Genomic DNA, 72089 nt, shown 5'->3' with positions numbered 1-72089 from the left:
TCCAGAGTCTCAGATGCTTTACACGGTGAACGAAACTCGGCCTACTTTCACGCCATCATCAAAATGCGACAGGCAAGAGCACAAATCACTGAAATAAAGAATAGAGAAGGTTCCTTCCTCACGCAACAAGACCATATAAAGGGGTTTATTGTGGAGGAATATCAGGAAAAGTACAAGCACCAACCAGTAGAGATGGATGAAACTATGATGAATTTGATTCCGAATCTAGTTACAGTGGAAGATAATGCTACACTTTCAGCCATACCAACCAAAGATGAGGTCAGAGATGTTGTGTTCGCTATGGATGCAAACAGTGCACCGGGGCCCGACGGCTTCCAAGGCATTTTCTATCACACCTTCTGGAGTATCATTGGGCAGGATGTCAGCCATGCAGTCATTTCTTTCTTTAGAGATAATGTCCTCCCCAAGGGCATGAACTCTAGCTTTCTCGTCCTAGTGCCGAAAGTTACAAATGTTGTTGAAGTTAATCATTTTCGACCTATCTGCCTTAGTAATTTCTTATTCAAGATTATTACTAAGATTCTTTCCTTGCGGATAAAATCCATTGTAAGTAAGATCATTAGCGGAGAACAGCTGGCTTTTATTCAAGGCAGAACAGGCACAGTGGGCATTACTCTTGCCTCAGAAATGGTGAATGAATTGGACAAGAAGACTAGAGGTGGCAACGTCGGCATCAAACTTGACATTACTCAAGCTTTTGACTCTATTAGTTGGGAGTTCCTGCTAGAAGTACTTAGAAGGTTTGGCTTCTGCAACCAATGGTGCTCCCGGATCTCCCTCTTCTCAAAAGTGCCAATCTCTCTGTTATTATCAATGGTGGTCCATGTGGTTTCTTTGAGACTGGTAGAGGTCTCAGGCAGGGGGATCCCCTATCCCCCATCCTCTTTGATATAGCGGAAGATGTCCTCAGTAGAGCTTTGAATGGGTTATTCCACTCTGGCAAGATAAAGCATATGGCAGCAGCGGGAAAATGCCCTAGCCCCACCCACATTTTGTTCGCGGATGACGTTTTCATATTCGCAAATGGAGGCATACGGGGCCTTAGGCTTCTTAAACACTTACTTAACAGCTATGAGCAGTCCGCAGGCCAATATTTCAACCAGTCCAAAAGCAAGTTGTTCCTTGGTGCTATGAATAAGGACAAGAAAGCCAAAGTTATAAAACTTTTTGATATCTCTGAAGGTTCTCTCCCTGAGAAATACCTGGGCACTCCGCTTTTTAAAGGTAGAATAACTCGAGCTAGTATACAACCTTTGGTGGATAAAGTGAACAGAAGAGCAAGTGGTTGGGTCGGAAGAATGCTTTCCTTTTCGAGGCAGGGTGGTTGCGGGCCCAATCAATTCTCAATAGTCTCCCCGGTGTATAACATGTCCGTGTACAAGTGGCCCTCAAAGTGTATCAAAAGACGTGAAGCGGCTATACGGAACTTTGTTTGGTCGGGGACCCCCACGGTTAGGGAAAGGTATTACTCTTAAATGGGAGAAGGTTTGTAAACCGCTCAAGGAAGGAGGGCTAGGGCTCGTGAAACTTCGCGAGCTGAATCTAGCCCTACTCATGAAACTTGCTTGGATTTTTCTCACAGGGGAAAAGTGAATGGAGCTTGTATATGCAGGGCTAAATTCACCATGGCTTCGAGGAGAATGGCTCTCTTATTTCAAAAGTTCCTCAATATGGCCCGGAATCGATGGGCCCTAGAGAGATGTCTCCGCGATCTGGGGTGGATTGTGGGTCGGGGACGGGGTATTAGGTCGCGTGGCGGGAGGATCATGGGCATTTCTCTAGTAGATCGGGTTCAAGGCATCACCGGAAGCACCTCAAAGCCAAGGTATCTGACATCATTACTGTGGGCGAGTGGTCTATCCCTGACCAAGTGAAGCAAGTCTTTGCAAGAGGCGGTATCGATCTTAATTTATTACCGCCACCTACGGGAGACAATGAATATGTTAGAATCTGGAAACCTGCGAAAGATGGTAAATTCACTGTAAAAGAGGCATTTGAGGCTGTCAGGAGCAAGGAACAAACTGTGGGGTGGCACCGTATGCTCTGGAATAAATACGTGCACCCAAAGACCGCAAGTACCGTTTGGAAGCTTATTCACAAGGCTGTTCCTACTGATGATAGGGTCAGGAAGAAAGGAATCTACATGATATCGAGATGTCATCTTTGCAAACAAGACGAGGAGACAACCAACCATATCCTATGGGAGTGCCCTATCGCCAAGGAGTTATGGGCATGGCTATTTGGTGTCCACAAGGTAAAGCCAGCCACAAGCCTTCAAGGTATCCTTGCTGCCCCCCGAACTCTTAGCCCAATCAGGAAAGAGTTATGGAATACGGCAGCTGCCCACCTGATGACTCAGATTTGGAAGACGAGGAACCGCGCGCATTTTCTTTGAGGACAAGAAGCTAAGCAAGTCGCACATCAAAAATGAAGTCACAAAGGGAGTTTCGGCCTCGGGTAAGGTAGCATCAGGCTACATGTTCAACACCCCAGACGACTTAGCCGTGCTGCATACCTTCAAAATTAAGGGGGAGGAGGCCCAAAACCATGGGGAGGTAAGTTGGATTCCTCCAGAATCGGGTACTATGAAAGTTAATACCGATGGCTCCTCCATCGGGAATCCAGGGATTGGGGGCGTGGGCATAGTCTTTCGGAACCATGAGGCCCAAGTTCTAGGCGTTCAAGCCTACGGTCTGGGGGTAACCACCAATTTTGACGCGGAGTGTTTTGCAATTGTCTTAGCAGTGGAAGTAGCAATTGGAAAGGGATGGCTACACTTATGGATTGAAAGTGATTCAACCGCAGCGATTAAGGCGTTCAGTGGAGGCAACATGCCATGGACCCTTAAAGCTTGTTGGGTTAGAGCAACAAAACAGCTTGTGCACTGGCGCCTATCCCATACATTCCGTGAGGCCAATTTTGGCACTGATGCTGTAGCAAAGAGAGGATCCTCTCTGATCCAGGGTGAGACTCTTTGGAGCGCGACCAGACCGAGTTACATCAAGGCCATTGAAAGCCCATATATGCCTTATTACCGGTTTAGCTAGGCTGGTAGCATTAACTTAGACTCTCTATATATCTGTACTCATCTCTTGATGTAATATTCTTTCTATAAGTAATAAAATATCCCTACTTGCATGCAAAAAAAAATGTCCCAAGCAATTTAATTCTGTTAACCCCATAATGGGTGGAACTCTTATAGAGTTGCGTCAGTTTTTTATTTTCTATATTAGTATGCTCTAACCTTGTTTTTAGATAGATGTTCCAATTTCACGCAGCGTTTCCATGGTATTTTTCCTACCCTCTTTATTTACAATACTTTGAGGACAAAGCATGATTCTTGTTTTGGGGGCATAGAAACACGTGTAATTAAGGCATCTGTTAGGATATAGATATGTATAATATGCATTTGTTTTCTAGTTAAAATTTTTAAAATTCAAAAATATAAATAAATAAGTTATGCTATACACTTACTTAATATTGGTATTGTTTTCTTTCTCTATGCTCTTAACAATCTAGAAGTGTCGCCAGTAGCTTTTGCATCGAGAATAATTGTTAGAAACTTAGGTTAATATGTAGGTAATAATCTCTACATCTATCTATAAATATATTACATGAGTATCTATGATTAGCAAGAAGTTTATGAAATCTAGGCTAGAGTACTTATTCTACAAATCCCTGTGGAGAATATAGCCTAAAGCCTATATATGAGCTTAAACATTTGAGAAATGACACAAGGGAGAAGTAAAATCCGGGTAGAGAAATCACACGCCCACTTGCTTGATCACTATGCCATATCCTAAGCGAGAATTTAGGCCCTCTTGGATCGATATAGCCAAAAAATTCAAACCTATGAATTATTTTCCGCTAGTAAGCCCCTCGAGCCTTTCTTTAGCCTTCCATAAACCACAATTTCTTTACCCCAGTTACAAAAACAAAACAAAATAAAAAAATTCAACTTACCCAATCTAGAATAAGTCCGAGAATAGAATGAGTGAAGAAAGAAGAAGAGAAAAACATGTGTAAACAAAAATTAGTTAGTTGCTTTTAAAAGAAAAGAAGTTTCCATCCAAGGAAAAAAAAAAAAAAAATAGAAATAAATAAAAAACTCCAAAAATCGAATAAAAGGGAGTTAAAAGCCAAAGAAAAAAAAAAAGAAAAATATGGCTAAGGATGGAAACAAAGTATAGAAGCAAAAGAAAATAACAAGGTTTTCTCTAAGTTACATAATATGAAGACTCTATTATCTCATACTTGTCCTTTTGAATATCCATTTCCATCCTTCTTAAACCATCTCCTCCCCCCAGAACACCTAATAAAGACCTCTAGCTCAATTAGGAATAGGTTAGTGTAATAGTAAGTGGCAGATGTGTTTGATCGACTCCGCTTCCTTGTTGTCATTGAGATTGTAAGGTAAAGTGTGCCCACCGCATTAACCGGAGTAAATAAACTTGAGCCGAAAAATCGAGAGTGGTTTTGTCTTGACATTTATGTGAGGACCTACTTAAGGACGCTTATTCGAAGTTTTCATAAACTAACCGCTAGGCATTTCATAGTATTACTCATAGTATATATATTTGTATCATAGATGATTGATTATTATGCATATATTAGTTTAGGTTTTTGACTTGGTTATTCTTATTCAATTGCTAGTGAGATGTATAGATAGTTGAGACATGAATGAGGAAACAATAGTTTTATTTCTTAGTCGTTGTAGTATAGTTGAAGTTTGTGAGTACCTTCACTGGAAAACTCTCACGATGCTATAACTCGTCCACTAGGGAATTCCTAGTGGTTTAAGGCCTTGTTGCATAGAGTCAATGCAATCGCAGACTCTCAAATAAACAGAGTAGATAGAACTCCATTTTTTGGTCACTTATTCTAATTTCTCATCTTTGCTTGAGGACAAGCAAAATGCTGTTTGGGGGTGGTTTGATAAGAGCCCAAAACTGTAGTTCTAACCCTTTAACAGTCATACTTTTGGACCAATTATGTGAGTAATAATTAAGAGTTAACACTGATCACGTGTTTTTATGCATTTCAGGCTTCAAAGTCCATTATGTGCAGAAATGTGCCACTTTAGTGAGATAAGGGAGCAAAGGTCGGTTACTAAGGAGTTCCGTGATTAAAGGCCAAGATTCAAGAAGACAAAGCCTTCCTAAAGCCCGGTCAAAAGCTGAAAAGTCGACACGGGCTGAAACAGCACACAAGTCAACAGAACTTCCGAAAGTCGTATCTTTGGACTCAGACCTCGGAATGGGGCCTACCTTATGTCAAAACGACCGGCTCGGAAAGAGCTTTCCAATGATATAAGCCTTGACCCAATCAGAGGAGCAGAAGTGGACGAAAAGTCTGTGGAAGCCAACTGCAGCTGAAGAGGCCTTTTTGGACTGAAAGAATTGGGTTTTGGGCCTGATTCTCTGGCCCAAAACATGGCTCGAAGCCCATGCACGATTTTTGGATCTGAAAGTATAAAAACCAAAGCTTAGCTCTTTGTTAATGGTAGCTAGTTAGACCTAAAATAATATAGATAATTCTAGATCTGTTTTCATTAATTAAATTAAGCTTTAGTTCCATTTTCAATTCTTGTTTTAGATTAAGTCTTTGAATCATTGTTCTTGATTGGTTAGATAAATAAAATAGTTGTTTTAGCAATTTCGAATTGTGTTATTTCAATCTATTAGATCTAGTTTTAATTATTGTTGGTTACCATCTCTTAGTTGTTAATTAGAATTTAATCATTGTTTAGTTTAGATTAGTAAATTTCGAATCTTGATAATATGTGTAGTTTAGATTCATATGGGAATGATTGCGAAATGATTCAAGGCTAAAACCTCCATTAGAGGGGTTGATGAAGCCTTGATGAAAACTTGGTGGTATATTGTAGAAACATTGTAGAATCTATTCCAATCTAGAAGGTCGTGATTCGCCATGAGAATGAGTGGACGACCTCACATGCTAGTTAGTACTCGGTAGAAATGCCATGAACACTAGGGATTAGAACTCGAATTTCTTGCCGTAAGAACGTAAGAATCGAGATACAAGAATCTATACTAGGTTATTAAGTTGGATTCGAGGTGGATTCAATTCCCCTCTAATCCTTTATCTAGATTCAAAACAATCATATTTCCATAGCATTCGTAGTTAAATTCAAGTAATCAAATTCAGTAAGTATAAGAGTATATCACCTTCAGAAAGCTCTCATTGACTTAAGACTGATTAATTAGATTAGAAAACAATTCCATGCTAGAGCACTAGGAGGGGAACGAATTTGTTACTCCACTCTATTTTGATAGAATTGAGAGTAGAAACTTTGATAAATATAGACACGTAAACAGTTTAGTTTTCTTACGTTTTGAGTTCATCGTTCATTTCGTAGGGAAACTATTCAATTTTATCGTTTATCAGTATGCTAGCTAGAGGTGTAGTGAGTTGTATACTAGAAATGCGTGTTTGTTGACGTTGCCGGTTGATTACGTTAGGTGTTTTTCTTCGACTTGACCTTAATCTCATGCAAGGCTAAGACCAATCTTAACTAAACATGACAACACTACAAACAATCCTGATATACTAGTATAAACCTCTAACTGGAGATGCGAGGTGTTGAAGAAAGGAGTACTTGAATGCCTCCTTGCTTCTCTTATGAATAGCGTCTTGTATACGTGTGTTCAGTGTATATAACAAGCTAGAACACTGAAAACCTTGAAGAAATGGAAGTTTGAAACAAACCTGTGGAAATCGGGTAGTTTTAGCAGAGGGCGTAGGTCACGCTCAAAATAGGCCTAGGTAGGGTGCGGGTCGCGCTCAGGTAAAAATTGGAGCTCTAGGCGCTTCAGCGTGGGGGGCGCTTGAACTTTGCCTTGGTAGGGCGCGGGTTGCACTCAAGTAAAAACTCAAGTTCCAGCGCTTCAAGACGGGGAAATTTCGAAGTTTTGCCTTGGCAAGGTCTTGGTCGCTTCGACTAAAACTGGAGTTCCAGGCATTTGGGCGCGGGTGGCGCTCCAATTTAGCCTACCTAGGGCGCGGGTCGCGCTCCGTGTAATTCTGCAAGAAAAATTTCAGTGCTGAAATGGACAACCACAGTTAGAATCAAACAAGGGTGGGTGGGTTATGGGACTTTGGAAGACTAACAATTTTAAAGGAAACAATACTAATTTGATAAAATGTAAAAATGAATAGTTCTACTCACAAATAAGTGATGAAACTCAACGCAAGTAAAACTAGAACTTTACGAAGACTAATTTATCAAAGATTTCTACTCTCGAATCTATCGAATAGAGTGAAGTAAAAGATTCGTTCCACTCCTAGTTCTTTAGTATTTACTGTTTTCTATTATTATCAGTCCTAGCCAAAGTTAATGAGAGTAATAGTGGGAATTTATACTACGATGTGAATTCAATACTAAACAAGATACGAATAACGAAATGACGGAAAATACTAAGGTTTGAATCTAGATAAAGAATTAGGGGATTGAATCCACCTTGAATCCAACTTAATAAACTAGCATAAATTGTTGTAATCAAATTCTTACGTTCTTACGATAAGAATTGGGTGTTCTAATCCCTAATCATTCATGACAATCTCTACCAACTAATGACTAGCATGTGAGGAAGTTTTACCCATTCTCATGGCGAATCAACTACCTTCTAGAGTGGAATAGACTCTTACAACGATTCTACACTACACAATCAAGTTTTCATCAAACCCCTCTAATGGAGGTTTAACCTTGATTCATAAAACTATCATTTCTCATGGAATTCAAACAAGACATCATATAAAGGTTCTAACTTTACTAAATTGAACTAAACAATAATTCAAATCTAAATTAACAACTAAGAATTGAAATCAGATCTAAGTACTTAAATAAATCAAAACCGAAATTATGAAGAACTAACTATTTTATTGATCTAATGAATAATAAAACAATGATTCAAAATACTAAATTAAAACAAGGTATGAAACTAATTATTTTATTACTCTAACAAAGGAATAACAATGATTCAATAACCTAGATTAAAATAAGGTATGAAAACTAATTAATGAAAATCAAAACTCAAAACTAGATCTAGAATCCTATCTCTAATGGCTACTTGCTACCTAACCTAATTCCTTCTTAAGAGCTAAGTCTTGTGCGTGGAAATGGAGGAGACTAGATCCACATTTTCGTGCATGGGCTGAGGAGCCATGTTTTGGGCCGGAAAATTTAGCCCAAAACCCAATCTCTTCAGTCCACAGGGCCTTTTTCAGATGGATCTTATTTCAGTAGGCTTTTCATCAACTTTGCTCCTCTGATTGGGTCAAGTCTTGGACCATTGGAAATCTCTTTCTGAGCCGGTCGTTTTGACATAAGGTAGGCCCAATTATGAGGTCTGAGCCCAAAGATACGGTCTTCGGAAGTTTTGTTGACTTTGTGTGCTGTTTCTGCCCGCGTTGACTTTGACTTTTTAGCTTTGATCAGGATTTTTAAAGGCTTTTTCTCCTTGAATCTTGGCTTTTAATCACAGAACTTCTTAGCAACCAACCCTTGCTCCTTTATCTCGCCAAAGTGGCGCATTTCTGCACATAATTGACTTTAAAGCCTAAAATACATAAAAACACGTAATCAGCATTAATTCTTATTTATTACTCGCATAATTGGTCTAAAAGTATTATTGTTAAGGGGTTAAAACTACAGTTTTGGGCTTTTATAAATAAGAACAGTACCTTAATCAAATTGCTTGAAAAACCTCTTTATACACAATGTTCTGTGTATATCCTTTTGGCTCATCGTCTTCCCTTTTTATTAGAAATTTTAGTCCCTGTCTAGATGTTGTTCTTGAAACAACCACATATAATTGGCCATGTGTGAAAATTGGCCGTGGTAAATAAACACCAACATGGTTGAAAGTTTGTCCCTGGCTCTTGTTTATAGTCATTGCATAGCACACTCTGATAGGAAATTGTTTTCTCTTGAAGACAAATGGCCACTTGGTGTCACTCAGAGACAGGATGATTCTTGGAATGTAGACTGGATCTCCTATATTACTACCTGTTATAATTTTTGCTTCAATAACTTTGGATCCCAACCTGGTCACAATCAACCTAGTTCCATTGCAAAGCCCTACACTCTGGTTCAAATTCCGCATTAACATTATGGGAACACCAACTTTCAGCTCAATGTTATGGTTTTGCACTCCATAAAATTGAAGAGTATTCAAAAATTCTGTAGGATAGAGAACGTCTTGTTCAGCAGACTTTCCTGCAAAATAATTTAATAATCTTATAAGAAATGTAAAAAATGTCTAAAGGAAAACATTTTTTTTATTTATTTATTTGATGTGCTAACCTTCTATAGGACAAAGTGAGTCTGCACTCAAGTAACTTTGTAAATCTCCTGGCAGTGATGAAATAATGTATGAGTTAATTTCATCAACTGTTTCATTCTTAGGGGCCAAGATGCTTCTTTCCTTGAGGTACTTAACCGAGTTGTGATTTCTGGCAAAATCTGGATAAATAGTTGACACAATATCTTGGATAGAGTCATCGGATTCTGGAATAAGGAGATCTTCTGGAATTTGTATCCATGTTCGTTCAATATCATTCTCCATAGCAATTGTTGGCAAGTTTCCATCTCCAAGATCTCACTACAACATAAATGACATTTCCCATCACTTAAAAAGTGATGTCAAAAGTGTAAGACATCACTTTTGAGAGTGATGTGAATGGTGGCGACGTGAAAAGTAGGGTTTTCCACATCACTTTTTAAACGATGTCCACAAGTGATGTTACTTCACATCACTTTTTAATTGATGTCCACAAGTGATGTTATAACTTTGCATCACTTTTTAATCGATGTCCACAAGTGATGTTATAACGTTTAACATCACTTTTTAAGTGAAATCAATAAGGCCGATTAACATCACTTAGGAAGTGACGTTTCATTACGATTCCAAATTACTTGTAAAGTGATGTAAAATAACTTTATAAATCACTTTAAAAGTGATGTCCCATTTATCAAAGTAATAAAAAAAATAAAAAAACAAAATTGCCAATATCATCCCAATTTAATACCATTTTCCAGGTCATTTATCATCAAATAAAGATGAAATGTATCTTAAAATCACATTCATCACACAAATATCATCTCCAATTATAAATATTACACTATATACAAAAAATTATAACATGCCAACATATACCAACAAAATCTAATCTGCAGTACTGAAATGAGCCAAAGAGAACCACAATCACACAACCAAGAACCTATCACAGCCTGGCTTGATGCAATTAATTTAATCCAAGAACCTATCACAACCTAACAAATCACTCTGTTTTCTTTTTTTTACAGTATGAAACATTGTACTAGAAAATCAATGCACATTTTATAAAAGGAAAATAAACAAACATAACATCCATATAATATAGTACTTGAATGACAAAGGAAGTTCTACAGAAGACAATTAGTTGTGTTCAAGATCAGTTCCAGCCCTGTGCCAAAATGTATTGGAAATAACTTGTATATTAGAACTTAAAATGAAGGAGACGAAACTCTAAGGACAATATAAACAAGAAACCATGTGTGTTCAACGTTCATTCACTTAATAGAATATATACCCATTCAGTACGACACTGCTGATCCTTGGGCCTGCTAATATCCACAACTTTCCGTCCTATAACGAGTTCCACCAATACCACCCCAAAGGAATAGACATTAGCTTTTTTTGTAATTTGACCACTTTGAGTGTATTCTGGCGCCAAGTACCTAAGTAGATGGAGAAGAGATTAATCAGTTTTTCAACACTTACTGAAGAGCCAAAGTATACATTATAACATAATTTCGAAATGAAAAACAATCTAGCTTTCCCAAATGTTCCAATGACTCTCGTCTCCACCCCCATTTCTCCATCAGGCTGCCATCTAGCCAGGCCAAAGTCTCCAACCAGTGAAAATGGGAATGCCGTATGAGATCCAATTCAATTTCAATATTATAAAATTACAATTCTTTAAGAAGAAGAAAAAAAATGAATTCATACATTTCTTCTTACATAGTTTGAATTTTATTCCCTATCCCCATAAATAAACCCAAGACCTTGGGCCCAACTTCCCAAGGCTTGACCCGTAGGGCATTAGACTTCATGCATGTAGATACATAAGTGAGTAGGCATGTGAAAACAAGAGTGACTCAATGTCTGTTGGACTAAATGAGTTGGTACTTGAGTAACAAACGAAGTAAAGAATAAAGGATTTGGGCTCTTTACAACAATTGACCAGATGACTCAAACTGAAATATACCCCTCACACTTTTAACTTAAACCTAAAAGTCATAAAATTACTAACAAGATGACTCATATAAACTGTGTTCAACAGAAGTAGGCAATGTGACAGCATAGCACTGACGAACTTTCGACTAGGCGTAAAACATTAACAGATTAACTAGCTAGTTTTATAATGAACATCATTATATGCTTGGTCTGAGTTAAATGTCATCAAGATGGCTCATGGAATTCAAATATTGCATGCAAATTACCCGAATCACAACCAAAACTAAACTCACATACATGGTCTGATTCTAAGAATATATAAAAACAAGAGCAAGAATAGGAGTAAAAACAATGACCCATTTATCCCTACATTAAAGTATATTAAAGACCATGTGATCTTGATCATTGTGGATGATCAAGTTTGTTTGTTGGGCACATATTATAATTTGTGAACTCAATGATAAGACATCCAAGTATAATATTTTTCATAATGGCCTCTATATATTCATATACAGTCAAGAATTCATTCAAAAGTACATACAAGATATAAGATTCTATAACTTGATTATACCTTTGCAAGATTTCTCACCTCCACCTATTTTGGATCACTATATTAACTGGAATCACATCACATGCATGCATACTAAACTAACTTACATCGACACATGCATTAACTTCGAACATACAAGTCTAGCTAAATATCCAAATCCTAAAGCCTAAACTATATAATTTTGGGACCATATAATTTTAAGATATAAAGGTAGATCAGTTACTTTCCAATTAAGTACAGAATCAAAATTTATGCCTTGATCTGTTATGGTGTAGTGCAATCTCATTCTATTATCCAAAGATATGTATAAACCGGTACCAATATTGCTTGAAGAGTATAATAAGCAGTGTTCATCAGTTCAATAGTTATATTCATATCAAGTCATCAGAAATCTTGTGATAGTTTTCAGTAGACTCATTAGAGACGTTGATTCTTACTCACTCATCAGACTCAATCACTATCCATCTTGTAAGGACAACATAGATTGGGCATCAAACAAAGAACTGAAACCAATCAAATGGGTATTCTTAAGCAATGAATGCAACAAAAGATGATAATTTTACAGTTATAGTTACATTCAAAATATAGATATAAACAAAATTATATATTTACTTTTATTCTATTTTCAATTAGACAAAAGGACTGTTAATTTCAAATAAAATGAAGCAGTACCATGTAAATTCAAGCAAGTAAGCAATAAAAAATTCACCTTTGAAGCAAGAAAAATCGAATTATATTGGTATTGACCCTAGTTTCGCAATGGATTCCCTACCGAAAATAGACAATTCAAAAGTGAGAGATGAGTGATAGTTGAAGAACGAAAACCCTAGAAAACGAAGAGGATGGTGAATGGATACTTACTAAATTGAGCGACAGTGAGAAAGAATTAGAGGAGATTGAACAGTGGCATCAAGAGAGAAGATTGAGTAGCGACAGACAAGAAGTGTTTTCCGGTTTGAGAAGATTGAGTAGGCGACAGAAGTAAAGGAAACCCAAGTTTAGAGGAAGAGAGTGTTATGTTTTATGGTTTGAGGAAATAATAGATGTGCGCGTTTTTTTGTTCTTTTCCCTCTCACGAAATTTCGAAGTGTTTTGGTTTTTTAAATTTGCAACTTTTTTCACACGGTTTGGTCCAATTATAAAGTGTTGCGAACTAATTTTAGAAATCCTTTTGAATTAATGTAACACTTAACGACATTCTTAATGGTTATAAAGCGTAGGTGGCTTACCAACGGCAAAAAAGTGTTACAAAGCCAAAAAGGTGTGTGTTACAAATATTCTATTATGGTGTAGTGGTAGCAAGTTCAAGCTCAGCATAACTGAACTACCTTGGAGGTTTCCCAAATACAGGAGCCTTGTGCTGACATATTGAATACAATGGGGGCGGTCCAGGAGGTGCACTTCTGGATAATGACACCGCTTCTCTGACATTACCACCAAACTCAACATCCTGCCTATAGTTGAGTCTTCCAAGTCCTTCACTGTCAAGTTTTGAGAATTTCTCCACCAAAGCTTTGGCTGTGGAAGAATGAATGTTCTTAAGCCTTTGCGAGCTTTCATCAGAACTTTTTAACGATGAGTGGCTTGAACTAAGAATTTCGTCCATCCATGGTTGAAAACTTAGACCAGTTGAAGGTGGACTTAGATCTTCACTATCCGTGTTTGAGCAACTATCATCCAGATTCCTGCATTCTTTTGAAGCTAATGAATCTTCTTTTTTTACGTCTCTACTTATTTCCGGGATGAAAAATGAAAAAATGTCTTGTCTCCGATTTCAGAAACAAAAATCAATGTGAATGCGGCAGTGAAACCTGACTTTGCATTTGCTTCTAAGATTGCTGAAGGACTCCCTTTTCCAAAAGCAATCAGCGAAAATGCTAGAGCACATCCAAGTAATACAATAACTATGGAAACAAAATATGGAACTTGTATGAGAGGTTTCTCCGGTTTAGATATATCTTTAGCAGGAAGAGTGCCCTTCTGGTTGTCGCGACAATCAATCTCCGATTTTAGTTCAATGAAAGACTGTTAGGATTTTGGAAAATAAAATACTGAAGATCATCCCTAAAATCTCCGAAATTTAGAAGTGAGGGCGAGTTCCATTCTTAATTTTCATATGTATTAGGTCTTATAAATATATGGGCCGAACCTTGCTTATGGGGTTTAAGCCATTTGGGTATTGGTCGCAGTTTTTTATTTTCTATTTTTTCATTTAAGGGTGGCTAGTCTACAAACCACTGCGCACCCTATTTCATTTCTATTTAATCTAATCTTTTAGATGGTCTTTTTCTAACTAATTAACTTAATTAAGAGGTATATTAATAATAACACTTCTAGAAGTCACATTATAAGTGATTTTGAAAACTTGGCAAAGTCACTTTTAAAGTGATGTTGAATACATAGATATTACATCACTTTATAAGTGACACGGTGAGTGACAACACCTTTAGAGAGTGATGTTGAATACATATATATTACATCACTTTATAAGTGACACAGTGAGTGATGTAAAAAAGTGTTACTACATCACTATCACGACATCACTAATTAAAATGATGTTGTACAACTCTACTACATCAGCTTCTGAAATAAGTGATGTTAAAAAAAATTGTGATAATTATTACATCACATGCTGAGAAAAGTGATGTCATAGTTTTCTTATGATATCACTTCACTGAAAGTGATGTAAAGTTAGCGATGTTATATGTCATATTTGTTGTAGTGTCTAAAACCCACTTGCTAAAGTCTTCTATAGAGCTAACTGTTTTAGGGTCTACTATGTCATTTTGTAATCTCATGTTTTAAGTCAGATGAAAGACTTTACATTCTTCCCAGATTTTGGACCTGTCAAATATAGATAAAGATGGTAAAAAAAATAAATTGTTCAAGGTTACTAAGCAAATTATTTGATAAAATTGTGTTTTTTGATATATCCAAAATCGTACCTATTTATTGAAGCGTCAACAATGTCACCTCTTTTACCCCTTGGAATAACTGGCAAAATTTGTCTAAAGTCACCACCCATTAGAAATGTTTTGCCACCAAAACGTTTGGTTTCTTCATCCATTATGTCTTTTAAAGTTCTATTAACAGCTTCAAAACCGTGCCTATGAGTTATTGGTGCTTCATCCCATAAAATAAGATCGGCTTTCTGTATGAGCTTGGCCAGTGCTTCATGTTTTGAGATGTTGCAAGTTGAATCTTCATTGGTAGGAATTTGAATATTAAACCTCGAATGTGCTGTTCGGCCTTCTGGTAAAAGGAGTGATGCTATTCCTGAAGAAGCAACTGCAAGTACAATTTTACCTTCTGATCTCAACTTTGAAATGATAGTCTAGTACAAATACGTTTTTCCAGTTCCACCGCTGCCATAAACGAAAAATACACCTCCATTCTGTGAATATACTGCTTCTGTAACTGATTGGAAAACTTCCCGCTTCTCAGTATTAAAGGCTTCATGCAATTTAACGTATTCATCACGTAATGCACAACAGTTATAGTCAAGTTCTTCTACAATTATTTTATTCCCAGTTGGTATTTGGTCCTTCATATCTGGAAATGGAAAGTCCTTCACAGTTGCCAAAGTTTTTCCTCTTTTGAGCATGATATTTTCAATCTCACACAGTGTAATTTTTTATTTTCTCTTCTAATAAATTCAATGTCTGATTCCCATTGTTTCTTCTATATCGATATAAGATGTCTTCTCCAAGAGCATGATGATGTTTTTCCCATAATTTTTTAGGAAATGATATCTCGCACTTCAACATTAATGTCACAAACAGTTCACGTAACGCTTTAGGGCTTTGAAATCCGCTGGCCTCTTTCAGAGCATCATCCCACTTGATGTCATCATCAAGCAAACCTAGTGCCTGACAGGTAAATTTAATTTAATAATATATATATACTTATTTATATACATATGCATAAAAAAGATGTGCTAAATGAAATCAAATAATATACATGCATAATAGATGTGTCTCTGATTATGAAAAGCTTTTAAATTTTTTGGAGCATTCATTTTATAAGTTACCTGACATGCCGCTTTGAAAGTAGGATAAGTAGTTCCATTTAATGTTCTGATCTCTTCAAAGCTTCTAGGCCCTTTCACAATATTAAGCAATATACACAAGTAAAATCTTTCTCCTGATGTAGGGTGAGCATAGTAGACACGACCGATTTTTTTTTACCACCACCTTTTCTTGGAGTCCACTCTTTACTTTTGGTTTGCCAACCCCATTTAGTGGGAAAATCCATATAAGTAAGTTCTCTAGCAGACGGGTACATGGCATTTGCTTTAAGCCACTCTGTAAACTTTGTCTTTGATACATTCTCGCGCTCTATGACTTCTTTTAGTAGATCTTTATCACTGTAATAGACCATTTGCTCTCCTTCAAGATGGAATGGCAACCTTTCTACGCTTGGGTTTCTGTATTGAATTTCAAAATTCAATAACCTCCAGCATGCTTCAGAAGCAGAAAGATAACGACAATCAAGAAAATGTTCAACTTCGTCTACATCTCTAATGGTTTGTTTCCCTGTGCCTACATCTGTTGCGACATTTTCGACAATAATAGCAGTGGCTCTGTCTTTGCCCTTGTTAATATACTTGAAAAAATATTTGATCGACCTCGCCTTATTACAGTGCTCAACATTTATGTGTGCTTGAAATTTCACACACAAATCGACATTATGTGGTATCACCCACCTATTGTCCAGTTCTTCAGTTTTATCAAAAACTTTAACCATGACTTTACGACCATTGTTTCTTCTCCTATAAACGGTGAAGTCATTATGATCAATAGAAGTCTCACTGCAAAAGGCCTTAGGATAGTGTCTAGAGCACTTATTTTCCAACATACATGGCGAGTTTGAATTTAAATCTCCACAGGGCCCATGTATCATAAACTGTGTGATTGCTTCATATGCAACTTTATCTTCTGGGTCTGGAAGCTCTGCCGATATTAACTTATTGATCTGAGCAGGGGTCTTTGGCTTGGCACCATTATCCAAGAAAAGCAATATATGAGCATGTGGTAAACCCCTCTTCAGAAACTCTATTGTGTATATTGTTGCATAACAAAAGTTGGAAAGTATTATTTCTCTGGCATAGTCAAAACTTGGAAAAACAAATTGAGTGGAAACTTTGGTGTACAAAAGAATATTATTATTGCTTCGGAATAGATTATATGCGCGTCTGTGTTATTTTTTCAACTTTGAATTCTCTTGTAGAATTTAGAGAGATGAACGTATCAAAGCAAAATATGGAATTACTCCTGATCTTGAAGTACTTGGCATCCTTCATACAGTTCATAGGAACAAAGGGGTACTCAAATTTAAATTTCTTTCTATAGTATGTTTGTAACCATATATAGAATACAAAGTGATTTGTGTATACCGTCCATATTACTGGCATGGCTTAGTGATTATTATGATGGTCATGTTAGTTTTGAATTCATTGTACCTTTAGGATTTACTTGTGAATTAGAGATCGGTGCGAGTCCGGGTTTTCTCATTACAAACAAAATTAGTTAGCAAATTTGTCTAACAAATATTTGAAAGTCGCACATTAGGAAACTTAGGAAATACCATTCTTTGGGGTTATTTGAAATCCGGTCTTTTTCTTAAAACTACATTATTGGTAAGGTTATTGCTTGCTAGTGTGTCGGCTGTCTTCTTTGAACTTTGGTGCTTGTTGTATCTCTAGTGAAAGTCATGGCAATTGAGGCTGACTCTGTGTTAATTTAGGATGGAAATGAAGTTTTCTTTAGGATCAAAAAGAAGTACTCAGAGGAAACCGATGATCGCATAATTGTGATCGCCAATCTGTCGAAGTTCAATTCAATTGCCTTCTGTTTGATGGTCGTCGTCTTAGAGGAGAGCAAACTCCAGATGAGGTATCTATTTTTCTATCACGTGTACTTCATTTTAATCCAATTCATCAGCTTCATTTCTGTGTGTTTAACCTTTGAGCTTGATTGTTGATATTACAGCTTGAAATGGAGGATGGTGATGAGATTGATGCAATGCTGTACCAAATAGGTGGATTCACAGCCAACTTTGTAGGCTAATCGACTACATCTGTAATAGGGTTGGGAGAGGTGAAAAGGTGGGGGGCTATATATTATGTAAGGTTTCAATCAATGCTAAAACGTGTTGAAGTAATGTTCCAGTGTCTCTCATACTTCAACATGTGTTTGTAGTTTTCTTTAGGCTTTAGTTATCGGTTTTACTCTGATTCTCTAATGGTGTTTTTAGATAAGTTGTTAAATGTACTGTGTGAACTCTTAATTCTGTTTGTTATGGATTAGACAATGTTCAATGTTTAGAAGGAGTGATTATTGACTGACGCAGCAACAAATAATATGGCTGTCAGTTGGGATGGCTCAACTGTTTTAAGTTTCTAGTATGTCCCAACCTTTCTCCTTCCTCTTTTCTCATCTCCTAACTTCTCTTTTTACCAGAAACTCCTAATCGTTGTCCCCAATTCTTTGATAACCAACCAACCTCCTTCACTGCCGATACTTCATTCCATTTTCAGCTCATTTGGTTTACTGATCTCTAGTTCAGGACGGACTAAAAATCTGGGAGGTAAAGTTTCTAGGACCTGGGTAGAGGTGTTTAAAAATTTCAGTACAATAGAAAAAACTAAACTTTTCTAATAATGGTATTAATGCGAGGAACTATGTTGCTTTCTGAACTCTCCTTCAGTAGTCTCGTCTTGAGATTACTATCTGTAACATGCAGGAATATTTTTACCTAGTTTTTCATATTTATTTGTTGTTTAGATCAGTTGTTTTAATTGCTCTTCCTCTAAAAGTAATTGTTAACAGTGAGCTGAATTGTCAATTCCCCACACATAAGAACCTAATGTAGTTGTGTAGTTCAGCTAAATATTATCGCTTTACACTTTTACTTCTTAATGGTCTTTTCTTTGTGTCCAATTTCCACAAACACAAAAGCGACAGTTTGTGTGCTGTTTGTGTCATGAGACGCCGCAGAAGGGAACGTGAGATGAATGCTAAAGTTGTTGAAAATAGAATTGAAATAAGTAATGGAAACGTGTCTAAGGAGTTCAAACAAGAGGTATGCAGTAAGTTTCTTTTATTTATGCCACCAACTGATGTCTTACTAAACTGGTAGATTTGAAAATCTATAGTAGGTGCAAACTGACTCTTTGAACTATAAAACTCTTTCTTCATTCTAAGTTTCCCATTATTCAAAATATTTTTGGGTTAATTATGTATGAACCACTATTATTGAAATGTATATATACATGTTCGTTAATCCCAAATGGAACTACGCTTATGCATTTTATAAATTATAGGCAAAATAATTAAACAAAAAGTCTGACCTACCCAAGCTTTACCGAAATGTTTACGCCGTTGCAAATCAGTCATTAACTCGTGCAGTTTTATTTCGAATACCCGAGCAACAATTTCAGGGGCATCTTCAGGTTTTAGTCCCTTAGAAACCTTGTCCAATGCCATTTGAATTTCAGGCCATTTGGGGTTGTAAGTAAATGTGGTGAAAATATCAGGAATTCCAGCCCATCTGGAAATGGCTATGGCATCCTGATAATTTTGAACCATATATCTTGGACCACCTATAAAAGACAATGGTAAAACTAATCATTTGTCATTATATATTCATTTTCAAAGGTTGCAAGTGAGCATTTGGGATTTGATTGAACTTACCTGTAAAAGACGATGGTAAAACTAATCGCCTACCAACAGTTGCAGGTTTAGTGTCCCCAGAAACAACAGCATCAACCAAACCTTGGTATAGTTCAGCACGAATCGTATGTTGGTTATTTCTAACCCACGAAAGCCTCATTTCCTCAGAAGCAGTGTATGCATCAACCCAAAATTGTTGCTTCAATCGACCACCTCTAAATATTGTTAGTCCTTCATTTGTTGTCATTTGCATTCTAAAAGCATAATACTCTCTCATGGTAACATGTTGTCTCTTACCAACTTTACTACCATTTTTGTATTTGATTTTAGGTCTATACCCATCAGCTCCATCAAGAAATAAGAGAGGGTATTGCATTGACATAAAACTTGGAAAAGTCTCATCGATCCTCTTCAAGTCGTATCCTTTCTTGTCAACAACAACGTCACGGTGACCTTGAGATTCATCTCCATTACCAACAATGAGACCAGCTACCTCATTAGAAGTTGGCATGTTGTATACTCTTCCGTCAGTCTGTCTTGTACTAATGAGTCTTATACTAACATCAACGATTTCAGATTCTGTAAATCTATCTCTGGCCATTCTGTAACTCTCAGCTATTATGTTGTTTTCATTTAACATTTCAATGAGTCCTGCTATAATGTTTGGATCCAACGACTTTTTCTTTTCAATCTTTTTACTAAAAGAGTTCAATCTGTTTTGCACTTCATTAGTTGTATCATATACCAAATTTAGGAATCTGACCTGGCGTAAAGAACAAAAACGAAATTAACAGGTAAAGGACATGTAATCACAAAATTATTAAGAAAAATCAAATGTCAAATTATTTTTTGCATTGTTCATTAAAGAAAATTATACATACCAAAACAATCTAATATTTTGCACTTCATTTGCTGTATATATGTATAACTGACCAAATTTAAAAGCTAACCTGGAATTGGTAGCAAGGTTCCAATTTTGTGATGATTTCGCTTAATCGATCTTATAAACATATGGCCCCTTTCCGTTGTTTATTTTTTTTATCAACCACTCCTCCAGTTGATGTGAAAGCAAACATCGAGTTATACGCCCGTATATTTTCTCTATAATTTGTTGACCTTGTACCACTTTCATAATCTAGTAGTTGGTTTAGGAAGGGAGGTGCATCAGCCAGAACAAGAAGTTGAACTTTTCCATGTAGGCAACATATTCCAAACTGTGGTTTTTTGGTTTGTCTTGTTCCCCCAACCCTTTCTTCATACAATAATATTGCTCCACAAAAAGAACACACACAGGTTGGTTCTCCAAAATTCCATGCTTCTTGAAAATTTCCTGTGTAAAAAAATAACAAAATAACACACAGTTAAAATTTTTACATTCTAAATATCAAAATAACATATATTTAGATTCTTACTTGTATGTTCACTTTCTCCAAGCATCATGTCTTCATATGAATTGCTTTCTTCATCACCATTTGATTCACATCCACTGATTTGTGAATATTAATCATCATCTCTGAGCGAATCAAAACAATTTCTTTTTCTCTTGAGGTCTGTTTTTTTTATGGGAATTTCTTTCATTAAATCCTTCTTTAACTGATTTTGCAAATCACCAACACCTAGAGGTCTATTCCTCTTTTTTTTCTAAAGAAGACATCCGATTAGATCGATTAAATTTACATTCTTCTTTACTTAGTACTGGAGTACTAAGAATTGATTTTTTTGCCGAACAATCTTCAGGGTCAGATACGTTTGTTCTTGATCTTCTTGTAGCTCTAGGTTTAGTTATACCATGTGCTGCTCTGGCACTATTTGTAGTACGCTTTGTTGTCCCTCTTGCAACCATATTAGAACTGTAAGTTGCATAAGACATAAAATTATTATAAGAACTACTAAAATTTACTAAAACAAATATAATAGCTATCAATAAAAGCAAGAGGCATTGTAAAGACTTTGTGTATGTAATGCGTCAAAGCGGGCTATGTTATATCTGACCCAAAGCAACAAAATAATGTCAAAGAGGCTTTAGTCCTACTTTCTACCCTTGATGCCTAGGCATCCCTGAACAGTATCGTGGCATTTCTAAGTCCCCATCTCCAAGCAAAAAAAAAATCGAATCAAACATAACATAAACAGTAAGAAGAGTACCTGATTTGGTGAACAATGTACAGGTTTTGGTTGAGTATGGTAATAGGTTTTTGGTTGAATATGTATAAGTGAATAGTAGATTATGGAGAATTAAGCAAATCTAGGGAGGTATTTATAATTATTTAGCATTTCTTTTTTTTTAGGAGTTGCTTCAATTACTACGTGATTTGTATAGATATAGGAGATAAGGCATGATTTCGCAGGAGGCTCAATTACTACGTAATTTGTATATATCTTAAATTAGATTTTTTTTTTCCAATTATCTAGAAGTTATTGTATTGTGTGTGTACATATACAACTCTTAGTCCAGAGGACAAAAGATAATTCCTAAGGAGCATTATCAAACTAGTTTTTTAGTTAGGCAATCGGCCTTGGTTTACTTGCTAGGTCTGCTGAAAATCTCCATCACCACAGCAGTTGTGAGTGAACCTTATTTGTAATATTCGTCCTTTTTCTAAAACAAACAAACAACGTGAATTAATTGTGAACTCTTATACTGGAGTCCTACCAAAGCATGAAAGCTTAGGAAAAGGAAGAATGAAAATTATACGTTCACCTAGGAGTCGAGGACATTCAATCATTATTTGCATTTTTGGGATGTACTATCAGTATCGCTAATAAGGTGAATCTCTTATAAACGCTTACATGCTGCTTCGAGTTGGACCATAAGATTACTCTTTTCCCTCTCCCAACATGGGAGATCTTCATCATAATTTGTTTTCTCTTGCTTCACTATTTTATTAGCCTCAGGTACACTATTATCCGTCTTTGACTCCCGCACTGGATGTTCACGTTGACTCTGTACTTAGTTCTAATTTTGCTTACATCTTTGTTCATCATGGTGAGCCTGTTCAATGTGAAAGAGTCTTAACAACTAATCTCATTTCATCATGGTTTGGACTATCTGAAGAAATAATTATAGAGGGAATGCTATATTACAATCCTTTTCTCCCTTCTAGCCAATCCATGGAAACATAAATACATATAGAAAGTATCATTGTACAATTTGTTTTTCAAAATTGAAACTTCAAAGCTCAAGTAGAAGAAAATTATAAAACTACAATGGAAAACTAAAACTTCGGCCTCTATATGGACAAAACAGAACAATTACTGCTTACATATTTTCAACTTGATTTGCTCAACTCAATTACCACTACACTAATGTTGTCCTTACTACCCCGAGCCATTGCCAACTCAGCCAGGACTGCTGCTGCTTCAGCAGCATCACTTTCCTTAGTGGAATTTGCAAATGTTCTCCCAATTTGACCATTTCGACAATGCCTTACAACCTGGCAAGCCATCTCATTTGACATAACATCCTATAAACCGTCGCTTGCTAATATGACAAACTCGTCTGTCTCCATTCGCTCTGTTATGCTGACCTCCGGTACATAAATCACATACGGTTTAAAGTACTAATCGCCTACATTCATAATATTTAGATCTTAATTACGTTCAGAAGATAGCATAAACAGCAGGAAGTAAGACTAATTCCATTTCTTAAAGGATAAATCATTGGACATACCTATGGATCGAGAAGTAGCAAGCACTCCTAGTACTATATAGACATTCCAATTTATGACTCTTCCACCAGCGGCTTCTACTCTTTCCATTTCATCTGGTCTATCAGGCTGCAGAAAGATGTTTCCCATGATTGGAGTTAAAAACTGGTAAATAGTTCACAAAATAAACACACATTTTATTTTCAAAGTGAAAAGTTTTACATGATGCATCAAAATCTAATAGTCCACAATGGAATCACGATGCCTTATCAGAAGCTAGCATCGGATGCATCGATCGTGAAGGAGATAGAATCTGATTTACAGGGGTGGTTGTAATTAGAGCATCAGATGCATCAATCGTGAGAAGCTAGCATGCATTTATTCCTTCTAATAGTATGATTGCCATAATGTGACAAAACGTTGAACAGGTTGCAGAGAAATCTGAATTTCCTTATCAGTGCGACGGAGTCCAAGTAAGTGACAGATGTTGTTCCAAAATTTGTTGTTTTAATCTTTTGTCCCTGGCTCAAGACCTTAAGATCTCCCTTTTAGCCCTGGTTTAAATAAATTTCCATTATTAAGAATGCTACAAACAATTAGTCTTGAATCAAAGAGTATATTTTGAATCAAAAAGCTGAAGGAGCTATAATCACTTTACTGCAACACCTTATGCTAGTTTCCATTAGATGGTTTTTTAGTTTTACTTTTTCTTTCAAATGTCACTGATTGCAGAGTTCTTCCTACTTGAGGCTGATTATCCTAGTGTCTGGAAAGAGGTGCTGAGAGGCTCTAGAGCTTATTTCTTTGTTTTTAAGGACGGATAGGTCAAAAGAATCTGCAACTGGAGATGCAACTAATAAGAACACATCACAGAGAGACCACAATTATGGAAGAGGACGCGGTAGACCGCCTAGACCGCCCACAACATATTCTCAAAGGGTTGGTGGACCTTTACGTACTCAAAATACCAGTTCACACCATAATGAACCCAAAGGCTCCAGGAGTCATCCTTACAGTTCTGTAGTTCGTAATGAACCCGGAGACTCCAAGAGTCATCCTTACAGTTCTGTAGTTCGTACTGAACCTGGAGGCTCTAGGAGTGATCCTTACAGTTCTGTAGTTTGTACTATTGCCCACATCCTAGAAAGTGGTGGTTTCACTGCAGGTAAAGGACGTCCATTACTCTATGCTACTACTGTTGAAACGGGTAATGCAGAAGGATCTACCACGTTACCTCAAATTGGAACACAGAATGCTCCTCACAAAGGAGGGGTTAATTAAGAAGGATATACCAATTCATCACGTTCTGGTGGAATAGGCAATGCTTCAATCCAATATATGAGCTCAAATACTAAGATTCTGTTAAACGAAGATAAAGGACAAACCTTAGCACCCCGGTTTGGTGCTCTTAGAGATGGTCACGGAATTCCACCACTCAATGCTACTACTCTTGCAACTGACTACCAAACTGAGGTGCTAATAAGGTTTGACCTTGTGCAGATGCAAGTATCCCGCGTATTAAAGCTATTTTACCCATAAGAGAGTGAGAGTTCACACTTTTCTTGTTTCAGGATAACTTTCATATGGTTGGATGAATATGTTAAAATATGAACTGTTTAGGGCTTTACGCTTACTATTTGTCCATAATTCATGATGCTTAAAATCATACCTGCAAGTATGTGTAACTGTTGCAAATGTTGATAATGAGGAATATGACATCCTGGTGAATGCTCTACGACAGATTGACCAGAATAGTGTATTTGCATCCGAAATAACCACTCCACAGGTTGGTGCTCAAAGCAACGAAACACTGGTCCTGACACTGACGCACTTTCACGTCAGTTCGTTGCTGAACATAGGAACAACAATGTGGTAATACTTTAATGAAAAATCATATAAAAACAATTGAATTCGAGCACGTAAAAAATAGAATCTCTAACACTTAAATCGAACAAAAAAACACCAATTTCAACCAAACAAATAGAAACGAAACCTAAACATAAAGTTGTTCACTAAGGGGATTTCTCAGGAACCATGTTTGGCACATTGTGGGTGAGTAAGGGTCATCTTGTGGGGTCTTTTCTCGACGGAGGGACCAAAGAGGAGTATGAGGCAATAGCACATTAATTTGGAATAGAATCAAAATACTGATACATTAAACCACTGGGAAAACAAAAATTGAAAATACAAAGAATATAAAAACCTATGAAAATTGAAGAATGGAAATCGAAACCCAAATCCATTGATTAAAGACTATCTAATACCTAAGTTGTAACTTTTCGCTCCAAGATATTCTACGTTGTGGCAACCCATAATGTATTCTTCTGAAATTTCAAAACAGAAAACACAATTGGAACAATCAATACTATGGACGGTTCTGTTTGGCTCAAACTGGCCATTAACAAAACTAAATGTCAAATGGGAGAAATTGCAAAAAAAGAAAAGCAAATTATAGCTAGATGCCTTAAGCCCGCACAGTTAGTTCAGGCACAAACCATGATTTGAGTAAAATAGCCCAAACACATCTAATATATATAACGTGTTAAGATGACGAACCTTTATGCCGTTATAATTTCTATGCTCAGAAACATAAATAACTTCCAACGCTCCGTGCAATCTTGCAGCTAGCATGTCCGAAGGCCTGTAAGATTTCACCCATTGTCGGTCAATTCTTTCTCTCATCAGCAAGACATTTCTCTACTATTTCTCCAAAAATTTTCAACGAATCAAGTGAGTACCCTTCAAGATGTCGATCCACAATAGTTTCTAGTTCTCCCTGTCGTTGCCATCGGACTACCCATTATGTAAGGTTTATCTGATCTTTCGGTAGGCTTGGATTGATAGTAGGTCGAGCACACATAACTTCAAACAACACCACACCAAATGAATATACATCAGACTTCTTGGTCAATTGTTGCCTACGGAAGTATTCTGGATCAAGATATCCGAAGCTTCCCTTTACTGCAGCACTCACATGAGTATGATCAAGTGCAGGACCATCCTTTGACAACCCGAGATCTGCCATCTTTGCAACACAACTCTCATCTAATAGAATATTTGTCGTCTTAACATCATATCCCTGTGAATTATACCCGCCTCTACCCCTCGTATGAAGGTAATAGAGACCCCGAGCAACAGTTATACATGCATCTAATCTTTGCCTCCACGTCAAAGGAGGAAGATCACTGCCAAACAGGTAAATATTTTAGCTACTCATTATTTTATAATAATAAGGACATCATTCTTATACCTTCACACATAAAATCTAGGATGCTACGCAAATAAACACAATTACACAAATAAGATGATGACATTTAAAAAACAAAATCAACAGTATCTTTTGCAGGGAACTCCGAGGATTTAATTTCAGTTAAATCTCAAGTAATTAAACTCTTGTGTGCGAATTTGTTTTATCAAACTCTGACCAAACAATCAGCTACTCTACCTCAATAATCCAACCATGTGTAGGAAAATTTGATGCAACTTTCAAGTCCAGTGCACTCTAGACTTGGATATTTCATTGGGGGGCAGTGTTTTGTGAGTAGTCCATCGACACCTAAACCTGTTGGGCTCCCACGACGACCCAAACTTATTATGAGAACTTCATTTTAGGGTCTAAGACCAGGGTTAGGTCAGGTTATAGATTTCAACTCAACCTCACTGCTGCAAAATCAGGTACACGTTAAAGCTTTTAGTCCCATATCAAGCAAATGAAACTATGAAAGGTTTGAGCCAAGAACCACTTATGTAAAGTTGCAGCCAAGAAAGGTCTAAACACAGGCAGTTGCCCGATGAGCATAGAGTGAACTATTCTTTCACCTTTTACTAAAGAATACCATGTACTTGTCGTATAAAGCAGAATACTCCTATTTTTGAAGGGATTTCCTTTCAGAATCCCACCAACTCAAGCTAAAATGTTGCTAATGGAGAAGTGTTTATATGCAACTTTAAGTGCTTTGATGTTGCTAGTGTGTGAGATCAATGGAATTATTTTGCAATTGTTTTATGAAAACTCATAAACTGCAGATAATGTGATAAACATGTGTGGGTACACAAACATTGTCTCACTGATAGTCGATCACCCCTCTTTGGGGTCATGGACATTTCAGTTGTAATCAACTAAGTCGAATTAACCTCTCCTTAGTCCTTTTCTCACTTCATGAATTAGTCGTGATCAACTAAGAGACATGATCAATTGTATTGAGCAAAAAGAAAAAATTACAATTCACTTCTTGCAGCATCCCCATGGATACGACATACAAAAAAGAAGTCCGTTGATAATAATGATTCTAGCCATGGAGGAACCAACATTGAGTACGCCTAGATGAACCAAATAAACACACAAAAATGCATGAATTGAGACAATGTGGACTAACAGTACAAACTAAGAAAAAAATTGTATAAGTAGGCCAACAACACTTACCATTATCAAAGACCAAGTGTGTGGTTAAGCTAAGTTCTTGAAGCAATGCTAATGATCAATTGACACTAGTTGAAGACATGAGAGAAAGAGAGAGATTTGTAGACCCTTCTAAGTCTACAAACCCATAAATCCATAATACACAGTCAGAAACAACAACAGAGTGCTTAAGAAGGTACGGCTTATGAGAATTCCATGAGATACGATAGACTTTATCTAGTATGTTCAATATTTACCTGAGTAAACCACTTATGAAATCTTGCAGCATTATCTGTCGGCTCACCATTGCCATATCTAAAAATTTAGGCAAAATCGTGTATGTGCACCTCAATTAGTAAATTAAAAATGACATTTGGAATGGAAAAAAAAAAGAATGCAATTTCATCAAAAAATTAGCACAATAAGGATTTAAGCTTACGTGGCCACCATGAAAAATGCCAACGTCTCTTTCTTTAATTTCTCCTCATATATATCATCATTAATTAGCTGCATAATCATCCTAACGAAAATACACATAATTAAAGAATGACATGCCAAACTTTTAACAGATTTGACATCCCATAAAGATAGAAAAAATACATGTAAGACATACTAGGTCAACTACTTTGACAACTGTTTTTTCATACCTAGCCTTAATCTCTTCTACCAATGCCTGTCACAAAAAGTGATTCAACAACATATACATAGTATTATTCTTATTTTTTATGAACAAACTTGGAAGTGATTGGTAATAGAGAATGAAGATGGTTGTGAACTTAAATCAAATATATCATTCTACTAACAATCATAACCTATACTAACATTCTCCATTTTTGGATTGGATAAATCGAACAAAAAAACACCAATTTCAACCAAACAAACAGAACCAAACCTAAACAGAAAGTTGTTCACTATGGGGATTTCTCAAGAAGCACGTTTGGCGCATTGTGGGTGAGTAAGGGTCATCTTGTGGGGTCTTTTCTCGACGGAGGGACCAAAGGGGAGTATGAGGCAATAGCACATTAATTTGGAATAGAATCAAAACACTGATACGTTAAACCACTGGGAAAACAAAAAAATGAAAATACAAAGAATATAAAAACCTATGAAAATTGAAGAATGGAAATCGAAACCCAAATCCATTGATTAAAGACTATCTAATACCTAAGTTGTAACTTTTGATAGTGAGACAAAAGAAAAATTGTCCTTACCTATGATGACTGTGATATCAGTGCTTCGTCTCGTATGTCTCTGATCGATTTTGTTATTACCTTGAATCCTGATTTATTTGACAGATCAATAGGAGTTTCATATAAATTAAATCCTGGAGGATCAATTAGAAAACAGACCATTTAATTTGAATCTAACTTATACTAAACCCATCCTAAGAACGGAAGTCCCAATTGATCACTAAAAAAGTTCCAACTAATCTTAACCAATATAGGGTAAACCACAAAAAACTGATAAAGTACCTCAACTGTTGTTTCAATCAATTGGATCCCAAACGTCCTGTTGAATAGCCGAGAGAAGTTGTTACACAGGTGATGCCAAATAATCAATCAAGTCCATGTCGTACATGTGAAGCACCTATTCCTCACAAATCACTGGTAAAAAAAATGCAAAAGTTTAAAAAATAACAACATAGTAGAATAAAGACCAAATCCAAACTTAATATATGTTTTGTAGTATCGATGGGCAACTAATCAATACTCAAACAGACAACAGTATGATCAAAATCTTTTGGCCAAGATACTAACCACACGATTATCTATGAGTTTTTGCATTTATGGTATGACTACACAAAATTTAAAGCTTCGGCGCAACTATTAACCGTCAAACTAATTTATTAGTAGAACTAATTAGATTTTAGAACTTCAAATTTTCAGACACAAAGTCAAATAAAGAATCAAACATGTAGGAAATCAATTAGGTGCAACAAAATAATTCGGAACTCTAAAGTTAAGTGAAGGAATACAAAACCAAGAAATTCTAATAAAAAAAAGACCCAATTAAGATTGAGGGTTTAAATACCCGTATATGGGGAAGAGCTTATAACAGAAGGCTTCAAGCTGGGCTGGGATCATGAAAGTTGATCATACTAACGGAAAGAAGCACAACTGAAGGTAGAGTATGATCGAGGTTCTTTCCGCTGCTAGAATGCAAGTAATGAGAAACCATGTCCTTCTCTTGTCTCAAACACATTTGAATCTTCAACATGTACTCTGCACAGGAATCTTCTTCAATCTATTTAGTGTCCTTCCCATCATAATCAGCAGAAGTGCCACCAAGAAAGGCCGCTTCAAAGTCGTTTGCATAGCAATATATCCATTACGCCCATCCTAATTTCAATGAAGATATCCAAAACGTTCTTCCACAATGCAACATGTGTTCACTGTGTGTTTCTGGGATAGATGGCAAAACCTTCGCAGTGATATATTCAACAAAGGCCTTTCTGTATTGGTCGTAGTGATCTTCAAATTAAACTGATCATTAGGAGCTTTCTCGCCTCCGAAATTGTAGAGAGTTTGGAGTAGCTGTGACTTGAGCTTTTCCATAATCTAAAACTTGAAGCAAAGAGTGCAAATACTTGAGGATGAACGCCGAATTCTCTTCTGTACCAATTCCTTTTCTTTTTTATATTACTTTTCTACCAATTCCTAAAGCATTGCGAACTCTCCAAGGGTTCACCTTGTTCAAGGGTGTCGAGCGATTGAAAAGAAAGGGCTTCGTGGGGGGGTTTTTTTTTTCCAAAGGTTTCTGTATTTGGCGTTGGATTCATTGGTTTAGGGTTTTTTGGTTATTTTGTTTTGCTTTTTTTCATTATAATTTGTTTATAAAATTAGAATTTGGGGAGGACATAATAATATAAGAATAGATTAGGGAGATTTAAACAAATCTGGGGAGGTTTCACTAATTATTATTTCATCCCATTTTGTAGGAGCCAATCATATTGTTCGGGGTGCAAAATGGAGCGATATGGTGAGGAGAGAGAATGTGCGCGCACGAGCTTATATATATATATATATATATATATATATATATATACTAGCTTGTAGGCTCGTGCATACGCACCGACTCTTTTGAAAATATTTAGATTTTTTTTAGAAAATTGGTACTACCGTTTTAATTTTCTAACAAGTTGTTTTAAATGAAGTTTTAATTAAATTTTAAAAAACCATTTTTTCAATTGGGAGAGAGATCCTATTTTAATAGGTGAATAATTCATGTTTTAATTAGATATGCTAGATTTTTCCTTTTCAATAGGGGAGGAATTCCTATTTTAATAGGAGAATAATTCCCGCTTTAATTAGAAGTGTTAGAATTTGTTTTAATATGAGATGAATTCCCATTGTAAAAAAAAATATTCTCGTTTTTCAAATATGAGAGAAATTCTCGATTTAATAGGAGATGACATGGAATTTTAATAGTGCTCGAAAAATACCCATTGTGGGAGTTTTAATATTAAGTTATAAATTCGAAATAAGTCGGTGCTTTATCATAGACACTAAAATTGTATGATTTGTAATATGAAATTAGTTTATACAAATCACCTATCTTGTAGCAATTTTTTTTTTATTTGATCAAATATATAATAATTGGACCACTAAAAGTGTTTGATTCGTAATAGGAAATTAGTTTATACAAATCACCTATCTTGTAGCAATTTTTTTTTTATTTGATCAAATATATAAGAATTGGACCACTAAAAGTGTTTGATTCGTAATAGGAAATTACTTTATACAAATCACCTATTTTTTAGCAATTATTTTTTATTTGATTAAATATATAAGAATTGGAAATACACTCAAACTCTCCAAATATAAGAATTAGAAATACACTCAAACTCTCCACAAATGTTTCATGCACATGAGATTAGACTATTAGAAAATACTATCTTTCATATTAAAGTGCTACATAAGATAGATAAAAGACTAACTCTCATATTAAAGTGTCACTAGGAGAGAGAAAATTCTCCTTTAAATGTCTATGCTTTAGTATATAGATAGTAGATGTCTTTAAAACCCCTTCTTACTTTTTAAAAAGTAGTAGATGGGACTTACGAGACTTTTCGCTCCTAACCGTTTAGGAAAAAAAAAATTTCGTTGTGGATGGATACTCCCAAACTCACAACCTAAAAACAGAAGCCCAAAACCTGCACGTATATGGCCGACAAAAATAATGGAATATATAGAATCTTCTAAGCTGGCCGTGAGCCACTAATTAATAACTCGGTCACATGTTTATTTGTGAACCAACGAGAAAACATATATTTTCTCTTCTAAATCTAAATCATAAAACATATTCTTACGTTAAAAAAACAAACTCTTCCTCATTGCCCTCATCGTCGCTGTATTCAAAAGCGAGGGGACAATGGGTTGTATATCAGATGAATTGTTAGGGACATTTTTGCCAATTGTAGTATATTGGTTATATTCCGGTTTTTATATAATGTTGGGATCGTTTGATAATTATCGCTTACATTCAAGGAAAGAAGAAGATGTTAAGAATTTGGTTTCTAAGAAAACGGTTGTTAAAGGTGTTCTTCTTCAACAGACTATTCAAGCTGCTGTTGCAATTGTTTTATTCACGGTATGATTTGTTTTTTGAATGAAATTTAAAGCATATTGATATATTGCATTGTGGCATTGTGTCTTTCTGACGTTGTAAGGGAATTATGAGGAATGATACTATAACACAATGTATTTTTAAGTCTCTATGTTAGTATATAGTATATACTCTATTTATTTGCTAATGTGAAACAATATAGGATTGTATGAAAAATAATTACTAGTGTACCACGACGCGGTGGGAAAAAACGAGCTAGAGGAAACATTATGTTTTGTGTGGTGGGTGTGGATTGGATTGTAGACTAGATAATGCGAGGAATAAAAGGGTAGACATCACAGTTTTTTCCTTTGGTAGTACTCGCTACTTTGGTACCATGGTAAGAAATGAATCACATTAATAGTTTAGGGTTGCAGTATTTTTAAGCCACGAAACTGTATTGTATAAAATTTTGACTCGGTAATCACATTGAGCCAAATACTGGTAAGAGCACATGAACTCAACTATATGGTATTTAATTAACAGGCCTGGTAGTGACCATATGGGTTAAAATGAATTTTCTTTTAATCATGATCAGGTAACAGGAGATGCTGCAGGGGACGCTGCTGCTTTGCAAAATTCTTCCCTTGTGTTGGTGAGGCAGTTCTTAATTGCAATGATTGTATTGGATACATGGCAATATTTCATGCACAGATACATGCATCACAACAAGTTCTTGTACCGGCATATACATTCCCAGCACCACAGGCTTGTTGTCCCGTATGCTTTTGGAGCTCTATACAATCACCCGTTGGAGGGGCTTCTCCTTGACACGATCGGTGGAGCCTTGTCTTTCCTCTTGTCTGGTATGTCGCCTCGAGCTTCCATCTTCTTCTTCTCCTTTGCTACCATCAAAACAGTCGATGACCACTGCGGATTATGGCTTCCTGGAAATTTCTTCCATGTGTTATTTAGAAACAACTCTGCCTATCATGATGTCCATCATCAGCTTTACGGAAGCAAATACAATTTCTCGCAGCCATTCTTTGTTATGTGGGACAAAATTCTTGGAACCTATATGCCTTACTCACTCGAGAAGAGAGTTGGTGGGGGTTTGGAAGTACGGACTGCAAAAGAGCACAAGGGTGATTAACTATTTCGATGGGCATCCAGTTTTTTTTCTAGTTTGTACTATGTTTTTTTTTTTTCAGATTAGTTCATCGTGTAATGTTTGATTCTAATTGTCTGTGCATATGCAAGTCTCTTTGTGTTGTGAATAAAAGACCGCGGAAACAACGTTACCCACAACAAACGGATCAATCCAACACAAAGATTGATCATTCTCAATAGACAAGACTTCAACACCCTCCAAGCAATCTCCCAACACTTCTCAATTTCAAATAACAAGTATATAAAGTAAAACAATTAATGTAAAAGAAGAACAAACCACAAGACGAGATATATCGTGGTTCTAACGAATTTGCCTACGCCCACATCGCGAGTTCCAATCTTTACTAGATGTCCGAGTGCAGATTACAAGTCTCTCAATTCACTCACAAATAATGAACACTCAACTCATAAAGAATTGCTTCTCTTGTAATCTCTCTTTTTTTGGTTTTGGAAAAAGTTAGGTTTTCCAAAACCTTGATTTTGTTTTTATACCAAAAACAAATTTCAAGGACATCGTAGCGAGGCCCACGAAAAAAAATCTGCCTTGGCGCGGTGTGCTCTCTCGGCGCAGTGGCTCTTGTCTCCGTGCTCTTTGAAGCAGTGCGCTCTCTCTAAGCGCCAGGTGGTGCTCTTTGTCTCCGAACTCTCTTGCGCAGCGCTCTCTAAGCGTAGGGGGGCTCTTGACTCAGAGCTCTTGAAGCAGGCGCTCTGAACGTGACATAGAAAAAAAAAACATCCATTTTTCTCTACATTCTCCACTTCGGTGAGGTTTTAACACATAAAACCAAGCCCGAACACATCCAAAGAAGAACACATCCGGTAGGGAACACATCAAAGCAAAGGAAGACTTCGAAATCGGCGCCTGGCGGCTATGCCCACACTGGGGCTCTTTCAAACATGTAGGATTTGGAGCAAGTCCAAACGGTGTTGGAACTTAACTCCGGTGACAACTTTTCACAAGATATCGGCCGGGATTGTCATGGGTGTCCACTTTCTCAAGTGCTACATCACCATCCTCAATGACATCCCAGGTATAAAGTGATAACGGACATCAATATGCTTGGTCCGAAAGCATGATGAACTTGGTTCTTCGCCAAATGAATAGCACTCGACTATCACAATACAAAGCAACACCGTTTCCGCTTCAATGCCCATATCATCTAGAAGACCTCGAAGCCATAGTGCCTCTTTTCATTTGTCTCTCAAGCGCCGCCATATACTCGCCTAGTAGTAGATAGAGAAATCGTAGCAGCATAAACCTCCAACTAACCGGTGCACCATGCATCATAAACACATAACCAGTAGTCGATCGTCATCTATCTAGATCACCTGGATAATCATAATCCACAAACCCACTGACATAACAAGTGCATCCACCATAAGCTAATCCCACATCCAAGGTATCCTTCAAGTACCTTAGTACCCATTTCACTGCCTCCCAATGCTGCTTCCCAGGATTTGCCATATACCTGCTTACAACACTAACTGCCTGTGAAATGTCTGGGCGTGTGCACACCATAACATACATCAAACTACCCACGGCACTTGCATAAGGAACATTAGCCATATGCTTTTGTTCCTCCACCGAACTAGGAGAGAACTTAGCTGAAAGCCTAAAATGCCCAGCTAAAGGTGTAGAAACCGACTTTGCATTCTCCATACCAAATCGTGAAATTACTTTCTGAAGGTATTTCTTCTGAGATACAACTATCCGTCGCTTCTTCCTATCTCTGTCAATCTCCATGCCCAGTATCTTCTTGGCTCCACCTAAGTCTTTCATCTCAAACTCAAAGCTAATTTGAGATTTCAACTTGTCTATCTCCACCATGCTTTTAGAAGCAATAAGCATGTCATCCACATAAAGCAGGAGATAGATGAAGTCATTACCACGAAGCCTTCTAAAGTAGACACAGCAGTCATACTTACCCGGGTGTACTCATGTTGCATCATGAATGTGTCAAAGCGCTTTTGTACCATTGCAGGCGATTGCTTTAACCCATACAAATTGACCGATTCAATTTGCATACATGATCTTCTTTTTCAAGAACAACAAACCCTTCAGGGTTGTCTCATATAGACCTCTTCCTCCGGTCCCCATGCAAGAAAGCGGTTTTCACATCAAGTTGCTCTAACTCCAAGTCGAGTGAGCAACTAAACTCAATAACACACTAATGGAAGTATGTTTGACCACCGGGGAAAAAATACCTCATCAGAGTCGACTCCTTCCTTTACGTGGAGAAACCCTTTGCTACTACTCTTGCCTTGTACCCAGTACTGTCGGACTCAGGAAGGACCTCTTTCTTTCTGAACACCCATTTACTGCCGATAGTCTTTTTACCCTTTGGCAATAAAACTAGGTCCCATGTGTGATTTTTATCAAGAGACTCCATCTCTTGTTGCATAGCAACCAACCAATCTCTGTAATGAGCATCTCTAACAGCTTTCTTGAAACTATCAGGCTCATCATCTTCCATATTCAGTGCATATGCCACTAAATCCACCTGACCATAGTGTTTCATCGGCTTCTCGTGCCCATACTTGTGCACTTCTTTAACTTGTCTCTTTGGCCTGGGGTCACCAATACAAGTTCGCGGATGCTCTTGCTCTTCTTCCTCGTTCTTTGTGTGGTTCCATGATTTGGTACCTCATCATGAACCAACCAGTCATCTGCTGCATCAGACAACTCAAGCTCAGTGGCTTGAACTTCTATAGACTCACCATTCTGCCAAGCTCTTTCTGGCTTACTGAAAGATAACACGGAAGTCTCATCAAACGTAACATCTCTCGACCGGGGAACTTGTGGTCTTCTAGACACCACAATCTGTATCCCTTTACCCCATTTGTGAAGCCTAAGAATATGGCTTTCTTAGCTCTAGGATCTAGCTTGCTCTCCCTCACATGGTAGTAAGCAGTCGATCCAAACACTTCATGAAAAATACTATATCACTGGGTTACATGACCACACCTCATAAGGTGTCTTGCAATCTATAGCCGAACCGGTGACCTATTTATCACGGGTAACACGCCATGGACACCGCATCGCCCAATACTCTTTTGCCTGGGGGCGGCATTAGACAACAAACATCTCGCTCTTTCAAGCAAGGTTCTATTCATCCTCTCTACCATTCCATTCTGCTGAGGCGTGCCCCTGACTGTCCAGTGTCTGATAATTCCATGTTGCGCACAAACTCTTGGAAGGGCCCATAGGTATATTCTGTACCATTGTCAGACCGTAGTGTCTTTATCTTCCTATCTGTGCGATTCTCAACCCTTGCCTTCCACTTCTTAAATGTCTCAAACACTTCATCTTTCGTTTTCATCATATACACCCACACATAGTGGGTATGATCATCAATGAATGAGACATAATAGCGGTTACCTCCTTTTGAAGCCACTCTAGAGGGTCCCCAAACATCCGTATGCACATAGTCAAGGATGCCTGTGGTCGTGTGCTTGCTTGACTTGAACTTGACTCTACACTGCTTCCCATAGACGCAATGCTCACAAAAACCCATACTTGGCTTCTTCAAGTCTTTCAAGAACCCTCGCTTGCACAACTCAGACAAACCCTTTTCACTCATATGCCTTAGTCGCATATGCCACATCTTAGTGCATTCAGAATCATCACTACATGCACCCACTGCTACATCGTCTATCACTGTACTACCCATCAAAGTATACAAGGTTTCGTGTCTTTGACCCTTCATAACTGTTAAAGAGCCACTGACAATCTTTAGGACTCCACCTTCGCCCACAAACTTGTGGCCTTTGGAATCTAAGGTACCAAGAGAAATAAGATTTTTCTTTAGCTCAGGGACATGCCTCACATCAGTTAAAGTCCTCACTATACCATCATGCATCTTAACCCGTATAGTTCCAACTCCTACCGTCTTATAAGCAATGTCATTACCCATCAAAATGGAACCACCATTAATGCTCTCATAAGAAGTAAACCACTTTCTATTCGGGCACATATGGTAGGAACATCCGGAATCAAGAATCCACCTTTCGGCCATATAGTCTTGTGTGGACACACAGAGACTCAACTCGTCCCCTTCAGAGCCTGAAGCATAACTTGCCTCAATTTTTGCCTTACCTTTCTTCTTACCATCTCTCTTGTTCTCTTTCTTCGGGTGAGGACAATTACTTGCGTAATGTCCCCTTTCATCGCAATTGTAGCACTCCACATGTGTTAAAGGCTTCTTTGACTTGGACCTAGACTTCTCATTGCTTGTAGAAGCCTTTTCATACGACCTTCCTCTTGCCACTAGCCCCTGACTTGCATCAATGTTATTCTCTACACGTGTCTTCTTCATCAACTTATAAGAAAGAAGTACACTCTGAACTTCGTCAAGATTGACGTCTTCTCTGTTCATAAATGTAGTCATTAGATGCTCATAGCTTTCTGGCAAGGAGAATATTAAACATGCCGCTTGATTCTCATCATCCATCTTCATACCAACATTCAAATAATCCGCTAGACATCGATGGAATTCACTGACGTGCTCTTGCATTGTTGAACCATCGACCATCATGTACCGATAAAGATGCTTCTTAAGGTACATCTTGTTTGTCATGCTCTTGGTCATATACATAGACTCTAGTTTGAGCCAAATACCGGCAACGATATTTTCTCCCATCACACTATACATGACCTCATTGGCAAGACATAATCGGATTGATGAACAAGCCTGAAGATCGAACTCTTCCCAATCATCATTACTCATACTCGCCGCCTTAGATTTAATCCCCTTTAAAGCCTTGTGTAAACCTTGTTGGATGAGGATGTCCTTTACTTGGACTTGCCAAATCCCAAAGTTATTCTTCCCATTAAACTTCTCTACTTCAAACCTTGCGTTTGACATCTTGGGAGCCATCTTTCAAGTTACACACAATAACCCAAAAAAAAAAATAGTTTCACCTCGGAATTTAATCGAACACCTTGTCTACACAAATTTCGAGCACTAAACTCAAAATCCTAGGTCGTATACCTACGCTCTGATACTAATTGTTGTGAATAAAAAACTGCGAAAACAACGTTACCCACAACAAACGGATCAATCCAACATAAAGATCGATCCTTCTCAATAGACAAGACTTCAACACCCTCCAAGCAATCTCCCAACACTTCTCAATATCAAATAACAAGCATATAAAGTAAAATAATTAATGTAAAAGAAGAACAAACCACAAGGCGAGATATATCGTGGTTTGACGAATTTGCCTACGCCCCACATCGCGAGTTCCAAGCTTTACTAGATGCGGAGTAGCAGATTACAAGTCTCTCAATTCACTCACAAAGAATGAACACTCAACTCACAAAGAATTGCTCTCTTGTAATCTCTTTTTTTTGGTTTTGAAAAAGTTAGGTTTTCCAAAACCTTGATTTTGTTTTTATACCAAAACAAAGTTAGCGATTCTTTGTAAAGCAAAGGCACGAAAAAAAAATCTTTGGCGCGGTGGCTCTTGTCTCTCGGGCTCTCATGCCAGATCGCTCTCTCTAAGCACAGTGGCTTGACTTGACTCGGGCTCTTGGGCGGGTCGCTTCGCTCTGAAGGCGAAGGTGCTCTGAACGTGAAATAGAAAAAAAAGCATCCCTTTTTCTCTACACTTTGTTTACATAGATTTGAAACTTAATTGGAAACCAAAGGTCATTAATAATTACCCTATCTCACCTCATGGAATTGCTTTCAGTTAGCTTCCGCTCTAGTTATGGTGTTTCACAACTTTAGTCTGCTACTAGGAGATTTCTTTATCCACTCGGATATTGTCGACCTTACATTGTTACCTGTTAGGGGATTTGTAGCTAATTTTATTTACAAATCAATATATATTGCTTTTGCCTGGTAAAGTTTGGCGGCAGGGATTCAGCATTTTAAGTCTGTGTTTTACCCTTAAGCCTATCAACTTGTTTGTGGATTTCTTGCTTCATAAAAGTTTATATGTCAATAAAAAGAATTAGAACAAAATCTTCCAGTATTAAATATATTTAAGACACCCAAGAGTCAAAGACCCGCAATTAGTGTAAATCTGATAACTTCTTGGCCTCGGTGAACAATATTACGTTCACCCAGTTGTTACAGTTTCTGCTGTTTAAGGTGGCAAAATATGAAATGGTAAAAGACTTTCACAGCCCGTACCAATAGAGGCAAAACTTCCTGACAGTCTTAGTACAGGATAGTACTTAACGTCCTATGATCAGTGAATGTGGATTTACTGCTCCTGCGTTTAAACATAACTTTCGTAGCTGACGCTCTTCACATGCAAAGAGTAATTTGTAATTTGGTGGCTTATCAATCTAGATTGTAGATAGCCCTGCCTTCCAACTTTTTGTTGCATTCACGTCTTATGTGTACCTTTTCTTTATAGTTTTATCGTGACCCCATCATGCACATGGCTGCTGTCTTCTCCATTGTCCCTTAAATATGCCCTCCATCGTCCCTTCATGTTCTTTGTCTGGGTATTCTGCAATCTTTTGAGAGTGATCACATCTTTTGGGTACGATGATGACATTTTAGCTTTTGGTAAACAGTGCTTAAACACTGTCTTAGTCGTTGGTGACAGTTTTCTATGACAAGCGCCATTGGTTCATAGCATTTTGGATATGTTTACTGCTGGCTTAGTTTCAATTAGTTCTTTAGCATTTTGGAATTGGATCTACCGATATTCATGCTAGACCGAATCTGTGGACTTTTGCTTAACACGCACGATGATAAGGGGAAGTTTGAAATGCCAAAAAAACAACATTGGTCTATAACAAGGTCCTCAGTGATACGTTCAGTACTATCAAACCCCATAGACAGTAGACACCAAGAAACAGTAATAGTGCCCCATGATATGAATCTTTACTAGAAGAGGAGAAGTCCTTATAATCTATAGATAAGGATAGGGGTTGGACAATGGTAGCCACATACAAGAGTTTTTGTCTTAAGTTAGGAGAAGGCCTGGTTTGCTTTGAAAGTTAACTTCAATCATGTTTGGCTGCTCTTCGGATGCTTCTAGTCTGGTACATTTTCAGATGATTTGGTAGATATAAGTTAAAGTTCAGCTTTCTAGGACATCTCATGGTGAGGAACCGAGGATACTTTGGTTCCTTTGGACATAAATTGGGTCCTTTGTCCCTTGTAATTTGGTTTTCTATGTTAAGTGGTAGTGCTTGTGTCCTTGGGTTGTTTCACTTTTAAATGGCAGGATAGATAGGATCGAACTTATGCTACTGCACAACTAGTTGGGTTGCTTTGTGCGATTGATGGCTTTTGCTAGCCCCACATAACCAACAAAGTCTTACATCATGACAAAACCATGCTATCATATGATTCTTATTTTGCCAGTCATACACTGTCCTTAATTAAGGAAAGATTTCACCCCTTCCAAACTCTCTCTGGATAAGGAAGAAGAGAAGAAGAAACTAGGTTTCCTTCCAAACTCTCTCTGGATAAGGAAGAAGAGAAGAAGAAACTAGGTTTGTATTTGGGTGAGTAATTAGATCTAGACGTGAGTCCTGTTCTTATAGAGATCCAGACGGTTCAATTTCGGTCCTGAGCTCGACCCAACACGTCGTGCACGGCTTCGGTCCTGAGCTCGACCCGAACACGTCGTGCACGGCTTAGCTCGGTTCGGTGCGAATGAGCACGAGCGTGTGTGGCTTTGTGTGCGTCCTCCCTCCTAATACAAAAGCATTTGTACCCTAAGGGCACACCCTTATGCTAGAGAAAGTCTTGATATACATACAAGGTAAGTGGTGGCTTACCAATGTGGGACTATCAAAAAAGCACAAAAGTGGAGAGAACACTCAATGTTCTTCTCCTCCACTTTGCACACACATAAGTAGATTGAAATAACTAAAGAGATTCCAACAATCCCTCATTATTTCAAAATACTTATAGTCCCCCACTATTTTGGAATTGAATATAATAGGATATTACAAAAGAAAAGGGTTACAAAGTACCAGAGAGAAACGAAATTGCAATACCTAAGATACTGGTACCTTACGGGCTTAAACCAGTCATAGGGTAACATGTCTTATCTCACGTGAAAGTGGTAGATTTAAAATCTTTGAACCAACATTCCCTTGTAGTATAATAGATGATATGCACCAAAACTGCTTTTTCATTATATGCCAGTTCTGCGATGTTGCGCTTTTTGGCCATGCGCTACTTGTGATTTATGAATGCTCTAGAATACATGCCCAAATATCCATAAGAACCAACCTAGTTCTACACTCATATAGGTGGAATACCATAAAGTATACATTGCAGTTTAAATACACTATCTCATAGTAAAATGGATTATGAAATCCAATAAGAGTAAAATAACTCATCTTTACTCACTCCAATTCTAATTATACAATGTATACAAAATTACTATCTCGCCATAGGGTGGGACGTCTCAAAATGTATCAAGACAACGAGGTGACTTGTTTTTCCCTTTGAACCTACTTCATGAGATTACCAATCACATATAGGTAGGGTTGCCATCAGTGTCACCCTATATCTTAAGCAAAAGTTTCATCCCTTTTAACGTATCAACCACTTGCCTCCTGCGAAGTGGTTTTGTCAAAGGATCAGCCAAATTTAACTCTTACCTCACATAATCTAGAGCCACTACTCCAGATTTCAGCAGCTGTTTTATAGACTTGTGTCTCAGACGTATATGTCTACTTTTCCCATTATATAATTTGTTATTTGCCTTTGCTATTGCGGTCTGACAGTCATAATGCATGGGTATAACTGGAGGTGGTTTTGAGCCAATAGGAAGATCTGCCAAGAGGTTTCTAAGCCACTCAACCTCATCCCATATATGTTTTATCTAAAGCAATAAGCTCGAACTCCATGGTTGAACGACCTATCAAGGTCTGCTTAGAAGATTTCTAAGCGACTGCACCTCCACCAAGAGTAAAAATATAACCACTAGTGAACTTGATATCATGAGAATCAGATATCCAGTTTGCATCACAATAACCTTCTATCACAAGTGGAGTTTGTCTAAAACGTATGCCATAATTCATTGTTCCTCTTAAGTACTTGGCTAGTCTCTCTAAAGCACTCTAATGTTCCTTACTAGGACAACGAGTGTATCTGCTTAACCTGTTAACTACATAAGCAATGTCAGGTCTAGTGCAATTCATCAAGTACATGAGACTACCAAGAATTTGGGCATATTTAGACTGAGAGATACTATGTTGATTATTCTTCTTAAGTTCACTATTTGCCTCATAAGGTGTCAACACAGGCTTATTATCATAATAGTTAAATTTTTTCAAAAATTTCTCAACATAATGCTCTTGTAAAAGCGTATAGCTAGCCATCATTGTTTTTGATAATTTTGACTCCAAGAATCACATCAGCTCCTCTCAAATCCTTCATTTCAAATTGGAGGATAAAAACATCTTGGTGTTTCTCACAACATCAAGGCTAGGACTCATGATTAGTATGTCATCCACATATAGACATATAATCACATATGTATTCACATCAAAAGATTTAAAGTAAATACATTTATCAACATCATTAATTTGATATCCATTAGATATCATTACACTATCAAATTTTTTATGCTATTGTTTAGGCGCTTGTTTCAACCCATATAAGGACTTAACCAATTTGTATACCTTATGCTCATTCCATGGTACTATAGTACCTTCAGGCTTAATCATATATATTTCTTCATCAAGATCACTATTCAAAAATGCAGTTTTTACATCCATTTGATGAATAAATAAATTATGAATAGCAGTTAGAGCCATTAGAACTCTTATAGAAGAAATTTTAGTTATAGGAGCATAAATATCAAAATAGTCAATGCCCTTTTTTTAGAGAATCCCTTGACTACTAATCTAGCCTTATATTTATCAATGGAACCATCCGTTTTCAGTTTCTTTATGAAGATCCAATTGTAAAGTATAGGTTTCGCCCCAAAAGGTAGATCAACTATCTCCCATGTATGATTAGGTATAATCCTATCTCCCATGTATGATTAGGTATAATCGAATCTAGTTCTGAGTTAATTGTATCTTTCCATAAAGGCCCATCTCTAGAACTGATTGCCTCATTATACGTTACAGGATCATCATCAATGAGAAACATGTAAAAGTCATCACCAAAAATTGGGGGATTTTCTATCTCTTTTACTCTTCCGAATTCTTGTTTAGAAATTTCAGGATTTCTTGATTGTTGTTTATTAGAAGCAACCGACCTCTTAATGCCAATTTTCAAAGGAAACATATTCTCAAAAGAAATCAGCATTTTTACTCTCTATAATAGCGTTAGCATCCACAAGGTTATTATCAGATTTTACTACTAAAAATCTATATGCACCACTATTATAAACATAACCAATGAACACACAATTAACAGTTCTAGGTCTCAATTTTCTCTTTTTAGGTTCGTTCACTAGAACCTTTGCAAAACACCCCCACATTTTGAAGTATTTCAGGTTAGGTGCATGACCCTTCCATATTTCATTTGGTGCCTTATCCCCTATTTTCTTGTTGGTATTCTATTATATATATGGCAAACAGATAGAATTGCTTCCCCCCACAAGTTCAAGGGAGCTCCAAAACTAACAAACATAACATTCATCATCTTTTTTAGTGTTATGTTTTTCATTTCTACTACTCCATTAGATTCAGGAGAGTATGGTGGATTAGTATCATGAATTATGCCATTCTTGTCACAAAAGTCCTAGAATGAGTTGGACTCATTCTCCACCCTTGTCATACCGAAGTCTTTTAATTTTACAATTAAGTTGGGTTTCAACTTCAGCTTTGTATTTAAGAAACATCTCACCTGCCCCATGCTTGTTTCTAAGTAAATATACTATGGTGTACTTAGAGAAGTCATCTATGAATGTAATATAATAAAACTTCCCTCTTCTAGACATAGTACTTCTAAATTCACCCAAATCAGTATGAATAAGGGTAAGAAATTCAGTTTTATCTCTAGAAACAAGTCTGCAAGGTTTCTTTGTGGCTTTAGTCTCAGCACATATTTCACATTTATCAGTAGAAAAATAAGAAATATCAAACAATAAACCACATGCTTTCATCCTTTTCATATATTGAACATTCACATGTCCTAATTTATCATGTCATATATTAAAAAAGTCTAGCAAATAAATAGAAACAAATTTATTCTCATTTATAATAATGTTGTCAAGTACATTCGACATGAATATACCACTATTATTACAATAACATTTCCCAACAAAACTCTCATTCTTACTCAGAACAAACTTATCACTTTCAAAAGACACCTTGACACCAGCTTTTCCCAGTAGTGACACAGAACTCAAATTCTAATGAATCTCAGGAATATGGAGAGCGTACATTACTAAGTGAAAGAGGTTTCCCTGAAGTTAACTTCAGAAGAATCTTGCATGTTCCCTCAACAGGAACAGACCTTGAGTCACCTATATAGACTTTTTCATCTTTCACTAGCATATAATATGAGAAGGCTTCAATATCACTACAGATATGGCGGGTAGCACCAAATTCTTCTTCTCAGTGGCCATAAAAACTTGTGACACTACAACAACGATTATGTAATCTCCCTCAACTAAATTAGCGTTGGGGGGATCATCTATCTGTGTCATTTTTGTGTCTGCACTGAAAAACTATGTCATGGTTTACCATAAACATAACAATTTTCATTAACATTACCACTCCTTATAAAAGAAGGGCCTTTGACTTTTAAATTTTTATTTCTTTTGAAGTTTTGCTTCTTAGAGTATTTGTTGGTCTTGGTAGGATTACCCTAAACTATATATTTTAGCTTTTGAATTTCTTAGCCAATACGTCATCCCGAGTCATGTTCTTCTCCTCTATGTAAATGTGAATGATCACATCCTCAAGAGTTATTTGTTTATTTGTGTTTATCCTTCATACTATTTTTATAGTGCTTTCAAGACTCACGGAGTTTTTCAATTAAACATCCAACAATAAAGGGTTTAGGTAAATTAATACCTTCAGTTTTCAGACACTAACTAGCACATGAAAGTCATGGATTTAATTTGAGACGTTACATCTCTATCCTCTCTCATCTGGAACTTAAGAAAATTCCCTACTACATATTTTTGAGTAACAACATCTTTAATTATATATTTCTTGTTCAAACTATCCCATATTTTATGTTCGTTTTTAGATGAACAATAAATATGAAAAATCTTATTAGACAAGGTACTCATAATTGTATGATGACATACCTTGTTACCTTTCATCCAAGCAGCATGATTTCCTTCAAAATCAATAGAACCATGGGTGCAAATTCAGTAAGATACCTCGCATAGTTAAGGACATCTAGTGCTGAGAACACCCTTTCCTTTCTTGAAGTGAGAACCGTTGAAGGATTCAATCTTGGACACATCATGTAAGTTGTGAGCAGTCAGAATAGGAGCAAACATTATACAAATTAGAAGTGACTCCCTTAAAATTGTTAGAACCGGTGTGTGGAAACAATAACAAGTTGAGAATAGAAGGAACAATAGCAACTAAGGCGTGTATGACATGATTAGTGATAAGTATTAAATTGGACTTATTCCAACTCACACTTATATCAATTACCTTACTCTCGATTCATGTTAAAATATAGTTCGAGTAAAGGAATCATCCCATGCCTAACATTGAAGCATTTTTGGTTCACAACTTAGCTAGACTACTCAAGAGAAACCTTAAATGAGAGAAGGCTATAGGTGGAAGTTTTTACACTACACTTTACTTCTTTTAATTATCAGTCACAAAAGTTACTAATAACAAATTTATTCTAAAATGAGTAAAGAAGATAGAAGAGAGAGAAGTGTGGATGATTGATTTACCATGTGATTCAAACTACTATTAATGAAAGACATATTTCAATTGTTGGTTTTTATATTCACTTTGATTCATAGACAAATCAAAGTGAATAATTAAACTTTGATCCCTAGTAGAATTTCTAAATCTCTAAAGAGATTCTACTAACATGAGAGATTAAATTAGCACCTTATCTCTAGAGCACTTCTTCAACCTCTAGTTTGCTTTCCACTTCTAATTATTTTGTAATTGAAGTAAAAATCAAACTTGTTAAATTTTTAGCAATTGAGTTATATCTTCATTAGTAGAGTTATCCTCACATGGGTTTATCTAACCCTCCACAAGGGATGAGTTAGCTCATGGTGAGATAACTACAACTAATGAAAATGAAGAAGAAGAAGAAAAAGAAGAGAGTGAAGGGCTACAAGGCCACAAATCACAAGTAAATTGGCAAGTTTATTTAGAGCACCACCCCTCCTATTTATAGTTTCAAAGGAGTTAAATGGGTGGCCAAGATTACATCTTACATTTTCAATCCAAAGGTTACAAATTAATCTACTTTTATAATAGAATTTATTTAATATAAGTGGAGAAAATGGGTGAATAGTCATTCCCATTACAAAATAAATAATTAGGAGTGGTTTGTGCATGTATTTAAGTAGAGAAAGTGGGTGATTACATAAGCTTCCACTTAATGACATCATGATGAATAGTAATTAGATTTTTACTTTGTCTTGGTTCGGACCTGTTTTAATTTTGAGTCTAGTAAATTGATAGAACCTATATACCATTGTGTAGAGCTTGTTGCGCTGATCGTTTTGACTAGTCACACACCCAAAACGGAGTTCAAAGTCAAAAGATATGATTTTCTGAAGTTTCGCTGACTTTTCTGCAAGATTTGACTAGGGTTGACCCGGAATTGACTATTTTGACCAGGCTTCATGGGGTTGATTTAAGCTTCCAATGGGCTTCTTTTGGACTTGATAAAAAGGCTTTGTTTCCAATTAGCATATTCACCTTGTTTCCATGCCAAAATGCCGGTTTTGTTGAAATTTCATCGTTTACGTGTCGAAACCTGCAAAAGCGTGGAAATACAATTAATTTTCATTTATTACACACATAATTAACCAATATATAATGTCTCTATGAGGTTTATATTATAGTTTTGGGTGCTTATCAATCAGCTCCCAAATGTGCGTTTTATTACCCCTATATTACTGCATTACAGCCTGTATTACGCTTAACGAAAAGACAACTAATAGCTTTTATTGCCTTTTTTAGGTTATGGAGTATTTCAGACCACTTATCATAAAAACTGCGTCTAAGCACCAAAAAGAGCCTTAATCACGCTTATTATGAAGACCAGAAGCTGCTATGGAAAAATGCTAAAAAAGTCAAAGTCAAAGGTCAAGGTCAAAGGTTAAAGTCCTCAACTTAGAAGACCAGAGATGGAGTCCCTTATCTCAAAATATAACATTCTCCCAAAATCTACCTTGGTCAAGAAGAAATAAAAAAAGCAAAAGCAAAAGTGAAGGGTGAGGTGTCTCATTTGCAATGGATAAGGGCAAATATGTAAAATGCAAAAGTAGGGGTATATAATCCAAAAGTTAGGGAGAGAGAAAGTATCCATTATCTTAGAATCCAAACCATTTGGTTTGTTTAATTTCTTGTCTAGTTTTTCAATTCAAGTTTTTACTTTATTGTTCTTCATTTCCTTTTAATTAAAACTTGTTATTTTCCTTTGTTCTTATTTCAATCTTCAATCTTATCTTGTTGTTCTTATTTCAATCTTCAATCAATCTTTCTTTCAATGTTTTTATGTCATTTCAATACCAACAATTAAAGCTTTCATGTTTTCATTAGTGATAGAGATTTAACCAACCTAAATTAACAGACTAATTAAATCCTATTTTACTTATAATAATACTCACAAGCGCACGAGGTCTATTGTAGTAGGTGTGCAAATACGAGGTCGATCCCACAGACAATGCGTGTTGGGTACAATTAAATATTAAAATATTACTTAACCTAATCCGAACTATAATGGTTTGTAGGAATAGTAATTATTAACTAAAACTAGTTAAACTATGCAAATAATAATACTTATATGAAATACTATTAATGGAGAGAATACTAAGGCATTCGAATCCACCCTAGACCGTTGTAGGTTATCTTAGTTCAACTAATTTAATGTTCTCTTTTAATTACAAGTAGCACGAGGGAAAGGTAACCCTAGCTTGCTCGAAGATGTGAACGTTGAGCTCTTATATAAATCTATATATTGGTTTGATTGAATTTCAACAAACGAGAATATAAACTCCTAGCGAAAATCATCTTCTTACAGCACGACTTCTCACAAGTTTACGTAAACGATAAACACGATGCTTTGATAAGAATAGAATATTAATCCAACTATTAACTAGTCAAGTCATGGCATAACATGCAAGATATAATCAATGAAGGTAAGCCACTAATATCAATATGAAACCAATCAATGAATCTTTAAGTTCCGAGAACAATGAATCAATTAAACATTATAAACCTACGCAAGTCTAGGGCTTCCTCTAAGCCCTAGCTTGGAATTTAGCTACACATAATATTAATTAGACACAAACTATAATAAGGGATAGATAAACTCATGTAGAAAGTGAATTCTTTTATTCCTTGCTTCAAGCTTCTGCCTTTTTCTTCGACTCCTGTGTTGCTCCAAACCTCAACCTCACTCAAGATATCACCTGTTTATACCGTGGGTTGAGTCTCTCTCTAGTTCTCTCTACTCTACTTTCGAGCTTTCTCTCTTCTTCTTCTCTTTCTCTCTTCCTGTTCTCTAGTTCGATGTTCTAGAGAGGCTGTTGTGTTCTCTTTCGTATATATAGAGATGGATTAGGGCATACAAGCTTTGGAACTACTTAAGAAAGCTTCATTTCCGTGTTTTAATCCCTTTTGGAACTATCCAAATCGAGTTGAAGCTGTGTAGGAAAGCTGCGAAGGGTGCTATGAAAACACTGTAATTCTGACAAATTTCGAAGAGGGCGCGGGTCGCGCTCTAACATAGGCTTCTTAGGGCGCTTCTAACCTCTTGACAACAGTACCTCAACTTTTCATAGTAGCTTTATTTTATCTCCTTCATGTTATTCCCCACCTTGTTTCATGAATTCTCTATAGATTCAAGTCGTGAGGATCTTATAACCCCGTAAAGTCCTCAGTCTTAACCCTTTTCGTCGTATTCACGTCAATTCCTGCAAAACCAGTGAAACAGACTAATCAAAGGAACTTATACTAATTAACTAGACAATATAATATAAATATGGGCATAAATGCGTTGCAATTATGCGCTTATCAATTAGCTTAAAACCAATATAATCTATACCAAGAGTCTACCTTTCTTCTTCACAACTCCCACACTCAAACTCTAAACAATTTAGGATGGACCTCACTTCTAAACAAACTCTTTTGAAGTTGCACACCACATACGCAAAGTCAAATGGCACTGCCGTCATGGATTGAAGGAGCAAGAGTGCTTGGTTGAGAATCTAAGAAGGAAGCATCATATTCATCTTTCCATTTATATATTTTTTTTCAATTTTTTGTCATTTTATTTTGTTGTTTTTCAGTACTGATCTACTTTCTTGCAAATCAAGGTGCGGGACCAACAAGCTAGAGAGGAGCTGAGGATACAGCCAAAGGACGACCCAACTTCACCGGTGCCGGCAAGCGACCGCGAGCTTGCTAGGGGGTGATCGTAGGGGTGATAAAAGGGTCGGGCCGGGCTAGCCCGACCCTCAAACCATAAAAGCCCTCATGATTGAGGGCCGGGTCAGCCCGCCCCTATTTGATATTGAGGGCCGGGTCGAGTAGGGTCAAGCATGAAAACTCAAGCCCTTAACCCGCCCCTCGGCCCTCATTTTTTAGGGCCAAATGAGGGCCGGGTCGGGCCCGGTCTAATTATACTTCACTAGTTTACTATTTTTTTTTTTTTTTTTTTTTTTTTTTTTTGTAATTGATTTAATGATATGTATATAAGTATACAAAACTAATTCTTATATCTTTAGAAAAACAATAGATAGAGATGGTGGAAGAGATGATATTCTTAAAATATCTACATTTTTAATACTTAACTATGTTGTTAGGTTGGATTTGCTTTATGTATGACTTATATACATATCATTAAATCAATTACAAAAATGCATATATTATATTATGTTATAATTTATCCCCTATTGAAAACTAATTTAATAATTTTTTTTATACAATTTAGATAATTATAGTATAATACATAAATATAATGTAAAATAACAAGAAAATATGGTTTTCTTTTGGGGTTTACACAAATATATAGTATAATACATAAATTATCACATTTATTTTGGGTTTACACAAAATAATCATAATTCACTTTTCTTTTTATATTTGAACTCTTTTACTCAAATTACAAAATACCTCATATGATATGTGGTAAACTACTATTATTAAACATCATTTGTAGTGAAAATATTTAGTTCAAATAGGGATAATTGTGGTACCTTACATATATAATGTAAAAAAATAAAATATATCTTATCGAAAAAAAAAATACTGAGGGCCAAGTGAGGGCTTGGAAGGGCCAAATGCGGGCCGGGCCTATGCTCCAGAACCTAGACCCTAGCCCGCCCCTAACAAGCATGAGGGCCGGGCCAGCCCGCCCCTCAAATCTGTGAGGGCCAACTTTTGAGGGTTTTGACGCGCATTTTTGAGGGCCGGGTTGAGGGCCTGAGGGCCAAATTATCACCCCTAAGTGATCGCCTAGTCACCTCCAGACATGTGGGTCTAGTTTTTTGGCATCTCAGTTGGTTTTTGATGAATAGTTGCACTCCGATCCCAGATTTTGTAATAGAGTAGGATAAATTAGTGGAACTTGTTTATAATAGTTAGAGATAAAAAAAAACGAAAAAAATTAGGAAAAATTAGTTTTTGATTGATTCCTTATGATGAGCATGAGTCAAACTTGGTTTAAGTTATATACTTACCAACTTATTAGAGTTTTAATTGCCTTGGGAAGTTCAAGTGTGTGAGGCAAGTTGTGAATCATAGCTCACACACTTTGAATCAACTTGGTAATCAACACTTTAAGTCCATTTGACTCTAGTTAATTAATTAGATTAGTAAAATATTAGTTTAGTTTTAAGTTTGGGCCCTTGAAGACAAAGTTGTATAAATAAAAATCCAACTTGTGGGCTTTTTAAGTGGGCCTTTATTGTAACTTAAAATAGGGTAAAACTCGAAAGGTTGGGCCTGATTCTCAGATCACGCGTCAACCGTCATCGCCTTTTCCTCAAGCACTATGTAAGCACGGCTTGAGAGGTAAATCCTAAACCTCTTCGAAGCCCAAGTAAGAGGATATTTTGTGTGTTCAAGCATCCTTACGTGATTGTTTGAAATTTAATTTCTACACTGCAATTTATATTCGCGTATAAGGCTAAACCCGAGCCACATAACAACCATTAGAAAGTCATTCCTCAATGTAGGTAAGGACGTTGCTTGATTCTTGAAGTCCTAGACCAAAAAAATGAATTAAAATCAATCAACTAGAACCCAAAGTAGTCACGCTCCTCCAGAAATGACAAAAATATAGCCACGAGAATTTAGAGTAATCAGTTACCAGATTCCGGTGGACCAACTACCTTCCTCACTCCCCTCCTCCATATTCATCGTGAGTGAGATTCTTGGTAGCGCACCACTTGGTGAAGTGACTGCCTACTCTTCTGAGACGTGTAGTAGAGCCATCCTAGTCTCGCACCCAATTGTTCCTCTGAACAGGGCATAGTAAAATATAGACCAAAAACAAAGTTTTCAAAACTCCATACTTGCAAAAATGAATTTCAAATTCTTGAGCATACATTGCACCGTTTGCGCATGTTAGGATAGTTTTGGGGTCTTGCTAAAAGTGTATGATACTGCGTTCAGGCACTTCTAGTATTAGCAAGAATAAAACTTACTCATGTAGGAGAGCTCGTTGCCTTAGACAATCTCCTGTTTCTAGTCCTCCATCTTATAAGATGGCTGATGAAGTAGTGCAAGCTGAAGAGCCTTGATCTCTCAAACTTCTACACACCGTTGCAAGATGGGCCTCCATCTTGTATACGACTAATCACGAGCGATTTTTGCATTCCACCGAACGTGTTCAATCTTCTACCCATCTTCCACGGGTTAGAACACAATTTACCGTACGAGCATCTACACCGTATACATGAAGTATGTAATACTTTTCATCATCCAGGCGTCACCGACGATCAGGTTAAGCTACGAGTGTTTCCTTTCACTCTAGCTGGTAAGAGTAACACTTGGCTTCTTTCACAGAAGGTCGACTCTTTCGATACATGGGAAAATGTTGGGTTCACCTTCATGAAGAAATACTTTTCGCCGAATAAAACAAAAGAGATAAGAAGCAAGATACAGTTCTTCAGACAGAGTCTGAATGAGACATTTTTCAAAGCATGGGATAGATTCTCTGACCTACTCCATTCATGTCCTCACCATAAACTAGAAAAATCCACTTTTGTCCAATGTTTCTTCAAAGGCCTTCTCTCATAACAACCCTCGACATCATGAGTAATGGTAATTTTTTGGATAGAGGTGCAACTAAAGCCTTAACCTTTCTTGAAAACCAAGCTGAAAAGAGTACCCATTGGGGCGACATAAATAATTCCAAAGCAGCCCAACCCAGTACATCTAAGGTGGGGTATTTTTGAGGTGAAATCAGATCCAGAAATCAAAACCTTAATTGAAACCCTCACAAGAAAGATAGATGCCCTCACAACCAAACAAAAAGACGAAACCCCTCATCCTGTCATGAACGTAAATACCTCACCATGCAATTTCTGTCTAAGCTTAAATCATATAGATGCCACATGTCCCTTGATCACAAACCTATTATCACTTCAGCCAGAAGAAGTATGTGCTTTCAATGTACCAAATGCACCATGGAGATAACATCCAAACTTCATATGGACCAACATTCCACAAAACCAAACACCACCAGGTTTCAACAAACCAACAAATACATTCAGGCAAGGACAAGGACAAAGTACCTATAACAATCAGAACAGAGCATTGGTTCCATCTCAGTTTAACCAAAAAAGCCCACCTATCAACAACCAAAGAGACCTAGTTCCCATTACACTATCAACTAGTGTCCAAACATATAAGCCCACCGAAATAATGATATATGTCATGCAACAGCAAACCCAAATTCTAGCATCCATGCAACAATCTTTGAACTTGTTAGCCCAAGATAAAATCTAGAAAGGTGTGCTCCCAGGTTAAGCTATTCCTAATCCTAAACCAACAAACACAGCCTTTGAAGCAACAAGTGACGTGAACGAAGCTGGAGTGCTAAAAACTCTTTCTTAAAGATCCCATATACGAGGATTGACTCCTTTTTTTCGATGTATTCCTTTCCTATTCCATTCCATCTTTTACTTTAAAAGGATACATCAATAAGGTAACGGGCCTCTCCACTTGGAGGGTGTGGTTGTAAGTGCCGGAGCCTTAGTCCACAGTATATCTCGCATATTCTTTGTAAAACATTTTTTACTTGTCGTTGGAGTAAGTGTGAACCTGTGGAGTGAGTATACAATTTTTCTTTTCTTTATTTTACATTTCTTTTTCAAAAATGTTTGTTTTCTTTGTGTTGTTAATGATAGATTCTCGATACATCAATAGTTAAGTGAATTTTCAAAATGGGTGATGGATTTTACACAGACCAACTCCTAGAACAACACAATCTAGGGGTGGTTTGAGATCAGCTTTGCTTACTAAGGGTCGCCTATATCACCGAGCTATTCGCCAGGGTCAGGACATTCCATGTCTTGCACAGTAAATTCTTCAACTCGTGTAGCTGAAGCTCTGTCTGTCTTGATTGGGTTCGCCACAGAGCCGACACGAAAGTTGCCTAAAATTATCTGTTATGATTTGTTTTCAAGTAGTAGTATCTAGAATCACAGTTTTTGAATACAAATTTCTTAAAACATCTCTCCATAGTTTTCAAAATTAGAGGATATAAAAATAAAAATTATATGCCCAGAGTAAACAAAATGATACCGGATTAACGTATAATTTTATCTTCTTGACAAAACCTCTATATAAATAGAGATATATTTTGAATGAGAAAAAAAAAAAAAAAAAAAAAAAAAAAATGAGGCGTCTCTAAACGAGAATTAAACAAATAGAATAACCCCAATTGATACTATTCTCTGTTTAATTCTATCTGTTACCTCCATCTCTCTATTTTGTCTCGAGAATCTAACGTTAAAAGGCTCAAAAAATTTCAAATTTTCAAAATTTTACTTTCTTAAAAATCTTTCCCTTCTCGTTTAAATATTTTCCCCTTCTAAATCTCTCTTGTTTCTGAATTTTTTTTCAAAAATGTCTTTTGTAGCAAACAAAAACCCTCCACCTAGCAAGACTAGATGGATCAGTTTCAATAATCGTGTACAAACACTTTCTAGAGAATTGTAACTTAAGATATTGACATATATACCGAAAATCATTTTTGGTTTAGGTAAGAGTTCATACGCACGTAAGAGACGAGCTATGAGAGAAGGCTGGTGCTTGAACTGTCAAACACCAACTTGCCCCGGTCTTCAACCTCATAATAATTCTATTTATAAAGTTTACATGTGTTACCCTCCAGTGCATTACGCTCGATCTAAGGGAGTAATCCAGCCATCTGGTTGGGATTGACTCAAGTTTTCAAAAACTTCTAAGTCTTGGGGATCTGACTTAAAACGACCCACATTTTTAAAATTTTAGTCAAACTTATTCAAAATCCAAAAAAATTAATTAATTTTTCCTTCTGTTATATGTACATATTTTCCTACAGTTCCTTTACAGTTCTTTCCATCATCTATTTTTCATCCACTGTTGGATTTGAGTGTACCTTATACCATTATGTTGCATTTTCAATGCTAATCGGTTTGGTATCTCACTGATCAAAATCGGACGAGTAACGAAGTGCGGATTGAATCTTGAAGTTGGCAAGGCACTGAGGACAAGATCGGAATTTCTTAATTTTATTTGGGTTTGGGCCAAAATTTCAATTTCATTAAAGAGGCACATGCCATCAACCCATTTAACCCACACGACCGTCTAACTTCCCTTTTTCTTCCTCACAAAATCCCCAACCCTAGCCGTCCACACCAGCTCGCGACCGCACCTTCTTAACTCGCGACCTCACCACAACACACCACCACTCCAAATTTTTACAGTCTGGCCCATTTTCAACCCCCATTCCAACTCAAAACCCAATTTTATCAATCCCTACTCTAAATGGCTCGAGTTATTAAAATCGTGCCGAAGCAAATTTTTCAAAACCTCTTCAATTCCGATCTATTTGAAGCGCACTTCAAGGCTGAGATTAGAAGAAAATGATGGGAACCCTTGGCTTTGTTGGAAGGTGCGGCTTATTCTCCCTCTCTTACTCTTTCGTTTTATAACTGCATGCTTAGAGGAGAGGATGACCGCATCATGGTTGTCAAGGATGGCCGCTCGCTGGAGCTCACCAAGGAGGTGGTGAGTGGAGTTCTGGGGATTCCTCTGAAGGCTTATGTTTAGACGGAACAGTCCCTAGATAGTAAGACCATCGATGTGATGATGGTAGAGACACTTCTCGAGGGGGTTAAAAACCCCAAGTCTTACTGCGCGTTTTAGAGTTCACTATGAAGGAACTAGTTGGCAATATCTCAGTGGACAGCCTACAGCCTACTAGGCTCAGCCAAGCCTTCGGATATAGGTAAGGCGATGCTTCATCTTTTATGGATTCTTCAAGAGCAGAAGAACAGCTTCTGCATTGTCATTTTTCTCTTTGAGCAACTCTGCAAACCGAAGAAGTCAACCGCCCCTCTACCAGTGCTGGTCACCAGGATCATGCAGCACTGGGGTTTCAAGCCCACAGACGCCCTAGTGGAGGTCAAGGACGCTACCACAGGTCCTATCTATGCCCACTGCATCCAGAAGTTATGTCTTCCACCTGAAGCCAGAGCCGCTGAGCAAGCACGCCCGACTGAGAAGGTGGATTACTTCGCTGAAGATGTCACTCGACAGTTCACTTAGCCCATGGACGGAATTCATTTCCTCCATGGAGGCCAAAGGATTCTGCATGCGTATCTCCACCAGCTCAGGGAAACTCAAGGGAACATTATAGCGGAATAACGGACCATCAAAGAGGAGCAACGGTCCTTCTAGCAGGAGCAGCGACATTTTCAGCACAATGTCACTAGAACACTGCAGAGCATCAAAGACACGCTTCCATGTAGTGATAGACATGCTAGGTCCCGATGTCAACAAGGAGAAGGATCTTCTAGACGTCGGGACGAGTCACGCACGGATTCTGACTAGGATTCTCCCTAATGTCCGTATAGTTGGATTTATTTATTTTTCTATTTCTTTTTTTAACGTATATGACGTAGTATAAGTTTAATTATATACTTAATATTATCTGCTTGTTTTATTTTGCTTTTCTTGTGGAAATTGGTATATGAGTAGAAGATAAAACAGATACATTATGTCAAAATTTTCCATTTTTCTTTCATGCATGTTTTCAAAAATATAAAAACCCAAAAAGATTTTATAGTAGAATAAATATCCCTAATATAATAAACCATATATTTCTCGTTCTATATCAAACAACTCATGCCCCAAACTTATTTGTGAGTGGCGTATTTTCATCATGAAGAACAAAATACAGGTGTCTCGCCGTTTTTGCTCATGTTTCTATGGTAATCTCTTTCCTTCATCTCTTCATACTTTGAGGACAAAACATAGTTCTATTTGGGGGTGATATAGTAACATTTTGCAAAAACTAGACATTTTCTATATAGTAGATATAATAGTATATTTCTTTCTTTCTAAATTTTTTTTGAAAAAGACCAAAAATACTTTTCCGTTTAGTATTAAAAAGTCTTATTTCCTTTTTCTATGATGAATAAAAAGTTTAGAAGTCTTATTATAGTAATAGAGTAAGGACTTGTTCTCCGTACTTAGACTAATATACGTATAATAGTTTCTGTATCTTTTCATGAATGACATGCATCAGTATTTGTTTGTATATATTAGTGAGTTTATGAAGCCAAGGTTATAGCAATTAAGTTCCATATCCTGTGAGATCGAATCTAGCCAAAAGCCTCATCTGAATGATTATTGAGTGATGACACAAAAGATGTCCGGATAGAAAGACCATACGTCCACTTGCTTGATCACCATACCATATCCTAAGAGAGAATTTAGACCATTTTTGGATCGATATAGCCAAATAAATGTTAAAAATCTAAAAAGATAGTTTTCCTATAGTTACCCCTCTTGAGCCTTCACCCTTTCTAAAAACCTTTTTATTCTTCATAAAAAATTCCTAACCCATTACAACACACAATAAAAAGCTTACCTAGCTGGCAAGTTAAGAACTGGATGGATATCAGAAAAAGAGAAGAGAAGACCTCATACAAAAACAGAACAGTTATTTTCTTCAAAAAGAAAGATAAGAAATGAAAGACCCATAAAAAACCAAAACTCCAAAAAAATCAAAGGAGTCGAAAAAAATCGAATCTCCCAAAAGTTCAAAATCAAAAGGAGACGATATCAGAAATAAAAGCAAAGTTAGAACTTCGAACAAAATCATATGGAGTCACAAAGCCAAAGGGCTAAAAGAATGTATCACAATTCAGAAGCAAAATAACAAAACGAGGTTCTTCTCTGGTTACAAGTATCTTGAAGACCAAAATTTTCAACTTATCAAATTTTGTTTTTCCCTTCATTTTTCTTTCTAAACCATCACCCTACCCCCGTAACTCCTAATAAAAGACCTCTAGCTCGATTAGGAATAGGATGGTGTGATAGTAAGTTGCAAGTGTGATCAATCGACCCCGATTTCTTTGGACGTCATTTGAGTATGCGAGGAATATAAGTGCCCACTGCACTTGAGAGAATGAACCTTGAGTGAATCTATCAGAGAGTTGTGATTGTAACACCCCCCCTGTGAGAACCCACCTTAAGGACGCTCTCCAAAAGCCTCGGAAACAACTCTGCTTTTGCATTTCATTGCTCATGTTTTGCACATTTATCTTTAGATGATTAAATTACTGTATATATGTTATTCTAAATTCAAAGGAGCTTGTCCTTAATCACCGCTAATGAGATGTATGAACTTCTGCGAATAAATAAGGAAACAATACCCTTTGTACTAAATAGAAGAAGTTTGTGAGTACCTTTACTGAAAAACTCTCACGAGGCTTAAAGCTGGTCCACTATGGAATTCCTAATGGTTTAAGGTTTTGTTACATATAGTCAATGCAATCACACTCTGCGAAACGAGATTAGTATAATTTATAATAAATCACTCATTTGTGATCTTAGTTTTTTTTCTCATCCTTACTTGAGGACAAGCAAGATGTTATTTGGGGGTTGTGATCAGCTCCCAAATGTGCATTTTATTACCCTTATATTACTGCATTACAGCCCGTACTACGCTTAATGAAAAGACAACTTATAGCTTTTATTGTCTTTTTCAGGTTATGGAGTATTTCAGACCACTTATCATAAAAGTTGGGTCTTAGTACAAAAAAGAGCCTTAATCACGCTTATTATGAAGTCCAGAAGCTGCTATGGAAAAGTGCTAAAAAAGTCAAAGTCAACGGTCAAAGGTCAAAGCCCTCAACTTAGATGACCAGAGGTGGAGGCCCTTATCTCAAAATATGACATTATCTCAAAACCTACCTTGGTTAAGAAGAAATCAAAAAGCAAAAGAAAAAGCAAAAGCAAAAGTAAAGTGTAAGGTGTCTCATTTGTAATGGAGAAGGACAAATCTGTGAAATGCAAAAGTAGGGGTATATAATCTAAAAGTTAGGGAGAGAGAAAGCATCCATTGTCTTAGGATCCAAACCATTTGGTTTGTTTAATTTCTTGTCTAGTTTTTTAATTCAAGTTTTTTACTTTATTGTTCTTCATTTCCTTATAATTAAAACTTATTATTTTCCTTTGTTCTTATTTCAATCTTCAATCTTATCTTGTTGTTCTTATTTCAATATTCAATCAATCTTTCTTTCAATGTTTTTATGTCATTTCAATACCAACAACTAAAGCTTTCATATTTTCATTAGGCTTAAAACCAATCTAATATATACCAAGAGTCTACCTTTTTTCTTCATAACTCCCACACTCAAACTCTAAATAATTTAGGATGGACCTCACTTCTAAACAAACTCTTTTGAAGTTGCACACCACATACTCAAAGTCATGACACTGTCTTTAAGGAAAGATTTTGCCCCTTCCAATAGTGCAGAAAGGCTACAGTGGCGACCTGTTTTTGGGGGAATTGGCCAAGCCCAAGCCCAAGCCTGAACCCGATGCGACTCGGTGTGGATGGGTGTGTGTGGTTTTGTGTGCATCCTCCCTCCTAACACAAAAGCCTCTGTACCCTAAGGGCACACCCTTATGCTAGAGAAAGTCTTGATATACATACAAGGTTAGTGGTGGCTTACCAATGTGGGATTATCAAGAGAGCACAAAAGTGGAGAGAACACTCAATGTTCTTCTCCTCCACTTTGCACGCACATAAGTAGATTGAAATAACTAAAGAGATTCCAACACACACATGTTCCTAGTTCTCACTGCTCTTATCAATGTTCCCTAGCCTTCTTGAAAATCCAAATTCAGTTTGAAGGATTCTTAATTGGTGTCAGCAGGTAGCATTAGCCTTCTTGTTGCGTGTGCATTTCATGGCAGTCCGCTTCATCTTTCTTTTACCACTTCTATATATCAGGAGTTCAGGACCTTCATCTGCCCCCAAGTATTTTGTCTATCTTTTAATTTACAACTTTGTTCTGCTGAAAAGGTTTAATTCTTTTGGTCTAAGGTGCACGACGAGATGAGGTGTAGGGGTAATATTCAGCCAGTATCCTAAAGACACGTGATAGAGTGAGATTACACCGAAGGATCATTATTAGAAAGAGAATATAGCATAAGATAATGGCTCTAGAACTAATTTGGTAAGTTCTGGTCAATTCCTATGAGTTCAGGACAATTCCTTTAGTTTGACTAGTCAGTTCTGCGAAGTAGTTCGGGAACTAGGCAGGTCAGTTTCGGAATTGGTCCAGAACTGGATGATGACCTTGTACAGCTGTATTTCAGTATTAGAAGGACTCTTGGACGTGTTTAGAATATGTGTTCCATTTATAGCAGACTTCTAGGTCTAAAGGCTTATTATGGAAACCTAGTCCAACTATGTCTCCTTCTATGTGATAACTTCTTTTCTGATGTTGATTCTATCTGGACAAGAAAAGAGGAAACACTAGCGAGAGGATGGTTTCTTGGTAGTCAAGGAAACCTTATTCTAGAGCCTTCCATAAGTCACTATATATAGGAGACAGCAGTATGGGAATAGAGGATGGATCCCTAATGGCCAAGATATAGAGGCGCTTTCTGGAGGCCGATTTCTGGTCATTTCTTCTTCCCCACTCAGAATGCTATTCAGCCGCATAAAGAACTACGGCAGACTTGATTCCTGAAAAAAGATACGTAGGCAGCCACTTCGTGGTTCAGTCCATATTATCAAATACTCTTATTGGTTTCGGTAGATACGCTTTGAACTAGAACACGGTGTGAAGACATCAGCATAGGATTGTGGGAACCTAGAAAAACCCCCACATGAGGGATACACCTTTCGGGCATTTATGTATAGATGGGAGAACATTTTGTTATGTTTTGAGGAACTGTTGCTTTGTAGTTTCATTTACCCTTTTTTTCTTTTTCTTTTACCTTTTCCTTTTGCTTTCATCTTTAGACTAGCAGGACACCTAATCCTCCTGTCTTTTGATTGGTCTCTAATTCTCTATGGTAATAACTTCTATTTACTTGATTTAAAATAGGATCTTTACTGTGCTTAAAGAAATTTGTATATTCTGTTTGGTAAGTATCGATCATATTGCTTCATTTTCTCCACCGAGATGGATTTCAATTTCGATATTTTAATTTAGTACCAGAGGAGTAGATATAATAGGTTTAGAACGGTATTTTGTAGATTGTCTTAAATTCTTAATCCTACTTGTCCCGAATCATACTCTGACATAACTCTAGTCTCTAGTTGTAGAGTTGGTCTTTCAGTTTTAGCGCCTAAAACTGAACTGCGGTGTGCATACATAAATCATGTAAGCAACTGATATTTCATGAATAATGCAAGAAGAAAATTTTGATCTGGGTAATTTAGTTAAGTCTATATATAAAAACATAAATCTAGTAAAAAGAACACAACGCTCAAAAGATTATTAAAAAGGTTTTCCACTTTGCCACCCTTCAGTAAGTAGCCAGGAACATCGAGGCATCTCCAGATACCAGAAAGGCATTTCTGTCGATGTTGGGGTTGGCCTTTCAGTACCTACGGTACCTATCTCTCCTTCACTGCTGGGAGACATTCCCCGCAATTGTTGATGCTTTATTTAATCATAAAATAAACATGTAACCATAGATATCTTGCATTGATCGTGAAGAAGACCAATCTGTAGTGTGCATAAAGAGATTTAGAAGCTTGAGCAGGATCTGTCAGGTGATTGAGCATGTATGGGAAGCATGTAGCCTAATTGCAGAATTGATATCTCTGGTCGCAGTCTCAGTTTAGAATTTTGTTATGCTTATCAAGATGTCGGTCTAATGACACTATACGCTTCCCCTGCCACTTTCACTGCCTTTTGACTCCTACAACCCAAAAATGCATTAGGATGGCTTCTTTGCACCTTTCCTGAAGTTTTAGCTGCTGCGGTTTCACCAGTAGTTTTGGTAGGAGGAGCGCTCTCTGCCTCCGGTGTTCGTTCATAATTTGGTGTTGTGGGAAAATTCACAGCACTAGCCGTGACTACACTCCAGTCAACACTTGCTTCGCTTGGTTCATAAAATGTGTTTGTTGCACAGGCTGACATGAAATCAGAATCCTGGCGCCTGAAAAATGGATGGACATCTTCTGAGATATTATTTATCTCGAATAAGTCTGAACTGGTGTCGCTTTCGTCATCTTGCATCAGGCTGCTTGCAGATGTTGCTGGAATGTCCTTAGCTTCCCATTCACACATTGGCAACCTCCTATCAAGGCTCATTGTCTTGCTAACCTTGTCTACGATAGGGGACCCAAACACTTCCAATGACTTCCGTGCATCTCCTTTCTCCAAATCTCCACACTGTCTTTCAAGGATTAGATTTGCCGTTTTAGAATTTGAAACTGTGAAAACAAAGTTCTCATTATTTTGTAAACCAAGTTCGGGGATATCATCCCTTAGGCAGAGAGTACTCCCTTCCATCTCAGACTGTATAGTTCCATTTGTAGTAACCGCGTAGCTTTTCATCTGGACAGATGCTTCCATGAACTTCTTCTCAAGAGTTTCTCCATAATCCACATTTTTCCTGCCATTCATACGCTTTTTGTTGTCTCCAACAAGTTCATCAATATCAACTGACTTCTTGTTAGAACAAGAACATTTCCAACTGAACGTCGAGAGGAAATGCCTAGTAATCCCTCTGTTTCGCCAACTTGGAGACTGCCCCTTTTTACGTCCTTGCAATAATGCACTTCGGCTATTCTGACTTGATTGAGAATTAACACTCTGAAACCCTGGTTTGAATTTCATTCTCATGTTTTGAAGATCAACTTTGCCGTCTTCCTTAGGCTGGTGTTTCCTTTCACCGCTCTCTGTAGTTTTCCTATTTGCTTCATCCATTCCTCCATTGAAATACTTTTCAGCTCCAAATATGTTGATTTCTCCGTCTTTTGCTGTTTTCCACTCAGAGTGCAATTGATAGGCTTGGTGGTCGTTAATGGTGGTGGAAAGGTACTCCTGTGGTCTTGCAATTCGTAGTATGCTGTCTTTTGCATTGCTGATATAAGAAGAGAATGAGGCATCATGAAAATCCGTACTTTGCTTTGCATTGCAGAGGGTATGTGAAGGGTTTGTACTGGTAATGCAGGCTGATGCTAGTCTGTTTGTAGCCATGAAACTTGAAAAATTAGAAAGATAAGGATTCGAGAGATGGAAAAAGACCCAACAGTAGGAATTCAGCTATTGGAAGAAAATGTTCACAAGTAGATGTTGTTGGATTGTGAATAGTTCTAGAGACTTGAGAGAACCAGTTTCTGTCAGAAACAAACTGCGCCAGGAATGAAGAAAATTTCTTTGGAAAGAGCTTTACTGGGGTAGATATTGTTGAAAAAAGAGCATTCTGTCCGCAATGATCCAAGAGAAAGGAATTTTAGTTCCAAGTTTCCTTCAATTCAATAAAGAGAGATAGATTAGAAAGGGACCAACAAGTGAGAAAATACGAAATTAGGTACGTAAGACACCATTTTAGAAGAGGATGTTTGGATTGAAGTTTGGGGTTTGAGGCACTTCTCCTCGTGACAACATGATCTATTAAGTAGGCTAAGGATTTACCTAAAAAAAGTAGGCTTAGGATTGGATTCAAGATATTTTGATCTTTTCACAGGGGTGGGACCAAATGGCTTGTATCTAAAGTGACATGTTGAAAACTTGAAGACAACTGTGAATCTCATCGAATATAATTGTCGCCAAAAGTTTATAACTTGATATGGAAGTGTTTTTGGGGTTGAAATATCTTCCCCTCTTCTCTTTGAATTGATGTTCTTAGCAAAAGGTCTTCTATGAGGCCAAGTTCTTGTTTGGAGTATATGAAGACATGCAGGGTTCTCAATTGTTTGGTAAAAAGCCTAAACACATACTTTTGTCGATCATAATTATGTTTCAGCATTATCTTTAGGAATTTGGAATTTACATATACGAGTGAACTAGTGATCTCTCCAGGGTTAAGATACGCTGTGATTTGCTGCCTAGGTATATATATAGTTATATACTGCTTGCTTTGCTTATGGCGTATATATATGGATCATCAGTGATTTCTCAGCTGGGTCATAAGTTCTTAGCCCAATAAGGCATCAGTTGTGAGCAAGGCCCAAAATTTCGATATCGGTTAATATATCGGTGTACCCAAAAACCGAGATATATCGGATATATCGGATATCTCGGTTCTTTTGGTGACCAGTCCAAAGTTTCTAAAATATCGGATATCTCACCGATATATCTCGGATCTCTCGCCGATATATCTCGGATATATAGGATATTTCGGAAATTTCAATATTAAATTATTAACAATTGGTCAAAAAGTCAACCGATATATATCGATTATCTCGGAAATATCGATTATCTCGGCGATATAAACTTTCATATCGGAAATTCCGATATATCTCGGAAAAAAAGGGGTTCAATATTCGGTGGATATATCTCGGAAAAATCGATATCGGTGTACCAATTTACCGAGATATATCGGCGAGATATCGGATATCTCGGCGATATTTTGGGCCCTGGTTGTGAGAAAGAGCTGACTCTCCTTATGTCCTTTGCAATCGTCTCAAATCTCAATCTCCCATTGTCCCTGGCATTTTTTTGCAACTTGTTAGTTGTTACTGTTACAGCCCATAAAAATTTCTAAGTATTGAGTTCGATCCCAAAGTTTAAAAACAATGAGCCAATTATGGGCCAGTGCGTCTGGGCCATTAAGCAGCGGCCCTTAAAGTGACGGTAGCTAAGAGTTCATACAAACTTGTCGTTAACTTTACTGCTTTTGTATGTTTGTTGGGCTTTTTGGCTTGTACAAATTACCGACAGATATTGTGCACCTCAGATTCTCAGTATGTGCGTGACAAGATCTTTTCCAGAGTCCAATGAGGATTCGACCTAAAAAAAAGAGTCCAGTGAGGAAAGCATTCAAGTATTCAACGAAAGCTTATGTCAAATAAACAGCATGCGTTGGTGAGCATGATCTCAAGGCCTTGGAACATGGGCGGCCAAACACACTGAAACAGTCTGAAAGTGACGGTCTGACGGACAATATAAGAAGATCTTAAAGGAGATCCGTATTTCGCTGCCTCTGAATTTCTGAAATCTCAAACTTTCAGTATAGTGAAAACCAGAACACGTTTTTCACAATGTCATCAGTCTAAAAGTGCCAAAGTGTCAAGTTGCAAAACAATAAAACATACTAGCTAATTGGCACGTGTCTATGCCACGGTCAGTTAGTTTGGGGCCGAGCATCACAAAAATACAATTTTCCGGTCAGTAACAATTTCATAATTGTTTGTAAAATTGAAGTCAGTGTGATAAATCAATAGAGAAGCGTATAAACTTTATTATATAAGGTTTTATTCTTCTCTCACATATGTTACTAATATATTACTATGCAGTGGAGGCGTGAGCCAAAAGAGAAGAGTGACAAAACTCAATTCTAATATAACTATAATAATCGAAATCGATACGATAGGAGTATAAATGGAAAATTCTACTGTTAAATATTTCAATGGAATCATTTTTTTTTTAAATAGTTAGATAGATATAGTCTAAAAAACTTAGGCATTATCTAACCCTCGAAACAAATCCAACGGACGAACAAATGTACACAAACAAAGAGCGGAACATTTTGGAACAGTAGAGAAACTAGAAAGTGGTGTTTGACCCGAAAAGACAGTTTGACTTTTCAGGGGTGGTGGGGTCAAACTTCTCTTCCTCTTTGTCTTTGAAATTCTCTTTCACGGAGATTTCAAAGCAAAACTTGTTTAATTTCATCTACCTTAAAAAATCTCGTTATATTTCTCAGCTTCATTCCTTGTCTGCTGATCAAACTTGCTTCTTTGATCTCAGGTATACAAAAGTATTTTTATTTGACACTTGGCAAATGAAATATGCATTGACTTTGTAATTAAAACATTAGTTGACCTAGTTTAGAATTCATGATCATTTACTTTTTTCCTGTTAATTTTTAGACTAGTGATGAAATTAGTGAAATGCCAACTGAAACTACTTGTTTTTTAAGTGATAAAATTTTGTATGCAGGTAATTTTGGTTGGCCATTAACAAATGGCCTCGGTTTCATCAATTAACGGCGTTGGGCTCGTTAATCCAGAGCAGCAGGCTTTGCATCCGAAAGGATTCGGATGCAATTCTTCCTCTCAGTTCAGCTGTCTAAGAATACCTGACTCCAAAAAATACACAAAGAATAGTAGATGTTCCTCCACAGTTATTAGAGCTGTTAATGCAAATTCAGATATTGATTTTAGTGATCCCAACTGGAAACAACATTATGAAGAGGATTTTGAAAAGCGGTTTGATTTGCCCCATTTAACGGATCTTTTGGATTTAACACCGATCCCAACAACATTTACACATAAGTCCAGGTGATTCTTTTTTTTTTATTTTATTTATGCTTCTATTATTTTTGTTTATCAGCACCTGGACTTCATTTGATACTAAATGATATAACGTACTCGTGCAGAGCGGCTGATGAAACTAAACCAGGGGAAAGGAAAAATGGCTATGTCAATGATGATGATAGGGCACTTCTAAAGGTGTGTTGACTACTATGTCAAAGTATTTTTGTATGTCCTTTTCATGAAAATTTATTAGATGCTTATATACTGAAGATTTGATCATGTCTTACGGGTAATATTTTTTCAGCGACTGCTTGAGCAAAATGTTGGCTCACTTGAAAACTGATTGGCTAATTGATCAAGCAAAATGAATAATCCGATCTCAATCTAGAGTTCAAAACTATAGACCAATTATCATGTAGCAAAGTGCTAGGTATATGCATATATGTATCATAACTGACAGTAACTTAACCAAAGATTGATGGTAATTTCTGGACTCAATCAGTTACGTTGAGTGTATTATTGAGTTTGAATCTTGTTATTATCAATGTATTTACTTTATGAAGTAACAATGGTGAAACATGTTAAGACTGAAGACTCACCATAAATTTTGTGGTAACTGAGGCTCATTACGGCCTCAAACTTGCGTAAAGACCTTCTTCAAATTTAGTAATTAACTTTATCGTATAGATTACTCTTTTTAATATTATCAGCTTGTGATTCTTATCAGGTCATCAAATTTGCTTCGCCATCGTCAGCTGGAGCAGAGTGCATTGATCCTGAGTGCAGCTGGGTGGAGCAATGGTTTGGTCTCATGTTCCTTTTTCCTTTATACCATATTCTTAATGATCTTTTGTGGCGGATTAGGATACTTAGTCATGCACCAAGTAATGCATTTGCATTGGCATGTACAGGCTATGAGCTACTAGGATGTATTGTATTTTCTGAGGACGTGGTTTTCATGTTTCTATAAGCATATAGTTCATGACACCACATATTTTGCCAATTTTTGTTGAACCCTGCAGCACTGTACTGTATAGTCGCCCACATGGTTTAGTTTGTTCTGCTAATAATGTTGTGATTGACTGTCATGCATCTTACTAGGGTGCATCGTGCTGGCCCACGCAAAAACATTTACTATGAACCTGTGGGAGTGAAAGCTGCAATTGTTACTTGCGGAGGGTTATGTCCTGGTCTCAATGATGTCATTAGACAGGTGAATAAGTTCCTGATGCATATAAATCTCTGGAATTATCTTGGTAGGGTGTATACTGCTGCATTGTTATCAATATACCACATACCTTCAGGCAGAGGATGCTGGACTGCTTTCTATGGAATATCTTTTCATGCCTTAATCTTGAAGTTTTATAAACGCAATTGAAGAGATCCTCTGCATGTAATTTATACGAATTTGTTTCCACCCACCCTGTAGGAAGATGATTTCCATCTAGTCAGTTGTTGAACTGGCTAGATGTATTCTTGAAATGACCCATATACTTGAGATGCAGTTCTGGCAAAAAATGCATCCGCTAACTTAATTTTCGAAAATGTTATGCATAAAAAAAGAAACTCTAAACCATCATATGTCCCTTCTGTTCTTGAAACTTCAAAAGCAGTCTTTAGTTTCTTTGTTCTACCTTGAGTGGGAGAATTATACTCTCATGGGTGGTCTACGATATATCTTTTGCTTTCAAACTGTTTTTTTCTCCACTGAAAGACATTCTTATACGCTTCATGGTTATGCAGATAGTTATTACTCTCGATATATATGGGGTGAAGAACATTGTTGGAATCCCATTTGGTTACCGTGGATTCTATGACAAGAGTTTATCTGAAATACCGGTGAGAGCTGCCAGCTTCCCTAACTTATATGTTCGTTAGTTTCGTTATTTTAAGTCCTACCCTTGAAATTTTATGCAAATTTCAGCTCTCTCGGCGAGTGGTCCAAAACATTAATCTTGCTGGTGGAAGTTTCCTTGGTGTTTCTCGTGGAAGTACTAGCGTCAGTAATATTGTAGATAGCATACAGGTAATTCCTATGTAGCAGAAATAATTTGTCCACCAAAGTGCCATTGTTCTCTTTATTATGTTTTCTTCAGATGTTAAGAGGTTGTATATAAAATGGGTGTTTTAGGCCAGAAGAATTGATATGCTTTTTGTACTTGGTGGCAACGGTACTCATGCAGGAGCAAATGCAATACACGAAGAGGTATTTACTTCATTTTGTTTTGGTGGTTTCTGAAGGGATGAGGGAACACAATTTTATAGATTATAGTTTGTAGAAATTTGTTTTAAATATGATATCTGTGTACTCTCTGTTACTCTGTACATGTGAAAGGCACTTTTGTTTTTGCTCTAAAACAATATTGTGGTGTGAGGCTTTTAAGCCTGGATGGAATTACAATATGATATTTCTGTAACATTGATTTACATATATATAGTATAGAAATTTGAGACTTGCTTACTGTCTTAGCAATTGGGCAAGTGTCTGACTCCTAGATGTGCAAAATCTAAAACAGAAGTAATTTACTCATTGTGTATTTTGCACATGTCGACTGGATTCTTTCACTTTAAATGTCAGATGCACATCTTGACATTTCTCTAACAGCCTTCAGTATGCAATTCGCAGCATTTACATGTGCTTGTGTCTAATAACTTCAATGGAATTTAGCCTGCAGCCATGCATGATTACCATCATTTCCTTAATAACTAACTCAGTGGTCTAACAATCAATTGTGCTTCTAAATGCACACTCTGTTTCTTTTTGACTGACATAGTAATTTTTTTTTGTACAACGTCTCTTGTGAGAAGAAATAACTATTAGATTCTCATTGACATCCAGTGAGATATTAAATATTAGAAAGGGTAAAGATTTGGTTGGAACTTTTTGATTGATTTTCTTGTTCCACTCTGTGCTGGCACTTATATTCTTGTAATCGTTTTAGCTTCCATTACTAAGTCGAATTTTAGTCACTCTCGACATAAGAGAACTTCCAACACGTCATCTGCTGTCATATTGTTTTTGAGTCATGATGGTATGAACTCTTACTTCCAAATAATGGAAATTGAAGACCATACTCATGAAGTTGTGGTTAGTTTATTCTACCGCATATCTTTCATATTGCTCAAACTGGTTCTTTTGTTCGTTTGTTTCTTCGCCTGCAGTGCCGGAAGAGAAAACTGAAAATATCTGTTGTCGGCGTCCCAAAAACAATCGACAATGACATACTTTTAATGGATAAGACGTTTGGTTTTGATACGGCTGTTGAAGAAGCCCAACGAGCAATCAATTCTGCGTACATTGAAGTAAGCAAGTGTGTTTCATTGGTATTTAGTATTTGTATTTTATACTTTATGGAAGTTCTGGAAAATGAACTTCTAATGAAATTAAGAAGGCTGCAATCGTTCCTACTTTCCTTATGGAACCAAGCATTATGGTAGCAATATAAACAATTTACATTTTATGATTCATTCAGGCACACAGTGCATATCATGGCATTGGTTTGGTGAAATTGATGGGAAGAAGCAGTGGTTTTATAGCGATGCATGCTACACTTTCTAGTGGACAGATTGATGTTTGTTTAATTCCTGAGGTATGAGTTAGCCAGTTAGGTGTACTCTCTCTCTCTGACATTTAATCATTATGAGTGGGTTTCTTCTTGATGATCCAAATGCAGGTACCTTTTAGTTTAGAGGGAGATTATGGTGTGCTACAACATTTAGAACAGTTGATACAAACAAAAGGTTCTGCTGTTGTTTGTGTGGCTGAAGGAGCTGGACAAGTAAGGGGATTCTGTCTATGCTTAGTTTACTTGGTTACCAACTTGCCATTGCTGTAAGATTTATTGTAGAAATTCGTTGATTTGTATATAACTGAAAGAAAGAAAAAAAAGAAAAAAAGAAATTTGGGAATAAGTACACTATCACTCGTTTAAAAAAAAGTACTAGGTTACTGGTGCTTAGTCTATCACATCTTCCAACTTACAAAATAACCTCAAATGATATTAGTAAGTCATGGAGAAAAGGTTAATAGAAAAAGGAAATTACAGTTCTGTAAGCAGGACTGAAGATGCCAGATGAGAAGTATCAACTCATTGCTCCCAGTTCTTATTTCGAATATCCTAGATTTGCTCACTATCGTACTATGATATCCAGACACTTGTGTATAAATTATCATCAGTTTGGCAGTTTCTATATTCGGTTCGGATACTTGTAGAAATGGTTGATAACACCAAGAAAAAAAGAATAACAAAAAACAGATAAAACAAATAGGATATAAATTGGAAACTTCAGCAGCTATTATATTTCTTTATTTGTTTTTTACCATAATACGGAAGGAAAAAAATAAAATAAAGCAATGTAACAAAGAATTTTCGGCAGTTTTATTTCGTAGTGTATCAAGTGGCAAAATAAGAAGTTCTAATCTTACAATGGCAAAGTCTCCAGTGTTAAGCTAAAGGTTTTTTACTTTTATTTTTTATTTATAATTTTGTAATGGCATTCTGTTGGAAATAACCAAATGAAAGAGAGGCTTCATGGTTTTCTGCTGGATCTGTTAATCATTTTTGTTTCTTAAATATTATTAAAGCAGAAGTCTAAGCTATTGTATTGGTGTTAGTATTAATGTTGTTATTGAATTTTGGTTTCATTTTAAGTATATGTTTGATCTCTTAGAAAGCATGTTTAGTTCTCAAACGTAATTTCAGGTTAACTAATTTTATCCTACATCAACCTTTGAATCCAGAATTTGCTAGAGACGTCAAATGCAACAGATGCTTCTGGGAACATAATACTTGGAGACATCGGAGTTCATATCCAACAAAAGGTTAGGTCTTGATGCTGCTTTACCCTGAAATATCCTCTTCTGTCAGATATCATTATACTATTTTATTTTAAAGAAAAAGGCATTTAGTAATTAGTACTACTAAGATCAGTACAACAGCTTTAAGTCTGAAGTGTTCCAAGTTCTTAGTTCATAGCAATGGCCCTTCTTTTTTCAGATTAAATCACATTTCAAGGGGATCGGTGTTCATGCTGACGTTAAATACATTGATCCAACTTATATGATCCGGGCAATTCGTGCAAATGCCTCTGATGCTATTCTCTGCACTGTTCTTGGCCAGAATGCCGTATGCATCTACAACCCTATAGCTTTCAGTTTTATTATGGATGTTCTTCTAGTATCAAATTTAGTGCAGACATGTATAATAATGACATAATATATGCTTGACACTTGCAGGTCCATGGTGCATTTGCGGGTTACAGTGGCATAACTGTTGGAATATGTAACACTCACTATGTGTACCTTCCCATTCCTGAAGTCATAACATCTCCGAGATGTGTGGATCCCAACAGTCGAATGTGGCATCGATGTTTGACGGCCACTGGTCAACCTGACTTCCTTTAAACAACTATGCTTTTTCAGATTCGCATAGGAACGATTGCCGATTCGAAGTCATTTATAATTCTTGGTTCACTTTTGCAAATCACAAGATAAAGTTTGACCCTTTTCAAAGTGCGGGTTAATTATTACTATGATACTGTTTTTGGTAGTTGTGGATGTTAGAAACCAAATAAGGGACAAAGCTAGCTATTCTGTATAAAGTAGCTAGATGACACCTGGGGAAAAAAAATACCCAAGGAGATTACACAAAAGTCTTGCCGATTCCTTTCATGTTCTATAAATATGGTGTAGAATTTCTCTCTTTCGGAGCTTGTTCTGAGTTTATAGTTGTTAGATTATCAATAACGGGAGTGTTAGTCTCTCTTTGTACTCTTATACTTCGACAGTGAATTCATGGTCGTTATTTTTTATGAAATCAACAACAATTCCACT

At 36.8% G+C, this 72089-nt stretch overlaps 5 protein-coding genes, 1 long non-coding RNA gene, 1 other non-coding gene and 1 pseudogene across 8 annotated transcripts in view; 3 read left to right on the top strand and 5 right to left on the bottom strand.

Annotated features, from left to right (window-relative positions):
* Positions 1-8729: 8729 nt before the first annotated feature.
* LOC147522578 (uncharacterized) lies at positions 8730-9608 on the bottom strand. The gene is made up of 2 exons (XM_086568043.1): positions 9347-9608; positions 8730-9259 (listed from the first exon to the last, which is right to left on the bottom strand). The coding sequence occupies exons 1-2, from the start codon at positions 9606-9608 to the stop codon at positions 8730-8732; spliced, it is 792 nt and encodes a 263-aa protein (XP_086424169.1).
* A 3527-nt stretch (positions 9609-13135) lies between these two features.
* On the bottom strand, positions 13136-22930 carry LOC147522577 (uncharacterized). The gene is made up of 10 exons (XM_086568035.1): positions 22781-22930; positions 20776-20814; positions 19506-20247; positions 19236-19414; positions 16029-16854; positions 15842-15912; positions 15592-15680; positions 15199-15404; positions 14757-15099; positions 13136-13538 (listed from the first exon to the last, which is right to left on the bottom strand). Exons 1-10 carry the CDS (start codon positions 22928-22930, stop codon positions 13136-13138), a joined length of 3048 nt encoding a protein of 1015 aa, XP_086424161.1.
* A 2809-nt stretch (positions 22931-25739) lies between these two features.
* LOC147522575 (putative receptor-like protein kinase At1g30570) lies at positions 25740-28882 on the bottom strand (annotated as a pseudogene).
* Positions 26914-27029, top strand: LOC147522576 (U5 spliceosomal RNA). Its single transcript, XR_015206436.1, has one exon. It is a non-coding gene; the product is annotated as a U5 spliceosomal RNA (small nuclear RNA).
* Positions 28883-31822: 2940 nt separating the features above from the next.
* Positions 31823-33439, top strand: LOC147522574 (sphinganine C4-monooxygenase 1-like). The gene is made up of 2 exons (XM_086560333.1): positions 31823-32120; positions 32674-33439. Exons 1-2 carry the CDS (start codon positions 31902-31904, stop codon positions 33226-33228), a joined length of 774 nt encoding a protein of 257 aa, XP_086416459.1. The 5' UTR covers positions 31823-31901; the 3' UTR covers positions 33229-33439.
* Positions 33000-39138, bottom strand: LOC147522573 (uncharacterized). The gene is made up of 2 exons (XR_015195429.1): positions 38921-39138; positions 33000-33202 (listed from the first exon to the last, which is right to left on the bottom strand). It is a non-coding gene; the product is annotated as an uncharacterized LOC147522573 (long non-coding RNA).
* Positions 39139-61249: 22111 nt separating this feature from the next.
* LOC147522572 (protein PHYTOCHROME KINASE SUBSTRATE 1-like) lies at positions 61250-63416 on the bottom strand. Its single transcript, XM_086594234.1, has one exon. It carries the CDS (start codon positions 63030-63032, stop codon positions 61686-61688), a length of 1347 nt encoding a protein of 448 aa, XP_086450360.1. The 5' UTR covers positions 63033-63416; the 3' UTR covers positions 61250-61685.
* A 2106-nt stretch (positions 63417-65522) lies between these two features.
* Positions 65523-72089, top strand: part of LOC147522571 (ATP-dependent 6-phosphofructokinase 5, chloroplastic-like) — a 6586-nt gene continuing 19 nt past the window's right edge. Inside the window, exons 1-14 of one of the 2 annotated variants that reach the window (XM_086594226.1) lie at positions 65524-65747; positions 65940-66280; positions 66379-66451; positions 66984-67057; positions 67358-67469; positions 68000-68095; positions 68181-68282; positions 68388-68462; positions 69419-69559; positions 69730-69846; positions 69931-70035; positions 70998-71078; positions 71254-71382; positions 71493-72089. The exon at positions 71493-72089 is cut by the window's right edge and continues 19 nt beyond it. In XM_086594226.1, coding sequence (XP_086450352.1) covers positions 65964-66280; positions 66379-66451; positions 66984-67057; positions 67358-67469; positions 68000-68095; positions 68181-68282; positions 68388-68462; positions 69419-69559; positions 69730-69846; positions 69931-70035; positions 70998-71078; positions 71254-71382; positions 71493-71660 — 1590 coding nt within the window. In that variant the 5' untranslated portion in view covers positions 65524-65747; positions 65940-65963 and the 3' untranslated portion in view covers positions 71661-72089. Of the gene's footprint in view, positions 65748-65939; positions 66281-66378; positions 66452-66983; positions 67058-67357; positions 67470-67999; positions 68096-68180; positions 68283-68387; positions 68463-69418; positions 69560-69729; positions 69847-69930; positions 70036-70997; positions 71079-71253; positions 71383-71492 lie in introns of both variants that reach the window. The other variant, XM_086594229.1, reaches the window with a different exon arrangement.

The sequence above is a fragment of the Coptis chinensis genome, chromosome 1 (genome assembly GCF_015680905.1).
Source record: "Coptis chinensis isolate HL-2020 chromosome 1, ASM1568090v1, whole genome shotgun sequence".
Lineage (NCBI taxonomy): Eukaryota > Viridiplantae > Streptophyta > Magnoliopsida > Ranunculales > Ranunculaceae > Coptis > Coptis chinensis.
The sequence above is the reverse complement of the archived record's forward strand: the minus strand, read 5'-3'. Positions and strand labels throughout refer to the sequence as shown.

What these genes read in the sequence shown, in the direction of transcription:
- LOC147522578 (XM_086568043.1), bottom strand. Translation starts at nt 9,608, where the DNA reads ATGGAGAATGATATTGAACGAACATGGATACAAATTCCAGAAGATCTC. An exon ending in CTCACTTTGTCCTATAGAAG is followed by an intron (nt 9,260 to 9,346) that starts GTTAGCACATCA and finishes ATTATTTTGCAG; the next exon opens with GAAAGTCTGCTGAACAAGAC.
- LOC147522577 (XM_086568035.1), bottom strand. Translation starts at nt 22,930, where the DNA reads ATGGCTTGCCAGGTTGTAAGGCATTGTCGAAATGGTCAAATTGGGAGA. An exon ending in AGTATATTCACAGAATGGAG is followed by an intron (nt 15,100 to 15,198) that starts GTGTATTTTTCG and finishes TTGTACTTGCAG; the next exon opens with TTGCTTCTTCAGGAATAGCA. An exon ending in GTTGACGCTTCAATAAATAG is followed by an intron (nt 13,539 to 14,756) that starts GTACGATTTTGG and finishes GGAAATAAGTAG; the next exon opens with AGACGTAAAAAAAGAAGATT.
- LOC147522574 (XM_086560333.1), top strand. Translation starts at nt 31,902, where the DNA reads ATGGGTTGTATATCAGATGAATTGTTAGGGACATTTTTGCCAATTGTA. An exon ending in TTGCAATTGTTTTATTCACG is followed by an intron (nt 32,121 to 32,673) that starts GTATGATTTGTT and finishes AATCATGATCAG; the next exon opens with GTAACAGGAGATGCTGCAGG.
- LOC147522572 (XM_086594234.1), bottom strand. Translation starts at nt 63,032, where the DNA reads ATGGCTACAAACAGACTAGCATCAGCCTGCATTACCAGTACAAACCCT.